General features: G+C 42.6%; 1 protein-coding gene and 1 pseudogene across 1 annotated transcript; one reads left to right on the forward strand and one right to left on the reverse strand.

Annotated features, from left to right (window-relative positions):
- Positions 1-2,478, reverse strand: LOC119326455 (putative protease Do-like 12, mitochondrial). Its single transcript, XM_037600096.1, has 5 exons — positions 2,293-2,478; positions 1,700-2,121; positions 1,414-1,603; positions 1,261-1,334; positions 1-48 (listed from the first exon to the last, which is right to left on the reverse strand). The coding sequence occupies exons 2-4, from the start codon at positions 2,089-2,091 to the stop codon at positions 1,287-1,289; spliced, it is 630 nt and encodes a 209-aa protein (XP_037455993.1). The 5' UTR covers positions 2,092-2,121; positions 2,293-2,478; the 3' UTR covers positions 1-48; positions 1,261-1,286.
- Positions 2,479-33,581: 31,103 nt separating this feature from the next.
- LOC119321320 lies at positions 33,582-42,529 on the forward strand (annotated as a pseudogene).
- The last annotated feature ends 22,935 nt before the right edge of the window (positions 42,530-65,464 follow it).

The raw sequence follows: 65,464 nt of genomic DNA on the forward strand, positions 1-65,464 counted from the left end.
GAGACGCAGCAATCAAGCACTCCAAGTCGCTGATATTTCGTTTCTGGACTGAAAACATGCCAAAAGAAAAGAAAGGAGTGAGAAACAGATGATATACTTACAGCAATACAAGTATAAAACAAGACAATTTATTTTTTGCGGGGTTAAAACGAGACATGTTTAACACGTGTAAAGACTAGAGTTATGGCGAACGGTTGATCTCTTTCTGATAGCTGGATGAACACGCTACACGCATGTGCACAACGGCCTGATCCATGTCTTGGTAGATCAATTCAGGCCGGAAACACAATGCACGCAGGCGAAATCCACTCAGACACAACCCTGTATCAACTTACGGTAATTACAGCTTCTCGTGTGCGCATGTATACAGTCATACTCAGACACAAGCTCGCTCACACACACACACAAGGGAGTGGCTGTTGCGTCCGGCGAAACGCACTTGGACGGGATTGGCAACGAGAGGTGGCGGGGCTGTGCCAACACAAACAAGTGTCTTCCCAACGTGCGTGAGGAAGAAGAGGCTGACCGAGGAATTCGGGCGCGGCACCGAGGGCAGTTGGGTGGGGAGGACTAGGGGAGAGGGACGAAGACGTCTGCTGTTCTGAAAGGTATCGGCAGCCTCTCAGGATTGACGGGGAGAAATAGTGAGAGTTCTATCCATCCATTAATCCTCCTTTTTTTTATTTATGTAATAGCAAAATAATTTGTTTGCAGAGTACTCCTGTCTTCTTTTCCACGGGAACTAAGAACTGCCGCTAGTAATCTTTTTTTTTTACCCGCAAAAAAAATGTAATCTTTTTTTTCCTTACCACAACCACTACTACTTGAGATGACGATTAAGTAACTGTGAGATATACAGCTTAAGCGATTTTTAACCGCTCTCCCTGTCAGAGATTAGAAATGATTTGTGGGTTTTGGCAATTCAGAATTTTCTAATCCACGAAAAAGTTGCAAAGTAGGCACAATATAATTTTTCTACGCTACAACGATGTTGCACAAGAACATGTTTTTAGGTGGCTTTTCTCGATAAGCACGTTTGCGCTAATTGCTTTTGCTAGGGATCGTAGCATGCCATTTAAACGATATTGCAAGCCAGATAGTGAAAGCAAAATGTAGTGGCCCGAATTTTTCATCAGTCCGTACGTCGTTGTTGGGTTTCTTTTTCATCAGCTATTCCTAAATTAGATATACTAGTGTTTCTTTTGTCACTTTTCAATGTTGACTGCTGGAAAATATGTTTACTTGAAACGGAGAAAATACCTTGATGCTTGACATTGCAAAACTGATTAGGCAGCAAGGCGTTGTATCATCGCAGCAATTGTATGGTCTCCGCCCTGAAATAAAAATAGGTTGGGGTTAGAAGCAGCTTATATACGGTGTACAAACAAATGAAGTGAGGTCTGGATCTCTTACATTAAAACCACACCAATTCATAAATGTCATGTATAGTGTCAGAGGGGAAACCGCGCATCTCGATCCTCCCACACTTTGCACATTTACTCCAATAACTCTATCTCCCATGGTAACTGGTCCACCAGACGTTCCAGACTCAGATGTGAAGTCTCCGTCAAGGTATGTAAAATCACCCAGTTGGTAAACACCACTGAAAGAAACATAAAAAGAAAAATAGCACCAGTAAATGATATTGAAAGTCAGACAGTGAAAGCAGAGTAAAATTTGAGTGACTCCCAACACGTACTTAATGTGGCCAGGAAATCTCCCAGGTCGGACAACTGTTCCCCCCGCATGAGGGTAAAATCCATGAACATATACTACCACCCCTCTAAAACTAGTAACATTAGGTACTTCCGCAAATATCATAGGTCGGAACTCTCCGACCACATTATCCAGTCGAAGTAATGCCAGGTCGACAGGGCCCGATCGTAGCACAGTAGCCCCAGGGAACCGAACTTCCCCCACACCAGGACCAGGTCGAGGGAGCAAAACCGTGATTGCCACTCTCCCATGGACAATATGGACACAATGCCGAGCTGTCATAACAAGGCATGTTCGTCCATGATAATGAACAACGAAACCGGTGCCTGTAGAATCAACCCCGTTTCTAGTGACCTCCAACTTGACCACAGACATCTCCTTCAACTTGAGATTCAGAGAACGAAACTGCAAGATGTTGAGAGGAAAGAAAGGTTAACAGGCAGAAGGACTAGACATTCTGAGAGAGATCAAAGAAAGATATGAAAAAAGGAGCAAATAAAACATTGCAGAGGAAAAGGTGTGAAAAGGGGGAATCAGCCAGCAAATAAAAACATTGTAGGGAATCAGCCAGCCTACATTTTGTGAGAGTAACTCGTGTATAGACGGTCGTCGTTGCCTGGTGCCCGAGATGTAGAGAGGCGGGGGGTGTGTTATATATAGTGTCACTGTGGATGCATGGGCATGGGCACGGCCACGGCCACAGCCACAGCCACAGCCCACAGCCCAGAGGGCGAGAGCAAGCTGGCCTACGGGGCTACGAGGCTGAGGGAATCACAAATGATGTCAACAGTGGCTTGACACTGTTTCCATATATCATGTGCCGTGCATGCGCCATAATAATAACAAAACAACAATATAGTACTGCATGCAGTGGAGTCTGGAGTGCAATACTACATAGTGAGAGATGATTGAGATGGATCCAAGCGCAGAGTTTATTTCGTCTGTGTCGTCTCTTATCTGACACAGGAGACGGATTACAGCTTAATTAGCAACACTGTACACAAGTTTTTTTTTGAAGAAAAGAAGGGCTTCCCCTTTCCGATTTCCATTACGGGAAACCAACCACAAGCTAAAAGCACCAATTCACTTTCAGAGAAGCAACAAAACAAAACTAAGCAGCGACAACTAGTTGATGCACAGGCCGGGGTGACCCCCTTTTCGAAAAAAAAACAAAACGAAACTGAGCAGGCATAAAGAAAGCTGCGACAACTAGGCGCATTTAGCTTCGGCATCACCCGAAGAAATGTCACCAGCCAAGCCACAAATCCAGCAGAGCTAAGGCAGCAGCCACTACAAGTTTAAGCTAAAGCAAGAGAGAACAACCCAAAAGTATCACCAACACTATGAAATAAACTGGTCCTACTAGAAATTAGAACAGATACACAACGTAGCCAAACGCCTTCGGTCCAACTTCACATCATCCCCCCAAGCCTTGGCACATTGTATCTCCACCGCTGAGATGCTCTGTAGACTTCATTTGCTACTTGTTCTAGTAGCTTTGAGCCCAACTCCAACGCCCTTTTGTTTTGTTCCTTTATCTGCAAAATGGCCAAAAGACATGATCCAGTATTTCATCATTTAAATCAAACTCATAGGATCATTATTGTATATTCTATTCTAAAATATAACAGCATTCCTGCATTTTCATATAGTCCAGAATATAGCTTCCACCCCTATCAGGACTAGCTTTTGCTATATCTTTCTAAAGGTTTTAATCCACCTTCCAAAGCAGTCTTCTACAGACCCCAAAATTACATTTAAATAAGCTCCACATCACCGAGGCAGCTGAGCAGTAGAATAGCAAATGATCCACATGTTCATCTTTACCACATAAAACACATTCTTTAGGACCCTTCCATCCTTTTTCAGCAAGGAGTCTTTAGTCAGTATACTTCTTTTGTTTATCAACCACAAAAACACTTTGATTTTAGGAAGAACTTTAGCTTTCTATAGATGGACTTAACCGAAAGCTTTTTGTTCCCAGTTAGAGTCCACTCTACTTTATCTTTACCTCCACTCAACTCAATTTCTTCACATCTAGATTTGAGATTATCCCATAACTCTAAAGTTTCTCCATACAAAGTTCTTCTAAACCTAAACCATTGCCACCCCTTTTGAATGGCTTCTGCCACAATAATGTTGTGGTCAAAGCTCAAATTATATAACCTTGGATACTCATCTTTAAGAGGATGGTCACCCACCAAGACATCTTCCCAAAATTGGTACTATTGCCATCTCCTAATGTTTTCTTAGCAAATTTGTAAAATATGTCTTTCACCTTAAGCAGGCTAGTCCAAAATTGGGAATCTCTAGGTTTCCTTTTAGTACCGTATATACAACCATAAGGCACATATATGTCCAATAGGACAGATTGCCATAATCCTTCTTGATTTTCCATTTTCCAGAACCACTTCACTAAACAAAGCTTTATTAATGATGTCCAAATTGAGAATTCCCAATCCCAGCCCCCTTAAATCTTTAGGAAGGCAACACTCTCCCCAATTAACGAAATGGTTTCTTTTTTCTTGTTTTCATCTTCCTGCCACACTAACCTTGCCCTATAGAAGTCCGCTTTATTCATCACACCCACTATCATGGGATAGAATGACATCATAAAGAGTGGGATATTGCATGTAATACAAGTAACACTGTACACAAGTAATTACAAGGTCGTCTTTTCTTTCGCATGTTGTTTCTCTGCCTCCTCAACCGCTGGCCCGAGGACGGAAAAAAGCGACTATGCGATTGAGCTCTTCATCTCTCTGCTCTCACTCTATCTCCTGTGGTACCCCGTGTGTTGCCCAAGGACCAACCCATGACTGCCTGCAGGAGGCAGTACGCCGAGTAGTGCGCATGCAAGATCAACATCCATTGCAAGGTCGACACGTAGGTGTCCTGTCTCAATGGCAGCGATCAGCAAAAAAGCTAACGTATCCCTGCACATATCAATGCCCTCTGTGCTTGTGCATGTGCTGTGCTGTGTTGCTCCTTCACGGACATGACTACTGCACACGCTAGTGTGTCATGTGTGTAGTGTAGCTAGGCAAGGACTCCACCTTTAGTGCTAGTACTAGCCAGTAGTAGTATGTAGGAGCACGCCAAACACGGACGCCAACTCTCATGGCATCCACAATGCGGTGATGCTAAGTGTAAATATGACACGGTCACAAAACCTTTGGCATCGATGCCGGATGAGCCATTTCTCCACGGCGTGCTTTGCTTGGTTCCCATCTTGTGTGCAGTAGGGCCCATTGCAGAATAGGATGAAATAGAAAATTACCCACGGTACATTTGTTGCGCTAGTTTAGTGAGATTCACATGGTCTTTATTTAATGTCTTGTCCTAGCCCCATGGGCGAAACACTGTAGAGTACTGCTTGGCTACGCACACTGCGTCTAATTTTCCAGCCCGTGTAAGCTGACAACATGGAATCCCAAAGCCCAAGCCAACCAGCGAATCGAGTAAAGAGCTACAGTCCAAGTGCTGGGCAAGCAACCAGAAGGACAGCGGTCAGCTCAGGTCAGGCCAGGCGGGTTGAGCAGGGATTCGCTACCTTTTCTCTGATCGATGCACTCATGGCTTGTGCCTGCCACCGCAGAATAGATGCCCACGTGTCGACCTTGGAATGGTTTATTATCATGTCTGTGAATTAAGGATTTTTTTTTTGCGAATCAAGGATTGGCTTCCTGTCACGTGGGCATGTAGACACTAGACCTCGCACGAGCATGGTGTTCTACTACCCCTTCCGTTTGACTACCTCCGGTTTATATGGCTCAATTTAAAAATCTCATCAACTAAAGTTGATGGTGAATGATGAAATATTTTTTTGTACTTTGTTAAAGTACTCGATTAATGCACTCATTTTTCTCAAAAAATTATGTTTGCTAATGCTTTAATTGCAATGCATGCATGCATGCATGAACAACAATGACCAAAAACTTCTATATGCATTGGTCAAATTTTTCTTAATCCTTGCATGCAATGATTTAATGCACCTTAAAATCTGAACATATGATGTGGAGCAATCAAACTGAGACTTGTAAAATAGAAAAACTTCAATTTTGACATAAGCCCTATAAATCAGAAGGGAGGGAGTATATTGCTTCTCAAAATTTATGTGTTTTCATTTTATATGTCTCATTTTTATTAAAGTGAATTTTACTTTTTACCCTGCAGTTGTACATTTGTGACACATATTACCCCATTTAGTAGATCTTTTATTCAAATATAAGATTTTGGAGACTTTTAACATGGTTTACCCCAATTTTGCATTTTTCTTGTCTATGTTAGATAGGATTGGCATGTTGCGTCAATCATTCATAAAAAAATCAGTAAAAATCGGAGAGCATCATTGACGATCATGTCGAGACTTACTTGTCCAATTGTTTCATTGCTTGTGTCACCTCACACCTTGCCTGATGGACACGCATGAGAAAATGAGGGTCCAAATCTTCCAAAAGGAATATTCTAGACAAATTTCCACTCGATGGGGTAATTAGTGTCACAAATGTACAACTAGGGTAAAAAGTGGAATTCACTCTTTTTAATATTTCTCATCACATGTTTAGATTTAGAGATGCATTAAATCACTGAATGAAAGGACTAAAAGAAAAATCACCAATGCATGTAAAATCCTTTGTCATTTATTGGCCACACATGCATCATTCAATTAATGCATTGATAATCACAATTTTTTTAAGAAAAACGGGCGTGTTAATTGAGTACTTTCACAAACTACGAAAAACATTCCGCCACTCATTATTTACTCGGTTGATGATATTTTTGAAAATTGAGCCCTATAAAACCAAAGAGAGGGAGTATTAGGGAATCTCCAACACCGATAGACCGTCCTTACCTCCGCACTCGACTGTCCGTATCCCAGAAGTCATCCAACGTCGACCCTTAACGGTCCACTTTGCAGTCCAGACCATATTTTTTTGTAAGCCTAAACTAAATCTGGGAGGGCTTTGCGGGAGTCCGGACACGAGCCTGTCATACTCCGACATCCCAGGCCCACTCAAAACAAGGCAGAGCCAACACTTTTTGTAGTTGGCCATGTTTCCGCGGCAAAATCCCCCATTTTCTTCTTCCATTCAACCGCTCTCCACCCAATTCCAATCAATTTCTTCCACTCTCTTCATCCCTCCCGCCACTGACACATGAAGCCGGAGGATACCCTCCCGCAGGCGAGGTGGTGGTGGACCCGAGATCACACTCACCCGGAATATCAACTCGATGACCAGGCAAAATTGTTGCGTCAAAGCATAGGCCGCAAAGGCGAAACAGCTCAAGAGGCGGAAAGCTCGCGTCGGGCGTGGTGGTGGGCATGCTGGTCGCATACCCGGTGGAGGTTGATACATCTCCAACGTATCTATACTTTTTTTTGTTGTTTCATGCTATTATATTACCAATCTTTTATGCTTTATACACCATTTTATCATTTTTGGTAACTAACCTATTAACACAGTGCCTAGTGCTAGTTGATGTTTTATGTTTGTGTTTGGTTTTACAGAAATCCATACTAAACATAGGCCGAACACGATGAAACTATTTGACGATTATTTCTGGACCAAAAGAGACCCTAGAAACTTCAGGGGGAGTCCAGACGACAGACGAGCCGGCGACAAGGCAGGGGGGCACGCCCTGCCACCTTGTGGGCCCCCCTGCTGCTTTGTTTACCCTAATTTCTGGCATATAAATTTCCAAATATTCAGAAACCCCCAAAGGAGGTCCCAAAACAATTCTTCTGCCATCGCAAGCCTTTGTTCTTCCGCGATCCCTTCTGGAGGCCTTTTCTAGTACTCTGTCGGAGGGGGAATCCACTCGGTGGCTTCCCCTAAGCACAACCTCGTCTTGGTAGTTCCAATCGGTTCATCTCGGTAATTATGAAATGAGTTCGACTGGATACAGAAACTTGGTCACTGCACTTCGATGGGACCGAATGCCATCTCGGTTGTACCGAGTTTCTAGGGTTTAGCTAGTGGCACTGTCTTGAGCAACTCGATGGGTCCGAATGAGGGTGTTTCAATGGGACCAAGTTTGATTTTAGGGTTTTGACATATTGGGATGCGGGGAATTGGTTGGTTTTTTTGGAGCAATATCTTTAAGCATTTTGAGCAATTGAGTCATGATCAAAACGTCATCCCTTTTAATAGTATTGGCTTTTCTATAGACTCAATGTGATCCTGGATCACTTAACCAAAAATGAATAGTCTCGAAGCTTTTGCCAATGCTTGTCTTCTGTAGCTTGAGAGGTCCACAATCACATATATATCCTTGCCATGTCAATGTTGAACTTTCTTGAAATATACTAGATGAAAATGTTAGTCCAAAAAAATGTATGTTGACATGAATTACAAAAACCACCAAGGGGGCAAATGTGCTTTCAGTATTGGAGCGGTAGTGCCGCCGGAGCAGTACTATAGTCCATCCGAGCGGTACTACTGCATCAGATTACTTAGCTCAAAAGAAGAACGGTTGTGATGGGGATCCAGAGCAGAAGTACTTCCTCAAGTTGTATTACCGTATAACTTTAGCTCAACTACTGTTAATGGAAACATAGGCAATAGAAGCATGAAAACAAGCGGTAGTGGTTGCGGTAGAAAGAAACAGAAGTACCGTGCGACTGGTACTACCACAAAATATCACATGCTACAGAGAATCAGCTGAAGTGGAGTAGTACTAGCGCAGAAGTACTGCGTGAGCGGTGCTACCGTGCTACTAGCTCCCAACTTTGGCTAATAAACTAGAGACAATAGAAGCCTGAAAACATGTGGTAATACGAGCGCTGCACTAGCCCGCGAAAGTACTACTGGAGTGGTACTACCGCGGGCCTAAGCGGTACTACCACCTAGGTGCTGCTAATTTTCCCAAGCAAAACCATTAGAGAGAAAATATGCCCTACCAATCTCCCCCCTTTTGATGGATTGATGACAACACCCGATTTGCGCAAAGGACAACAAGGAATATAACACAACAACAATCTACAAAATATAGGTGGGGCCCCCCTAGATGTGTGACTATTTAGGTATGCTTTTGAAATGCAAAGCGCACACACTAGAATCAACACTCCCCCCTATATTTTATAGACAAGAAGGCAATACTTGCAACAAATGGAATATAGACACTAAGCATGGTTGCAAGCATGAGCTTGTGAGCATGAAGATAAAGGGCAAAATAATAAGCATAGTTCCACATACACAGATAGGAAGACATGATAATGTAGATAGGGTGGTGTATGTCTCACACCATACTCAAGCATAGTCTCAAGGTCTCAAACCAAAGCAAATAAGATAAATAGTTCACAAGCATAAAAGCGAAGCATTGAATAACAAGCTTGTGACTCGACAAACCCTGCAAATTACCCGGTCCTAAACTCTCCCCACCCTTTGGCATCGAGACGCCAAAAGGGCAAAGAGTGACTAAACGACTCGAGGTGGTAGCTCTACTTCCCATCCATGGACTCATCGGTCTCCTCCTTGTCATCATCATGCCCCTCAGACTCCTCGACGATCTCCTCATCATCAGTAGGTGGAGGTGCAGAGGTGGCCGTGTCGGAATCATCTGAGTCTATCCAGCGACTGTTGCTCGAGATCCACCTCTCCTCAGAAGTAATCTTCTTCTCAGAACCACTCTCAACATCAATGTTCAACTTCCTCATAATTATGATATGACGCTGGCAAGCTTGCTTCTCCTTCACGTGAGCCACGTACATCTTGTGCCGCACATCAGTCAGAAGGCAGAAAAGCTTCCTGACCTTCCTCTTGAGCTTGGCAGCCCAAGTTGGCTGCTCTAAGGCTGGCACATAGTCCATTCTTTGCAACAAACACTTTGTCATTGGACTTTTGGTAGAAGGAATACCCAATTGTTTCTTTGGCATAACCAACAAAGTAACATTTGTCTTCTTTCAGATCGAGCTTATTTGGTTGTAAACGCCTAAAATTGGGTCTCTTCCCATTCCATAACTCATTTGGTGTCGACTCAACAGACTTTGACGGTGCGCTATTTAGTGTATATGTTGATGTTTCAAGTGCATATCCAAAATGATACACACAGATTGGTAAGTGACATCATTGCCCTTCATGTCTAACAAGGTTCGGTTATGCCTCTTAGATACTCCATTTCTTTGCGGAGTTCCGGGAGGAGTAACTTGTGAAACAATTCCACGATCACTTATTTGCTAAACTCATGACTTTGATATTCTCCTCCACGATCTGATCATAGAAACTTTATCTTTTTGCCACGATGATTCTGAACTTCGTTGAAGCAATGATTCAACCGGAAACTCTCGAGGCAATGGCGCTTAAAGAGGCCTTTACTCTAGTTGATGATTTGTACGTCAAGAAACTAAATATCACAAGTGACTGTGTTGCAATGATCAATCATTTGAAAGCAGATTACAGGGGGCCGAGTTCTATGGTAATCAACGACAATAAGTAGAAAATGAAGGAATATGAAGAGGCAGAAGTGGAGCACGAAGGAAGACAAACCAACCTTGATGCACATAATTTAGCTAAAAGCTAGCTTGTCACTAGACTTGGGGCACCATGTGTGACTGTTAAATCCCCCAGAGTTTACCTGTATCCAGACTTTTGTTTCACTTGAATAAAATAGTGACACCCCTAAAAAAGGTAGCCGACCCTTCTTCGCAGACGAATGAGCGAGGTGGGGACCGAGTGGGCCAGACAATTTAGCAGGGTAGGGTAGGGTTTTCTAGAACGGTATTCTACCGGTTTTTGAACCTTCTAAAAGGTTCCTGGTCGGTTTCCCTTTTTCTATTGGTTTCTTTTTACTGAGTTTTCTGTGGTTTTCGTTTCCTTTTTCTTTTTCTGCCTAAATACATAATCTCTAAAAAATATCCGTCTTTTCAAAACTTGTTTGCTTTTTCAAAAAATTTGAACTTTTCACTTTTTTGTGTTTTTTAAAATAAAATCATTTTTTCCAAAAAGTTTATTGTTTCTTGAAAAAATGCTAAAAACATTAAAAATTATTTGACATTTCAAAAAATGCCACAATTCTCAAAAATAATCTTGACATATATGAAAAAAAATCTAGCCTTTTGAAATATATTTCACAACACTTATACAATAAATTAAAATAATATTTAAAATATATCAAAAATTTGTTCGAGCTACTTTTATTAAATATGCATAACATATAAAAAATGGCTATCAATTTTAAAAATTATTCACAACAGTTAAAATATGTTTATGGGAATGTAAAAGTTGTTCACATTATTTTTTAAATAATTCATGACATGTTAAAAAATTCACTAAATTGCAGATATTGTTTTGATCAATTTTATAAAGAAAAAGAAGAAATAAAATAATGAGGAAATAAATTAATCAAAATAAAAAACGAAGATAAAACAGAAAACAGAAAAAGAAAAATCCAAACAGAAAATAAGAATCTGAAGGGAAAAACAGTGAAACAGGAAAAAGAAAAAGGAAAAAAAACTGACCGGAAGCTTCCACAAACTGCCCAAAACCGAATAGAAGAAGCTTGTAAAACAGGAAGAAGGCGGCTGGACTAGATATCCAATGTGATCGACCATTGTCTCATCATTGAATGCCTTAGGGAATCGCTTGGAACAACAATTGTTCTTCATGCAAGGACACTTATCATTGTACACCCCACATGGCCCATGTACCATGAATTCATCCACAAGAGCATAACCCAAAGGATCAACCAAAGGATCTGGTAACTCTGCACAAATAAAGCTGTCTATAAATGAAGGTGAAGGATCTTTAGTGTCAGCCTTCAACCACACCAATGTGTGTGTATGTGGAAGTCCTCTCTTCTGAAACTCCACAACATACAAATCTGGATGGAAAATATATAGCAAACTAAGACCAACTGCATTAAAAAACATTAATTTATGATAAGCATAAGTCGCCAAAACGCACATGCTTGAATAGGACCAAAGAAAGAACCATCTTTCACCCCATCTAAAAATTCATCTTACTTCATACTAAACACCTGTGTAGTAATGTCCGGTCGATCAGCAGCACTTTGTCCAGGCTCAGAAGCAAGAGCATCAGTAATCTCTTGCCACTTAGGATTGCACGTAAATGTAACAAATAAATCAGGAGCACCATACTCACGACATATGGCCATTCCATCATGGTAATTCAATAACATGTAGCGCCGACCACCTATAAAACTGCCATGCAATATAAACTGGACACCAACATTCTTTCCAGTAGAATTACCTTGGCCCATCGCATCAGATATGCCCTAATAAGTCTCCGAACAGAGTTTATCTTGTTTCCAAAAATGATACTCCAAACGATCAGATTCAACACACGAATATGCATTGACAACCACCTGTTGGCTTAGACAACCACAACTTGTATACGGGTTCACCTCACCTTCACGATAATGGCAATAATAACTTTAGTATCCCAACATAGAAACTTGCCCACGAGGATTAGCATCATCACCAACATCATCCAACAGTTCACTAAATGGCGCAGTTGTACCGGTCGCAGTAGCTTGACTGCTGACATCAACATATTTAATCCCCAAATGATAACTCTTATCACCGTATGGAAAGAGAATAGGATACTGGAGAGCCATGAGATTACAATTAAGAGCAGATATATGCTTCAGGAATCCAGAATGTGTCTCGGCGACAACATCAAATTTTCTACACTCTGGAGTCAGATCACCCACTATAATCGCAGCAACCTTTGATACTGTGGGACCAGAAAAACGTGTACCATGAGGACCTCCACCATCCCCCAAAAAACGTATAGACAAATTTGAAATACCAGGAGTGCACAAATTTTGCCGAGCAATTCTAAATTTATGGACCAAACGATGATGTGTATTCAGCATTTGAATCAGAGCTGAAACAATCTCGGGATCGGGATCAAGAGAACCACTTTCTTCTCTGTCAAATACATTAATTCTACTCCTGACCTCATCAGCAGAATCCACCATATATAACTGCGCAAATTTTGGAGTAGTATCCTCAGGTGGTAAAAGTGAACCAATACGATGGTATATCACTCCATTCGTCTTGAACACGTAGGGAGCACAACCGGTATTGATACTATGATCAATATGAGCACCCAATGATGTAAAATAGAACATAGAATTATATTGCCTGATCAATCGCATGAACTGACTGGAAACTGCATCTCCGTTAAATCGCATTAAGCTATCCAATGGAGACGGCCAATCATCAAACTTAGGTAGGGAAACTTTGCCAGCACGGCAACACCCTTTATAAACAGGCTGCCGAGCATTTGCACCTACATGATGGGTAGATCCTTCGCGGAACCAGTAAAAAGGTCCACATCTATGGCAGCTAAAATCCGGTCCGCCGTAGTATGAACGTCCTCTACATGTTTTTGCAGCACACTGTTATACAATTTAAAAATAATAGACAACAAAAAGGAAATGAGTTAAAAAACTATCAACAAATTGCTAATCACATACAACCATACCTTTAAGCAAAAGAATATAATCTTTTGGAATAAGAGGCTCCATTCCACGCACTACATATTAAATAGCATCAACCAATAGATTGGTGATAACAATAATAGAAGCATAGAAACCACATGGACAACCAACCATAAAAGAAATAAAATAAAATAAAACCATACCTTTTTTCCTCCCTGACCGATATGCCCTTATCAATCTCCGTTTCTGTCGGTTACGTAAAACGTCCGCACGCTCCATAATGGGTGTAGCCAACACTAAATATGGCAACAAAACCAAATCAGTAAACAGAACAACATACCAAAAAATACAGTAGATGATCGATCCAAAGACAAACTCACCCAAAGGAGTGGGGCGACAAGAAGACCCCACCCTACGCAACGGAACAACTCGTGGTCGGCTAATTTGATCAACACCAGATGTAAACCCACCAGAAAGATCCTCCATTACGCAAGTGACAGCATCAACAGTAGCCGTTTGTGCCGCCACCGGGCCTATCCCATCTTCCTCCCCTCCTCCCGCCGCCGCCGGAGGACACCGTCGGCTTGCGCCCGGAGGCTAACGGCGGTGGCGGGGGCTCTTCCTCCCTCCCGCATCTCAGGGGTGGCGGGGCCCCAAGATGCGTGGAGGTGCGGCCGATCTCGAAGCGACGGCGTTGGCTTTGACGGCGGCGGCGGTCGGCCCTGCCTCGGGCCACGGGCGGCGGTGTAAAGCGCATGAAGAAACTCCATGCTGATGGGATTTTGGAATCACTTGATTATGAATCACTTGATTATGAGTGGAGCGAGCAACTGACTTATTGGAAATAATACATATTGATGTATGCGATCCAATGAGTGTTAAGGCTCGCGGCGGGTATCATTATTTTCTGACCTTCACAGATGATTTGAGCAGATATGGGGATATCTACTTGATGAAACATAAGTCTGAAATAGTTGAAAGGTTCAAAGAATTTCAGAGTGAAGTGGAAAAATCATCGTAACAAGAAAAATAAAGTTTCTACGATCTGATCGCGGAGACAAATATTTGAGTTACGAGTTTGGTCTTCAATTAAAACAATGTGGAATAGTTTCACAAATTCATGCCACCTGGAACACCACATCATAATGGTGTGTCCGAACGTCATAACCGTACTTTATTGTACTTTATTGGATATAGTACAATCTATGATGTTTCTTACCGATTTGCCAATATCGTTTTGGGTCATGCATTAGAGACAACTGCATTCACGTTAAATAGGGCACCATCTAAATCCGTTGAGACGACACTATATGAACTGTGGTTTAGCAAGAAACCAAAGTTGTCGTTTCTTAAAGTTTGGGGCTGCGATGCTTATGTGAAAAAGTTTCATCCTGATAAGCTCAAACCCAAATCGGAGAAGTGCGTCTTCATAGAATACCCAAAGGAGACTGTTGGGTACACCTTCTATCATGGATCCGAAGGCAAGACATTCGTTGCTAAAAATGGATCCTTTCTAGAGAAGGAGTTTCTCTCGAAAGAAGTGAGTGGGAGGAAAGTAGAACTTGATGAGGTAACATTACCAGCTCCCTTATTGGAAAGTAGTTCATCACAGAAATCGGTTCCTGTGACACCTACACCATTTAGTGAGGAAGTTAATGATAATGATCATGAAACTTCAGATCAAGTTGTTACTAAACTTCATAGATCAACCCGAGTAAGATCCGCACCAGAGTGGTACGGTAATCCTATTCTGGAAGTCATGTTACTAGACCATGATGAACCTACGAACTATGAGGAAGCGATGATGAGCCCAGATTCCGCGAAATGGCTTGAGGCCATAAAATCTGAGATATGATCCATGTATGAGAACAAAGTATGGACTTTGATTGACTTGCTCGATGATCAGCAAGCCATGTTAATTAAATGGATTTTTAAGAGGAAGACAAATGCTGATAGTATTGTTACTATCTACAATGCTAGAATTGTCGCAAAAGGTTTTCGACAAGTTCAAAGTGTTGACTACGATGAGAGTTTCTCACTCGTATCTATGCTTAAGTCTGTCCGAATCATGTTAGCAATTGCCGCATTTTATGAAATCTGGAAAATGGATAAACAAAAACCGCATTCCTTAATGGAGTTATTAAAGAAGAGTTGTATGTGATGCAACCAAGAGGTTTTGTCGATCCTAAAGGTGTTAACAAAATGTGCAAGCTTCAGCGATCCATCTATGGACTGGTGCAAGCATCTCGGAGTTGGAATATACGCTTTGATAAGTTGATCAAAGCATATAGTTTTATACAGACTTGCGGTGAAGCCTGTATTTACAAGAAAGTGAGCGGGAGCACTACAATATTTTCTGATAAGTATATGTGAATGACATATTGTTGATTAGAAATAATGTAGAATTATTCTGCAAAGCATAGAGGAGTGTTTGAAAGGAGTGCTCTAAAATAAATACCTCAGTAAAGCAATTTACATATTGAGCATCAAGATCTATAGAGATAGATCAAGACGCTTGATAAGTTTTTCAATGAGTACATACCTTGACAAGATTTTGAAGTAGTTCAAAATGGAACAGTCAAAGAAAGAGTTCTTGCCTGTGTTACAAGGTGTGAAATTGAGTAAGACTCAAAACCCGACCACGGCAGAAGATAGAAAGAGAATGAAAGTAATTCCCTATGCCTTGGCCATAGGTTCTATAAAGTATGCCATGCTGTATACCGGATCTATTGTATACCCCACCACTGAGTTTGACAAGGGAGTACAGTAGTGATCTAGGAGTAGATCACTAGACAACGGTCAAAATTATCCTTAGTGGAATAAGGATATGTTTCTCGATTATGGAAGTGTCAAAAGATTCATCGTAAAGGGTTACGTCGATGCAAGTTCTGACACCGATCTGGATGACTCTAAGTCTCGATCTAGATACATATTGAAAGTGGGAGCAATTAGCTAGAGTAGCTTTGTGCAGAGCATTGTAGACATAGAAAATTGCAAAATACATAACGAATCTGAATGTGAAAGACCCGTTGACTAAGATTCTCTCACAAGCAAAACATGATCACACCTTAGTACTCTTTGGGTGTTAATCACATAGCAATGTGAACTAGATTACTGATTCTAGTAAACCCTTTGGGTGTTGGTCACATGGCGATGTGAACTATGGGTGTTAATCACATGATGATGTGAACTATCGAGTTAATCACATGGTGATGTGATCTAGATTATTGACTCTAGTGCAAGTGAGAGACTAAAGGAAATATACCCTAGAGGCAATAATAAAGTTATTATTTATTTCCTTATATCATGATAAATGTTTATTATTCATGCTAGAATTGTATTAACCGGAAACATAATACATGTGTGAATATATAGACAAACAGAGTGTCACTAGTATGCCTCTACTTGACTAGCTTGTTAATCAAAGATGATTATGTTTCCTAACCATGGACAAAGAGTTGTTATTTGATTAACGGGATCACATCATTAGTTGAATGATCTGATTGACATGACCCATTCCGTTATCTTAGCACCCAATCGTTTAGTATGTTGCTATTGCTTTCTTCATGACTTATACATGTTCCTATGACTATGAGATTATGCAACTCCCGTTTACCGGAGGAACACTTTATGTGCTACCAAACGTCACAACGTAACTGGGTGATTATAAAGGTGCTCTACAGGTGTCTCCAAAGGTACTTGTTGGGTTGGCGTATTTCGAGATTAGGATTTGTCACTCCGAATGTCGGAGAGGTATCTCTGGGCCCTCTCGGTAATGCACATCACTTAAGCCTTGCAAGCATTGTAACTAATGAGTTAGTTGCAAGACGATGTATTACGGAACGAGTAAAGAGACTTGCCGGTAACGAGATTGAACTAGGTACTGGATACCGACGATCGAATCTCGGGCAAGTAACATACCGATGACAAAGGGAACAACGTATGTTGTTATGCGGTCTGACCGATAAAGATCTTCGTAGAATATGTAGGAACCAATATGGGCATCCAGGTCCTGCTATTGGTTATTGGCCGGAGACGTGTCTCGGTCATGTCTACATTGTTCTCGAACCGTAGGGTCCGCACGCTTAAGGTTTCGATGACAGTTATATTATGAGTTTATGAGTTTTGATGTACCGAAGGAGTTCGGAGTCCCGGATGAGATCGGAGACATGACGAGGAGTCTCGAAATGGTCGAGACGTAAAGATCGATATATTGGACGACTATATTCGGAGTTCGGAAAGGTTCCGAGTGATTCGGGTATTTTTTGGAGTACCGGAGAGTTACGGGAATTCGCCGGGGAGAAGTATTGGGCCTTATTGGGCCCTGCGGGAAAGAGAGAGGGGCTGCCTAGGGCAGGCCGCGTCCCCCCATGGCCTAGTCCGAATTGGACTAGGGGGAGGGGCCGCACCCCCTCCTTCCTTCCCTTCTCTCTTCCCCTTCCTTGTCTCCTACTCCTAATACATGGAAGGACTCCTAGTTGGACTAGAAAGGGGGAATCCTACTCCCGGTGGGAGTAGGACTCCCCTAGGGTGCGCCATAATAGAGGGTCGGCCCTCCCCTCCTCCACTCCTTTATATACGGGGGTAGGGGGCACCCCATGGTCACACAAGTTGATCATTGAGATCGTTCCTTAGCCGTGTGCGGTGCCCCCCTCCACGATATTACACCTCGGTCATATTGTAGCGGTGCTTAGGCGAAGCCCTGCGACAGGAGAACATCAAGATCGTCACCATGCCGTCGTGCTGACGAAACTCCTCCCCATGCCTCTGCTGGATCGGAGTTCGGGGTGCGTCATCGAGCTGTACGTGTGTCAAGAACTCGGAGGTGCCGGAGTAACGGTGCTTGGATCGGTTGGACCGGGAGGACATACGACTACTTCCTCTACGTTGCGTCAATGCTTCCGCTTCGGTCTACGAGGGTATGTAGACAACACTCTCCCCTCTCGTTGCTATATCATCACCATGATCTTGCGTGTGCGTAGGAATTTTTTTGAAATTACTACGTTTCCCAACAGTGGCATCCGAGCCTAGGTTTTATGGTTTGATGTTATATGCACGAGTAGAACACAAGTGAGTTGTGGGCGATATAAGTCATACTGCTTACCAGCATGTCATACTTTGGTTCAGCGGTATTGTTGGATGAAGCGGCCCGGACCGACATTACGCGTACGCTTACGCGAGACTGGTTTTACCGCCGTGCTTTGCACACAGGTGACTAGTGGGTGTCAGTTTCTCCAACTTTAGTTGAACCGAGTGTGGCTACGCCCGGTCCTTGCAAAGGTTAAAACAGCACCAACTTGACAAACTATCGTTGTGGTTTTGATGCGTAGGTGAGATTGGTTCTTGCTTAATCCCGTAGCAGCCACGTAAAACTTGCAACAACAAAGTAGAGGACATCTAACTTGTTTTTGCAGGGCATGTTGTGATGTGATATGGTCAAGACGTGATAAGATATAAGTTGTTGTATAAGATGATCATGTTTTGTTGAAGTTATCGGCAACTGGCAGAAGCCCTATGGATGTCTCTTTGTTGCATAAGATGCAAGTGCCAAATAATTGCTTTACTTTATCGCTATACGATAACAATAGTTGCAAGAGCAATAGTTGGTGAGACAACCATGTGATGACACATTGATATAGATCAAGATGATGAAGATCATGGTGTCGTGCCGGTGACGATAGAGATCATGACAGTACTTTGGAGATGGAGATCAAAGGCGCAAGATGATCATGGCCATATCATGTCACATTTTTTGATTGCATATGATGTTTATCTATTATACATCTTATTCTTGCTTTGATTGACGGTAGCATTTTAAGATGATCTCTCACTAATTATCAAGAAGTGCTCTCCCTAAGTATGCACCGTTGCCAAAGTTCGTCGTGCCCAGACACCACGTGATGATCGGGTGTGATAAGCTCTACGTCCATCTACAACGGGTGCAAGCCAGTTTTGCACACGTGGAATACTCAGGTTAAACTTGACGAGCCTAGCATATGCAGATATGGCCTCGGAGCACGGAGACCGAAAGGTCGAGCGTGAATCATATAGTAGATATGATCAACATAGTGATGTTCACCATTGAAAACTACTCCATCTCACGTGATGATCGGTTATGGTTTAGTTGATTTGGATCACGTGATCACTTAGATGACTAGAGAGATGTCTGTCTAAGTGGGAGTTCTTAAGTAATATGATTAATTAAACTTAAATTTATCATGAACTTAGTCCTGGTAGTATTTTGCAAATTATGTTGTCAGATCAATAGCTTGCGTTGTTGCTTTCATATGTTTATTTTGATATGTTCCTAGAGAAAATTGTGTTGAAAAAATGTTAGTAGCAATGATGCGGATTGGATCCGCGATATGAGGTTTATCCTCATTGCTGCGCAGAAGAATTATGTCCTTAATGCACCGCTAGGTGACAGACCTATTGCAGGAGCAGATGCAGACGTTATGAACGTTTGGCTAGCTCAATATGATGACTACTTGATAGTTTTGTGCACCATGCTTTATGGCTTAGAATCGGGACTTCAAAGATGTTCCAGGAAGTTGAAGTTAATATTTCAAGCAAATACCCGAGTTGAGAGATATGAAGTCTCCAACAAGTTCTATAGCTAAAAGATGGAGGAGAATCGCTCAACTAGTGAGCATGTACTCAGATTGTCTGGGTACTACAATCGCTTGAATCAAGTGGGAGTTAATCTTCCAAATAAGATAGTGATTGACAGAATTCTCTAGTCACCATCACCAAGTTAGTAGAACTTCGTGATGAACTATAGTATGCAAGGGATGATGAAAATGATTCCCGAGTTTTTCATGATGATGAAATCGATGAAGGTAGAAATCAAGAAAGAACATCAAGTGTTTATGGTTAACAAGACCACTAGTTTCAAGAAAAGGGCAAAGGGATAGAAGAGAACTTCAAGAAGAACGACAAGCAAGTTGCTGCTCAAGTGAAGAAGCCCAAGACTAAGTGCTTCTACTGCAAAGGGACTGGTCACTGCAAGCAGAACTACCCCAAGTATTTGGCGGATAAGAAGGATGGTAAAGTGAACAAAGGTATATTTGATATACATGTTATTGATGTGTACTTTACTAGTGTTTATAGCAACCCCTCGGTATTTGGTACTAGTTCAGTTGCTAAGAGTAGTAACTTGAAACAGGAGTTGCAGAATAAACAGAAACTAGTTAAGGGTGAAGTGACGATGTGTGTTGAAAGTAGTTTCAAGATTGATATGATCATCATTGCACACTCCCTATACTTTCGGGATTAGTGTTGAACCTAAATAAATGTTATTTGGTGTTTGCGTTGAGCATGAATATGATTTGATCGTGTTTATTGCAATACGGTTATTCATTTAAGTAAGAGAATAAACTGTTGTTCTGTTTACATGAATAAAACCTTATATGGTTACACATCCAATGAAAATGGTTCATTGGATCTCGATCGTAGTGATACACATATTCATAATATTGAAATCAAAAGATGCAAAGTTAATAATGATAGTGCAACTTATTTGTGGCACTGCCGTTTAGGTCATATCAGTGTAAAGCGCATGAAGAAACTCCATGCTGATGGGATTTTGGAATCACTTGATTATGAATCACTTGATGCTTGCGAACCATGCCTCATGGGCAAGATGACTAAGACTCCGTTCTTCGGAAGAGTGGAGCGAGCAACTGACTTATTGGAAATAATACATATTGATGTATGCGATCCGATGAGTGTTAAGGCTCGCGGCGGGTATCGTTATTTTCTGACCTTCACAGATGATTTGAGCAGATATGGGGATATCTACTTGATGAAACATAAGTCTGAAATAGTTGAAAGGTTCAAAGAATTTCAGAGTGAAGTGGAAAAATCATCGTAACAAGAAAAATAAAGTTTCTACGATCTGATCGCGGAGACAAATATTTGAGTTACGAGTTTGTTCTTCAATTAAAACAATGTGGAATAGTTTCACAAATTCATGCCACCTGGAACACCACATCATAATGGTGTATCCGAACGTCATAACCATACTTTATTGGATATAGTACAATCTATGATGTTTCTTACCGATTTACCAATATCGTTTTGGGTCATGCATTAGAGACAACTGCATTCACGTTAAATAGGGCACCATCTAAATCCGTTGAGACGACACTATATGAACTGTGGTTTAGCAAGAAACCAAAGTTGTCGTTTCTTAAAGTTTGGGGCTGCGATTCTTATGTGAAAAAGTTTCATCCTGATAAGCTCAAACCCAAATTGGAGAAGTGCGTCTTCATAGAATACCCAAAGGAGACTATTGGGTACACCTTCTATCATGGATCCGAAGGCAAGACATTCGTTGCTAAAAATGGATCCTTTCTAGAGAAGGAGTTTCTCTCGAAAGAAGTGAGTGGGAGGAAAGTAGAACTTGATGAGGTAACATTACCAGCTCCCTTATTGGAAAGTAGTTCATCACAGAAATCGGTTCCTGTGACACCTACACCATTTAGTGAGGAAGTTAATGATAATGATCATGAAACTTCAGATCAAGTTGTTACTAAATGTTGGGGATATTACCACTAGGCGTAAACCGGCCTACTTGGGCCGGGTTAACTTCATTAGTGGTATAAGCAGATAAAGGCCCAAGGCCTGTAGTCGGTTTAGAACCTGTAGCCGTAAACCGGCCTGATGTATAACTTGTATTGTAAGTTAGGAATAGAGAGATACCAACCGGGATACGAGTATGAACCGGTTGGGACTCTATGGACCGACGGGCGTCACCCGTGTATATAAGGGGACGACCCAGCGGCAGTTCAAGACAGAAAACCACAACTCGAGCCTAGGCGAAGCTTGTTTGCTCCCTAGACATCGAGATCACATCAATTCCATCACAACTAGACGTAGGCTTTTACCTTCATTGAAGGGGCCGAACTAGTATAACCCTCGTGTCTTTGTGTCTGCTTTAACCCCTTCAAGTAAACCCGTAGCGATGGCCCCACGACTAAGTCCTTTCACTAGGACATCTGCCGTGACAAATCCACGACAGTTGGCGCCCACTGTGGGGCTATCGCACGATGGTTTGACGATCTTGGAGGGCAAGCTCAAGGGACTCGAAGGCTATGTTGTGGGCCGGATGACCAAGAGTCGTCGTGGCAGGATCTACATCGACGATGCAGGATGGGGTCCCGAGGCCGATTCGATCGAGTACGGGTACCGGGTCCCCTTTGGTGGCATACACATTTTCATCGGCAAAATCGGTGAACCTGGGCCTGAGCCGAACATCTGCACCAACCTCGTCGAGACGGCTCAGCGTGTGAGATCTACCCAGGCTAAACCGGCCGTGAAGCGTGCCTTCGTTGGAGTCATCCACGAAGGAGTGCGTGCGGTAGCGAGACCGTCGTCTATTCCGGCGACGAGTCCTCGACCGGAGAGACCGAATCACTATACCAGTTGCAAGACGACCAGGTTAGGGGCTGTTCCGATGGCGACAGTATTCCGGACCCCCCGGGCCAGGTCAATCGGGTTGGAATATTCATGGCCGGCACCCAGGCGGCGAATCACTCTTTGACCGCCGCAGCAATGCTTTCCGGATCAGCAGCGGCAGCGGCAGCAGGGGCAGGAGGTCTTGTGCGCCCGCCGATTCAAGTTCTATCTGATCTGTTTGATGCACTAGCCGCGCTTACGGCAGAGGCCAATCCGGCGGATCAGGAGGCCCATGATGCAGAGATTGCAAAGGTGAGAGAGCAGATCGTGCAAGCCAAAGCGGATCTGGCAGCAGAAAAAGACAGGATGGTTGCAGAGCGGGCCGCTTTGGACGCCCAGGCCTACAAGCTCATGCTTGACCAGAATGCGTCACAGGAGGTCTTCAAGCGGAAGCACAGATCACGCCTGCCGTTAGGGTTTGACCCCCGAAATCTCTTTCACACTCCAGAGCTGGACCCAGTAATCCGCCGCAGTACCTGGAGACAAACCGGATTGAGGCACCAGGACCAGGGGCGGCGGTCCAACCTCGCCTGATGGAACCTCCTCAACAGAACATTGTGGTTCCTCCGCCGGTCCAGACGCCCCCGGGTCATTATTCTAATCCTATGGACAACCTTGTTGCAGCTGCCGCGCGATTAGAGGCTATCCCAGTTGAAGGGGACTCTCCGCAAACGATAGAGACGCGCCGGGTTAAGGAGCTTCTCCGGACCGCGTTGATTCAGCAGGAAGCATATTCGTACAGCCGTGATCGGATTCACTCCACGCCCCGTCCAAGCCGGAGCTATAGCAGGTGCATGGATGAACCGGCCATATCAAGCAATGCGCGAGGCCGTGAAGCGGCCCGTGGCAATAACCCCGCAGGTGGAGTTCGCGATGCTCAGGATGTGGTGGACCGGGCCCGAGCACGAAGGGAGGCTGAGTTAGCAGCACAGAATGATGCGGGTCAACTGACACCAGTTCGTCCTACCACCTCCGCCGGACCAGGGGTCGCATTCGCTTTGGGAGTGCCTTGTTTAATTTCCGCTTTACGCAATGTGCGCCTGCCCAAAGATTTCAAGGGTCCGCGCAAGGTGCCGAATTACACCGCTGATTTATCTCCCGAAGCGTGGGTAGAAAGTTATGGGATGGCCATGGAGATGCTAGATGTGGATGAGACCGCGTGTGCAAAATACTTTACCATGATGCTTGAAGGCATGGCTCGTACTTGGTTGAAGAGCCTGCCGCCCAATTCTATCAGCTCATGGGCCCAGTTGCGGGCCCGGTTTATCCAGAATTTCAAGGATGCATGTAAGTAGCCCAAGTCCATAGTAGACCTGGCGGCTTGTGTCCAGGAGTACGAAAAATCAACGACCCATTGGGTGCGCCGCGTTTCGAAAGTTTTGCACTCGTCTGACAGGATCAATGCTGACTCGGCGATCTTAACCCTAGAAGGCAACTGCCGGTTTAAGCCTTTAAAATTGAAATTGGGACGCATGAAGCGTTTCTGTAATGACATGGAACTCTCATGGCCGCTTTAGTGAAGTATGCTGATTCGGACAGTACCAAGGATCCCGAGACTGATGATGATGAAGCAGGGAAGGGAAAGAAGAATGGCAACTCCAAGGGGCAACAGTACAAACCGGCGGGTCATGGAAACGGAGGCAAGTGCAAGGCGGATGGCAGCATGGACTTTGTGGCCAACACTAATGCACAGGACAAGGGGCAGCGGCGCAGAGGTAAAGCGGCAAATCGTAACGGGGCTCCCAATCCTAATGCCAACCGTTTGAATTATTTGTTGAATCAGCCTTGCCCAAAGCACGAGACGAAGGAGGCGCCGGCTAACCACCTTTGGAAGGATTGTTATATTATGCAGGAGTTTAAAAACTCTAATGCCTTTCGGTATGACCATGGGTCAGGTGGCGGTTCAGGATCCGGTTTCCATGGGCCGGGTCACGATGGAGCTTCCGGTTCAGGTCTCAATCAGGGCGGTCAGAACAACCAGAATAATCAGAACGACCAGCAGCAGCAGCAGCAGTCGGGTTATCAAAGCCAGCCAAAACAGTTGAACAATGGGCAATATCATGTTTTCACAACCAGCTTGGATAAACGCGACCGAAAGCTCCACAAGCGAGCGGTGAATTCTGTTGAACCGGCCTTACCACGTTACTTACGCTGGTCAGAGCAGCCTATCGTGTGGAGCAGGGAGGATCACCCGCCCCGGGTTGATAATCCAGGCCAGCTAGCATTAGTGGTAGACCCTCAGGTGGGGGGTTACAAATTCACCAAGGTACTCATGGATGGAGGGAGCAGTATTAACATACTATACTATGAGACATTCCGTCGCATGGGTCTAACAGACAAGGATCTCAGACCGTCTAATACGGTGTTCCATGGTGTGGTGCCTGACAAATCTGCATATCCTGTCGGTAAGATAGCCCTGGATGTGGCTTTTGGGGACGAGCACGACTCCCGGTCAGAAAAACTAACATTTGAGGTGGTGAAGATCCGGAGCCCGTATCACGCTTGTTTGGCCGGCCGGCTTATGCCAAATTCATGGCGCGGCCTTGTTATATCTACTTACAACTCAAGATGCCGGGTGACAAGGGGACAATAACGGTTCATGGGAGCCGTAGGGTCGCTTTGGAATGTGAGGAAGGTGATGCGGCTTATGCAGAGTCGGTCTGTGCCACGGAGGAGTTGAAGTACTATAAGGACAATGTTGATCCGGCGGATATGACTCCTTTGAAGGAGCCGACTACAGAGCATGATTCGGATCTGAAGTTCAAATCGGCAGCTGAGACCAAGCTTGTTGACTTCGTGCCCGGCGATTCGTCCAAGCAGTTCACTGTCAGTGCCAATCTGGATCCCAAATAGGAAAGCGCGCTCATCGAGTTCATCCGTGAGAATCGGAACATCTTTGCATGGAAACCGTCCGACATGCCAGGTGTACCAAGGGAACTCGCTGAGCACACTCTTAATGTGGATCCTAAGTATAAACCGGTGAAACAATTCCTCCGCCGGTTTAACGAAGAAAGGCGCAAAGCCATTGGAGAGGAAGTGGCCAGGCTTTTAGCAGCTGGCTTTATCATTGAGGTGTTCCATCCGGAGTGGCTTGCTAATCCGGTGCTGGTTCTTAAGAAAAACGGCACTTGACGTATGTGTGTGGATTACACAGATCTTAACAGGGCCTGTCCAGCGGATCCTTTTGCCCTCCCCCGCATTGACCAGATCATTGATGCCACGGCGGTTTGTGAGCGTTTGAGTTTTTTGGATGCATACTCTGGATATCATCAGATCAAAATGGCGGTTAAGGACCAGGAGAAAATAGTGTTTATTACTCCCTTTGGAGCCTTCTGCTATGTATCTATGCCCTTCGGGCTCAAGAGTGCCCAAGCCACCTATCAATGGTGTGTACAGAATTGCCTGCATAAAAATATCGGCCGCAATGTGCATGCCTATGTGGATGATATTGTAGTGAAGTCAAGGCAGAAGGAGACGCTGGTGGATGATTTGAAGGAAACCTTTGACAACTTGCGAGTGTACAAGATGATGCTTAATCCGGCCAAGTGTGTCTTTGGTGTTCCGGCAGGCAAGTTACTGGGATTTCTGGTGTCTAACAGAGGAATTGGGGCTAATCCGGAGAAGATTACGGCTATTACCTCCCTGGCTAAACCGAAGTGTATCAATGATGTTCAGCGTTTGGCGGGCAGAACCGCCGCACTGAGCCGGTTTATCAGCCGCCTCGGAGAGAAAGCCATCCCTTTGTACCAAATGCTGAGAAAGACAGACAATTTCGTCTGGAGTCCGGCTGCTGATGAAGCATTTGAGGACTTGAAGCGGCAATTAGCCAATCCGCCTGTTCTTGCAGCTCCGGTGGACAAGGAGCCACTATTATTATATGTAGCAGCCAATGCTCGGGCAATTAGCGTGGCTATTGTGGTGGAACGCAAGGAGGCAGGCAAGGAATATCCGGTTCAGCGGCCGGTTTATTATATCAGCGAGGTGCTTATTGAATCCAAGCAAAGGTATCCGCATTGGCAGAAGCTGGTCTATGGTGTCTTCATGGCCAGCCGAAAGTTGAAGCAGTATTTTCAAGGGCACCCCATCACAGTGATCAGTTCAGCTCCCTTGGGTGATATCATGCAGAACCGAGAGGCGACTGGCCGGATTGCCAAGTGGGCTATAGAGCTTGGGCCACACGGACTGAAGTATGTACCTCGGACGGCGGTGAAGTCTCAAGCACTTGTTGATTTCATCAATGACTGGACGGAGTTACAAGCACCAGAGGAGAAGCCGGATCACACATATTGGACTATTCAGTTTGATGGATCCAGGCAATTGGAAGGCTCGAGGGCTGGAGTCGTATTAACTTCCCCACGAGGTGATAAGTTTTGTTATGTTCTCTGCTTAATGTTCCCTTGTACTAATAATGCAGCTGAGTACGAAGCCTTGCTCCATGGTCTCCGGATGGCTAAAGAGATGAACTTAAGCCGGGTTAAGTGCTTCGGTGACTCGGATCGTGGCTCAACAGGTGTCTGGCACTTGGGATTCTAAGGCCCGCTCATGGCTGCATATCGTCGGGAAGTGGATAATATTGCGGGTTGCTTCAAGGGTTATCAAGTGGATCATGTGGACCTTCGTAGATCAACCCGAGTAAGATCCGCACCAGAGTGGTACGGTAATCCTATTCTGGAAGTCATGTTACTAGATCATGATGAACCTACGAACTATGAGGAAGCGATGATGAGCCCAGATTCCACGAAATGGCTTGAGGCCATAAAATCTGAGATATGATCCATGTATGAGAACAAAGTATGGACTTTGATTGACTTGCTCGATGATCAGCAAGTCATGTTAATTAAATGGATTTTTAAGAGGAAGACGGATGCTGATAGTATTGTTACTATCTACAAAGCTAGAATTGTCGCAAAAGGTTTTCGACAAGTTCAAAGTGTTGACTACGATGAGAGTTTCTCACTCGTATCTATGCTTAAGTCTGTCCAAATCATGTTAGCAATTGCCGCATTTTATGAAATCTGGCATGGATAAACAAAAACTGCATTCCTTGATGGAGTTATTAAAGAAGAGTTGTATGTGATGCAACCAAGAGGTTTTGTCGATCCTAAAGGTGTTAACAAAATGTGCAAGCTCCAGCGATCCATCTATGGACTGGTGCAAGCATCTCGGAGTTGGAATATACGCTTTGATAAGTTGATCAAAGCATATAGTTTTATACAGACTTGCGGTGAAGCCTGTATTTACAAGAAAGTGAGTGGGAGCACTACAATATTTCTGATAAGTATATGTGAATGACATATTGTTGATCAGAAATAATGTAGAATTATTCTGCAAAGCATAGAGGAGTGTTTGAAAGGAGTTCTTTAAAATAAATACCTCAGTAAAGCTACTTACATATTGAGCATCAAGATCTATAGAGATAGATCAAGACGCTTGATAAGTTTTTCAATGAGTACATACCTTGACAAGATTTTGAAGTAGTTCAAAATGGAACAGTCAAAGAAAGAGTTCTTGCCTGTGTTACAAGGTGTGAAATTGAGTAAGACTCAAAACCCGACCACGGCAGAAGATAGAAAGAGAATGAAAGTAATTCTCTATGCCTTGGCCATAGGTTCTATAAAGTATGCCATGCTGTATACCGGATCTATTGTATACCCCACCACTGAGTTTGACAAGGGAGTACAGTAGTGATCTAGGAGTAGATCACTGGACAGCGGTCAAAATTATCCTTAGTGGAATAAGGATATGTTTCTCGATTATGGAAGTGTCAAAAGGTTCGTCGTAAAGGGTTACGTCGATGCAAGTTTTGACACCGATCTGGATGACTCTAAGTCTCGATCTAGATACATATTGAAAGTGGGAGCAATTAGCTAGAGTAGCTTTGTGCAGAGCATTGTAGACATAGAAAATTGCAAAATACATAACCGATCTGAATGTGAAAGACCCGTTGACTAAGATTCTCTCACAAGCAAAACATGATCACACCTTAGTACTCTTTGGGTGTTAATCACATAGCAATGTGAACTAGATTACTGAATCTAGTAAACCCTTTGGGTGTTGGTCACATGGCGATGTGAACTATGGGTGTTAATCACATGATGATGTGCATTATCGATGTTAATCACATGGTGATGTGATCTAGATTATTGACTCTAGTGCAAGTGAGAGACTGAAGGAAATATGCCCTAGAGGCAATAATAAAGTTATTATTTATTTCCTTATATCATGATAAATGTTTATTATTCATGCTAGAATTGTATTAACCGGAAACATAATACATGTGTGAATATATAGACAAACAGAGTGTCACTAGTATGCCTCTACTTGACTAGCTTGTTAATCAAAGATGGTTATGTTTCCTAACCATGGACAAAGAGTTGTTATTTGATTAACGGGATCACATCATTAGTTGAATGATCTGATTGACATGACCCATTTCGTTAGCTTAGCACCCGATCGTTTAGTATGTTGCTATTGCTTTCTTCATGACTTATACATGTTCCTATGACTATGAGATTATGCAACTCTCGTTTACCGGAGGAACACTTTGTGTGCTACCAAACATCACAATGTAACTGGGTGATTATAAAGGTGCTCTACAGGTGTCTCCAAAGGTACTTGTTGGGTTGGCGTATTTCGAGATTAGGATTTGTCACTCCGAATGTCGGAGAGGTATCTCTGGGCCCTCTCGGTAATGCACATCACTTAAGCCTTGCAAGCATTGTAACTAATGAGTTAGTTGCAAGATGATGTATTACGGAACGAGTAAAGAGACTTGCCGGTAACGAGATTGAACTAGGTATTGGATACCGACGATCGAATCTCGGGCAAGTAACATACCAATGACAAAGGGAACAACGTATGTTGTTATGCGGTCTGACCGATAAAGATCTTCGTAGAATATGTAGGAACCAATATGGGCATCCAGGTCCCGCTATTGGTTATTGGCCGGAGACGTGTCTCGGTCATGTCTACATTGTTCTCGAAGCGTAGGGTCCGCACGCTTAAGGTTTCGATGACAGTTATATTATGAGTTTATGAGTTCTGATGTACCGAAGGAGTTCGGAGTCCCGGATGAGATCGGGGACATAACGAGGAGTCTCGAAATGGTCGAGACGTAAAGATCGATATATTGGACGACTATATTCGGAGTTCGGAAAGGTTCCGAGTGATTCGGGTATTTTTCGGAGTACCGGAGAGTTACAGGAATTCACCGGGGAGAAGTATTGGGCCTTATTGGGCCCTGCGGGAAAGAGAGAGAGGCTGCCTAGGGCAGGCCGCGCGCCCCTCCATGGCCTAGTCCGAATTGGATTAGGGGGAGGGGCTGCACCCCCTCCTTCCTTCCCTTCTCTCTTCCCCTTCCTTGTCTCCTACTCCTAATACATGGAAGGACTCCTAGTTGGACTAGGAAAGGGGGAATCCTACTCCCGGTGGGAGTAGGACTCCCCTAGGGCGCGCCATAATAGAGGGCCGGCCCTCCCCTCCTCCACTCCTTTATATACGGGGGTAGGGAGCACCCCATGGACACACAAGTTGATCATTGAGATCGTTCCTTAGCCGTGTGCGGTGCCTCCCTCCACGATATTACACCTCGGTCATATTGTAGCGGTGCTTAGGCGAAGCCCTGCAACAGAGAACATCAAGATCGTCACCACGCCGTCGTGCTGACGAAACTCCTCCCCGTGCCTCTGCTGGATCGGAGTTCGGGGTGCGTCATCGAGCTGTACGTGTGTCAAGAACTCGGAGGTGCCGGAGTAACGGTGCTTGGATCGGTTGGACCGGGAGGACGTACAACTACTTCCTCTACGTTGCGTCAACGCTTCCGCTTCGGTCTACGAGGGTACGTAGACAACACTCTCCCCTCTCGTTGCTATATCATCACCATGATCTTGCATGTGCGTAGGAAATTTTTTGAAATTACTACGTTTCCCAACAGGTGGTACTTGGCAGCATGGCGCTGAGGTGAATCAGTGGCGATCGCGACGTGCTCAGCTGTTTGCGCGCAGGGAGGAGGTGCCGTTGGGCGCCGTGGTGTCGTCGATGATAGCTAGACCGAGCAAGGTTGATGCATCAATTCTAAAGATGGAGCGGTGGCAGTTGCCGGCGGCGGCCTCTGAGAGCACGCCGGACCAGTGTGTGCCTCAGACCCGGCAAGTGGCTAAGTTGGGGTCTCACGTCTTAGATGTTAGGCTTGGCTGCGATGTCCGTTTGGTATTAGGCCCACGCTATCTGCGCCCCTTCATCAACTGGATAGGTGTAGCGATATTTGTTGCTTAGACGGTGGCTTTAGCCTTACTGTTGTATGACTTTGTAAGGTCTTGTGAGAATAATTAATAAAATGGTCGTATGCATCGCCCAGATGCAGAAGCCGAGGGTAATCCTTCTTTTCTAAAAAAAAAGTAGCCGTTTGTACTAAAATAGAAAAAGGAGTGAACATAACAAATACCAAAATTATATAATCTAAAAAGATACCAAGCAGCAAACCTGAGGTGTCAATGCAAAGAGCAGCAGGTTGACCAACAACTGGACCATCAAATGGAGCCGAAGACTCTCCTAAAAAAGGGGGGAACCATGAGTGCAGGCTCGTTTTGAAAAACCAAAATGAATTTGTACAGCGTGTTTTTTCTTGAATTTATGATTTCTTTTCTAAATAGTCACAGTGGTGTACAGAAAAAGACAGAAACCTATTCCTAAAATGAGCCGTCTTGTTGTTGGGCCGATTTTTTTCCGTACAGTCTACAAATCACAAAAAAATTCAAATGATTCTTCACACGTGCATGCGGAAAATGTATAAGTTTCCACGGATGTTCTTTCGATTTTTTTGAAACTTTGGATATAGCTTTGCTCTTTTTTAAATACCGAGCTCGCCAGAGCTCGGGCGCTATTGACACTTTCCCAAGAATCATACATTGTATGCAAAAAAACAAAGAAAAAGGAACTGCATGGGGGCATGCACGTAGTCACAACTCACAAAGGCAAGACGCAATAATGCATGGGACATGCATGTAGCCCCGTCGGCAGCCCCGGCATGCACCATGAACATATATTGCCCTCTTAGATAAAAGATGGCAAACAATTTAACATATTTTATCTGTAACAATTTTTCACAAAAAATAAAACGTATAGATAAGCAGTACCAGAGAACTCAGCCGAAGAGCTGGGCAAGGAAACAGCAGAGTCCACACCACGTGAAGAACCAAGACCACATAAAGAATCGGCTACAATAGGGGAAGAAACAAATAACTAATTACATAAAATAAATAAATGAAAGACTGAGACAACCCAATCCGAACCAAGCAAGGAAAGAACCCACGCATACTCACCAACAGCGCCATCAACAGGACGCTTTCCCAGTCGGATCTCTTTGCGCCGCCGACGCAAATCAGCGGCAGATGAACTCTAACCTCAAACCCCTACACGGAACATCCAGGCAAATACCTTAATTACTTGACGTGACTAACCAGAAGATGCAGACCCAACGACATGATGAATAGCTGGACGGCCTCACGTAGTAAATCATCATCGGACAGACGACCACCCACAGGAGGTCCCGAAATGGACGCACCACGGCCTCGCCGATCATTACGCCCAACAACTATCCCATGGATCCCACGTGGACAACCCGGACGACGGAGACGCAGACCGGTACGCCCAATAACTGCGCCGCGAATTCCAGGAGGACGACCCGGACTGCGGAGGCCACTTCGGCAAGGCCTACCACGATCCATCTATGTGAATGGAGACCACGACGTGCAAGGCTGGGAGAAGCAACACGGTCGAACACCTATTTATAGAGTGACCAGAGTACGAATGACACAGAACTAAACAGCGACATCCAGAAAATACGGCAACAGCGGCACCGCCCGAGAATTGTGGAAACTGCACACGTGCCAGCCTAGAAGTATCAATCTGAACAAATTGACAACGTGCCGGCACGGTAAAATAACACATACACAACCAAACCGACATGCACACACGCAGCACAGCATCAGGAAACGTCCACATAAGCAACCGGCGACACGTGCGGAAGACATGCATGCTACCCCACATATCATACACTGCCCCAACGATCCATCAGTACATGCATATAGTCAACAAATCACCCCGGCGAACCGCGGCAAATTTGACCATTTTGACCTATGGACAAAATCAATTCACGGAATGAACTGACCGTGAAACTATTTCACAGCCCTAACCTTTTTGTGTAGCGCCCGCCACGACGGCGGCACACCATACTGTGCAGCGCCTAGCGCGGGGGCGTTGCACACCAGTCCACCGTGGCAGCCCCTGGGCCCGCACCCAGCAGTGCAACGCCTCCGTGCTAGGCGCCACACACATGTAATGTGCAGCGCCTAGCGCTCGGGCGCTGCACTGTGACTTAGATGCAGCCGCGCGCACTAGCCGTCCCCAACCCACCCCATTATCAGTTACAGAACAGCGGCGGCGACGGCCCTCTCCTCTCCCCTCTCAATCCCCTCTCCAAAATCCTTCAGATCTGACGATTTGGCCCGTGGATTCCTTCACCAACCATCCTAGAAGGTACTTTTCTCCGATCCCCTTCTTTCTATCCATAGAATGTATGCTATTTCGGAGATTTGAGGAACCCTTGTTTGAATATTGCATGTATTAGATTTGGGGAACTTTTGTTTGAATCTTGCATGTATTAGATTTGGGGAACCCTTGTTAGATTAGAATGTGGTTTGGATACATAGGTTGACATGTTATTTATATAGTTTGGATACATAGGTTGACATTTTATTTATATGGAAAAGATATTTGTATTGAATCTTGCATGAAGTAGGCTTAGTTTAGTTTATTGAAATCACATTTGTATTGGCAAGAATGGTTTGGATACATATGCTTTGAAATTTGCATGTAGTAGATGTACTTTAGTTTTTTATTCAAAAGATAATCGTGTTGACAAGAAAGTTATCTTGCAAATTGCTAGGATGGTTTGGCTTCTCAATGATCATTGGGATCTACAACACCGGTTGTACGCTATGTCAGTGAAGCAGCAGGTAATAATGAAAGTTGCCGGTGTTATGAATTTCGTGTTTTTTTTTCAAACACATACCCCCCATATGTAATGATTTGTTTGTTTGCTTGTAGGAGCTTGCACCTCTCAAGCTTCGGGCTCACGGGGTCAACCTTGGGTGGATGTGCTATGATGAGTGGTACACGCCGTATGTTAGGGAGACAGGACTTCTTCCTTTCATTCAGTTGGTCAGCAGGTCGACGCCACCCAACAATGCTCCACCACTCACCGCGCTTATTGATCATTGGAGGCCGGAGACACACACTTTCCATCTTCGGACCGGGGAGATGACCTTGACGCTCCAGGATATAGCTATGATCACCGGTCTTCCTATCGATGGGAAACCTCTATGTATGAGCACCGATTCTGATGGGTGGCGCGAGCAAATGCTTGCCCTTATCGGTATGGTTCCTCTGGAGCCGCGGGAACCAGAAGTAGAAGGCAAGAAGAAGGAAAGAGTCGCAACCGGTGCTACTTTCACGTGGATTGTATCGAACTTCAGTAATTGCCCTGAGGATGCTAATGAGGACACGGTGAAGACATATGCTCGTGTCTACATGTGGTACGTGATATCCAGGAGTATGTTTGCTGATGGCACAGGCAAGAATGCTCCATGGATGTGGCTCAAGGCGTTGACCGTCTTCAATAGCAAATGGAGTTGGGGTTCGGTGACACTGGCTTACTTGTATAGACAGGTATGAAGTTGTTTCTGTTTCAATTCATTGGTACATTATGAATGCGATCTTGCTGTTAATTAAACCATGTTCTCTTTTATGTGCAGTTGGACGAAGCCTGTTGTAGGCTATCTGGAGGTATTGGTGGTTGTTTGCTCGCACTTTCCATATGGAGCTGGGAGCGTTTGCCGGTTGGATGACCGAAGACCGTGAAGTTCGAGGATTGGGACGAGAAAGACGACCCACTACGGCTCCCCACTTGCGCTTACAAGTGGGATGTGTTAAATGAGATGACGGATAATCCCTCGGTCATGTACAAGCTGTACAGGAGCGAGATGGACGCGATCACGCCTGAGCAGGTGAATTGACATTGCATAAGTTATTATCATGCTTCCATCGTAACTCGATATCAATTTTTCATTCTATCCAATTTTGTAGGTTGAATGGGAACCTTATGGAAAAGGAGAGAGTTTTGGGAACCCTATAGAGTTCACGCTGAATCCGATGTGCACTAGGGATAGGGATCTCTGGCATATGCGGTGTCCACTCATATGCAACTGGGCGGTTGAGCTTCACATGCCACATCGGGTGTACCGTCAGTTTGGTTTGTTCATGCCACACCCGCCGGAGTTTGAGGACACGGATATAGTGCTACACGCGTAAGATATAATCAACCTTGAGCAATTAGCAACTTCTCGGCGGTTTCGATGATGCTAAGCATGAATGCGATGTTTCTAACTTGCAGGTTGGATAGGAAAAAACAACGGAAGATCAAGGATTGGGCCAAGCATCACAACAAGTATGTCATATAGTGGGCGCTTGCTTTGGAGGAAGCTAGGGCTGGAAAACGAGCCAAGCTTCGTGAGCACTGCCCGATTGCGTTCAACAACTATCTCACATGGTTTCTAGGCATCACTCGTGTGGAGGTATGCAAGCCGGCGTATGATGATAAGATTTTGGAAGAACCCACCGTCTTTGATGAGGTAGCCCAGCACCAGTACAACGCATTAGTCAGGAAAGGCAACTCCGTGATCCCTGCGGGGCCAATGATGAACTTTGTGGTATGTGCCCTTTTTGCTTTTCAATTCGCAATATTCACATCTTCACTTGCCTAACACATTAATACCTTTTCTGTTCATAGCGTGCCCAGATCAAGAAAGCAGCTGATGAGACCGACACTATTCTGGAAACAACCCCGGCTGGCAAAAGCGATGGGGAAGGTGCACTTCGAGCATTCATTAAGGTTCACATCTCCTTCAAACTAGCACTTAACATGTGTTGCTACGTTCGATGTCTCATTCACTTGTTCATGTTGCAGCGCCAGGGCCAAAAGTTAAGGTGGCTTTCAAACCTTTTCGGTTGTCGTGACCCCGAGTATGTATCACCAGAATGTTCTAGGTCGGCGACACCATCAGATCCACCATGGCCCCATCCGTCCATGTCTCCTCTAAGACGCTTTGTCTTACGTCTACCCCGTTTAACAACCTTCAACTCCGGATCCGGCCATAGTTGAACTCCATGATACTCCGGCCATTGCGATTGGTCAAAGTACGGGTGAAAGCGGGGAGCCCATGTTTTCTTGACCGTCATGATTGAGAACTCGGACTCCCTCATGGTGCGTGGGTGATTGATGTCCACATTCCGAACGCGACCGGCGGTATACAAGTGTGAGCATGGGAGATGAAGCAACAACGGCCTCCCGCAAGTGCAATCACATTGTGTTAACGACACCTTGAAAGACCGACCTCCATGTTGCCGGCCATCGTTTGTGGTTCCTCCTGGCTCTTTCACTTCGTACTTCCACTCTTCGTTGTCATATAATATAGCTTCTTCTGAGTCCGCCTTCCGTGATTGAAATACCAACCTTTCATCAACTTTGGGTGGGAACTTGTACTTGTACTTCCGTGGGTTCTCACCCGCTATTTGTGCATCGGTTTCCATCGAGTACTTTACAAAGTACGCATTCATCTTGTCAAATGTGTATTAAACTATTGCCGTCACGGGTAATCCACGTGCACCTTTGAGCACCATATTTAAGCATTCCGCCATATTGCTTGTCATTTGACCGTATCTCCGGCCATCTTCATCAAAGGCACGTGCCCACTTGTTCCGGTATTGAATGTGCCTATTGAGAAAGTCTTGACCCCCGGCATCAAGTTTTTTGTGTGCGAGCAATTTGTGGTACAAACTGGCGAAGCGCTCCTCGGAGAAAGCAAGACAACAATCTTGAAAATCATCGGCCAACTTCTTAAGGCCACATGCCCTATAGAAGTTCGAACAAAAGTGCCTCATGCACCATCGATGGTGCAACGGAGCATGCCCGGGAATGTCAATCTCCGCCGCGTTAAGAATTCCTTGATGCCGATCCGATATGACACAAATTTCCCTTTGAGCGGGTAACACCTTCGCCTCAAAAGATGCAGAAACCACTCCCTGTTGTCATTGTTTTCCACCTCAACCAAAGCAAATGCCAATGGCAACACCCGGTTATTGGCATCACTTGCTATCGCAACCAACAAGGTGCCCTTGTATTGTCCGGTCAAGAACGTGCCATCAATTGCGATGACCGGCCTACAATGTTCGAAAGCCCTCACACATTGCTCGAACGCCCAAAAAGCACGGCCAAATACTCTAACTTTCCTTCCTTCATGAACCGTTGTTTGGTGCCCATGAGGCTCGACCACATGAACCATGCCCGGGTTTGTCGCGGCCATGGCTAACAACAACCTAGGGATTCGGTTGTATGCTTCCTCCCAAGTACCATACAACATCTTAAATGCGGCTTGCTTCGCCTTCCATGCCTTGCCGTACTTCACCTTGTAGTGAAAGATGGCTTTCACAAGGTAAATGACATGTTGGACGCTCATTGTTGGAAGTGTGGATATTGAGTTGGAGAGCCTGTAAGCGATGAACTCGGACGTGAGTTGTTTGTGGTTTTGGGACACAATCTTGCCATCCACCCTTTTGCCTTGGCACATGTGAGTTGGCACACAACTCACTACATGCCAAGTGGGACCTCCTTTCCATGGTCTTGCACGCACAATCCATGGACATATTTCATCTTCACATGCACATGCAACTATGTAGCGCACTTCGACGTCCGAGTGCACCACCTTATGTGGACGATAATGCGTAACCGAGTAGTTGTCGAGCCACATCTTCAATTCCAAGAAGGTGTCGAACTTAGAACCTTTAGCAATGCGGTTCTTGTCGTCTCCCAAATCACGATAAGAGCTTGGCCTAACCCCAAGAGGTACACATTGGCCACCATCTACCACGGCTTCATCCGCGAGACTAACATCCTTGAACAATGTAGTTCGATGATCCCGACCAAATACCTTCTCGAAAGCTTCGGCCTCCTTCACCGTGAACCCCTCCGCATCAACTTGTTCATCGGGACCATCGTCATCCGAGTCCGATGCATATGCACGGGAAAAAGGGATGGAAGGGTCCATTGTCTCTTGCAAGTGATATTTGTCGAGATCACCCACATTGTTGTCATGGAGATCAACTTCATTGTCATCGTCCGCATACTCATCATTGTCCTCTTGCAAAGCTTCATCTTGGTTGTTTGTAAACGGGCTCAATGTTGGCCTCACTTCTTGGGTCAAAAGAGGTTCAACAATTTCATCTCGCTTCAAGGGTGTGGGGCTACTAGCAACCAAAGGGGAGGGGTTCCGGTTCAAGTCCAAATGCAAACTTGAATCAATCTTCTTCGTTGCAAATAACTCAAGAGCCTTGTCTAGTGATTCGGCCACCGTCTCCTTGTATGCAACCCAACGTTGCTCTGAGTTTACACGCATTGTCTTCCAATGGATGTGCATTCCAAAACCAACATTATGCCTTCCCTCCAACTCTATGATATCACTAGGGTCCGTCCAATTCAAATCTTCCCTAACTTGTTGCAAGAGCTCCGCATAGCTAGGACTACTATCAAACACCATGTCAACCTCATCCGGGTCCGGTTCTACATTGCCTTTCAAAAAGGCGTCCTCGTCCCCATGATGAACAAACACACATGTTCTTCCCATCCCTATAAGCATTCCAATAACACAAGGTAACATTGCTTCCATGAGTACTAATAGAAGGATTAACACGGAATAGAAACCCTAATATATATATCAAACAACAACCCTAACCCTAACCCTAACCATAACCATAACCATAACCCTAGCCCTAAACCTAACCCTAGCACCAACATAAGAACACCCATAAGAATAACCCTAGCATACTAACAAAGCCTAACCATAGAAATTGGCAAACAAACACCTCACATTTCCATGCAAATCTCTAGATCCAAACAAAACTAGGGTTTCCCCAAACAAGCAATAAATGAGCAATGGGAAATTTACTTAGATCAAAACAAGGGGAATGGAGAATATTACCTTGAGGGAGGGTTAGACTTCGAAATCCACGGACAAATTCTTCAAATTTGCAAGATTTGGGAGAGGATTTGAGAGGGGGAGAGAGGGGGAGAGGGGGCAAAGCTCGGGGAGGAGAGTGGGAGAGTGTGTGGTGTGGGGGTGGGGAAGGGGGGGGGCAGCCGAGTGGCTGGATAAGTCACAGTGCAGCGCCTACGCGCTAGGCGCTGCACTTTACAAGTGTGGCGCCTACGGGCTAGGCGCTGCACATTACATGTGTGGCGCCTAGCACGGAGGCGTTGCACTGCTGGGTGCGGGCCCAGGGGCTGCCACGGTGGACTGGTGTGCAACGCCCCTGTGCTAGGCGCTGCACAGTAGAGTGTGGCGCCGTCGTGGCGGGCGCTACACAAAAAGGTTAGGACTGTGAAATAATTTTACGGTCAGTTCATTCCGTGAATTGATTTCGTCCATAGGTCAAAATGGTCAAATTTGCCGCGAACCGCGTGCATGCAGGCAAGAATACAGCGGTGTTCAACCGACAGGACCCACGTTTGACCAGGAATTAAATCGCAGAACAACGCAGCGTGCACGGTGCACCCCAGAAGTTTACCCATCCAGGTCCCAACGAAATAGCACGTGTCATCACCCTATTTATCAGTTCAAACTGCCAAAAAAATTCAAACAACCCAGAAAATTTAAACGTGTCTAGATTTAGTATATGTAGTATTTGGATTCTTCAACCCACCCTGTTTCGTAGAGCGATTCCGGCGCCGTTGCTCTTTTTTTTGTCGATCTATTGTATTTGGATAGTCCAATTCACCCTGCTTCGAAGAGCGATTCTTCGTGTTGATCCGATCCACTAGTTGCGTGATCAGATCGATCAGTGTTAGTTGAATTTTGTTCCTTGCTGTTCAGGCTGGCTTGTAAAGTTGCAATTATAGATCGATGACGAAAAGCAAGCGCAACAACGCCCTCACAAAAGAGCAACTAGGCCAAGTGAGTCCATGGTGTTTCCCTTTTCCTGCAAGTACACATTCATAATAATAAAACTGACGGTTCTGTTAGCTGCATATATACCAAATACAGTATGATTTTGTTTCAATTAACTAGCTTTGGATGGTATGTCTTTATTACCAGACGCCTTGAGTGAACTCAGCGAGCAAGTAGTTTCAAGATTGCGCAGGACTGTCGTGTCGCTCGCTTCATACGATGGTTGGTGATCATACTTACACCATTAATACTTTCTCATATATTGCCTGTTTTTTAAATGACCAGTTATTTAGTCTGCACGAGTGACTTTCTCTCTGTATATGTAGGTGATACAAAGTTACGTGAATGCACAGGCATATGCATTGAAACCCCCTGTTCCGTTTCCGAAGCTACGATCCTGACATCGGCACCGTTGGTTCCACCACCTACTTGGCCTGCAAGTTTGAAGGTGACTTTTTCTCTACTCCTCTCCTGGATTATCAATTATGCATGTTAGTAATATATACATGCTGCGCCTGTGCTCATTTCAGATTAAAGTGCGCCTTCCTAATGATAGGATTGTCACTGGGCGGATACGTGCTTCATGTCTGATTCTTGCATTGTCATCATCAAGAACGTGTCTGAATTTGATGCCGCAAGTCTTGATGGTGACATGCAGTTTGAGCCTCATACGAAGGTAGCAGCTGTATCTCGCTGTTTCAGTTCAGGATTTTTAACGGCCACCAGTGGGGTTGATCTTGCCCCTCTAAACCCTCTGACCAGTGAGACAATCGTAAGCATGTGCCGGGTCCACAAGGTGAGCTGCTTTTGTATAGTTCAAGTAAATAGCTGTATGATGGTGTCAGTGGCTTAATACTCCGTAGTACATTCTATCACTGACTCACTGTATCCTTAGTTTCAGGTATTATGAATTGCATTTTTTCTGTGTAATTTCATTGTCACTTTTGCGCTAGGCGGGGATTGGAGGCCCCCTTGTTGATTTTGATGGCAACTTTGTTGGGATGAACTCCTCTGGTACCAAAATGAAAAGGACTGCCTGCGTGCGAAGGAATCGAATTCTTCGATTCTTGGTGTTTCACCGGCTGGTCAGGTATGTACACTTTCAGTATTAATGAACTGCCCTTTTATCTTTGGCTTACCCATGCGTCTCTCTTACTACATCTTATTCTACAAACAAATGCCTCCTATTTTTATTTCAGTTTGTGTGCAAGGTGTGTATCATTCTCAATGCCAGTCAGCAGCTTCTTTACAAGTTTATACCAAAAACTGTCCCATTAGCTATTTTTTGTACTCATGTGTTTTTTCTCTTAAATTGTTTAGATCTGCACTGTACTAGATTAACGTTGTTATTTCAGTGCCAGCGCTAATACATATGTCTGCTACACTCGAACTTACATTTAAGAAGAAGAGCCATGGGGAAATTGTTTAAGATTTTCTTAAATTTCTATGCTGTGAAATATCGGTAACAATTTAGTTCCCTTCTTGTTCTATGTTCCCCTTGTTTAATATCACATCTCGTCCATGTGTTCTGCAATATGTCTTGCCTTTTTGGATTTATCACGGGGAGTTTTGTACGTTGCGCTGCAGTGTTAAGAGTTAAGGACCAAGGGGTTGATGATGTTACAAGAGCAACAATCAACAGTGAGATGAAAGCAATTATGCCAAGTGAGTCCACATTTGCTTCCCTTTTCCTGATTATTCATAATTGACCGTTCTATTAACTGCATCACACACGATTTTATCTCAATTAACTAGGTTTGGATGCTACCTCCATAGCGAAATTGAGTGAATCCAGAGATGGCGCCTTGAGTGAGCAAGTACTTTCCAGATTAAGTATGAGTGTTGTAGCGCTGGCCTCATTCCATGGTTGGTGATTATATATACTGCTAATAATTCCTCATTTTACCTTTTTTTTATCAGCTAGTATTCAATTTGCACGTATGACTCTCTCCCTCTCCAGGTGATACCAAGTTAGGCGAATGCACAGGCATATGCAACAAAAGCTCATGTCCAGATGCTACAAGTTTCCTTACATCGATAAATTTGATTCCACTTACTTGGCATGCATGCAAGCAAGATCACTAAACATTTGACGGTAACTTCTTCTCTACTCCTTTCCTGTAATATATATACTGCACTTGTAATCATTAATTCGGTAGAGCCATTACCTTGTGCTCATTTCAGATTATAGTACGCCTTCCAAATGATCAGATTGTCACTGGGTGGGATAGCTGATCCTGAGATATATGTTGATTTTTTTCATCATCAACGTCGTTGTTGTTAATGCCGCACATGTAAGTCTTGATCATGAGATGCAGTTTGAGCCTTATAGGAAGGTAGCGGTTGTATGTCGCAATTTCAATTTAGGACTATTAACGGACACAAGCGGAGTAGGTCTTGCTTCTCCAAGCGCTCGAACTGATGAGACCATGTTTAGCACATGCCAGATCCACAAGGTGAGCTAGCTGCTTTAGTTTGTACAGTTCAAATAAATAACTATATGATGGCATGAATTGCTTAATCTATATTCTATCGTGGTATGCAATGATGCGTATTCTTAGTTTCAGGCATTGTAACTTTCATTTTTCATGCATAACTTCATCCTCACTTTTGTGCTAGGTGTCGGTTGCAGGCCCCCTTGATGATTTTGATGGCAACTTCGTTGGAATGAACTGCTCTTGTACCAAAGAAAGAAAGGCCCGCTATGTACGGAGGTCTGCAATTCTTCGATTCTTGGGGGCATGGGATGGTCAGGTATGCACACTTTAAGTATTGATGAACCACACACTCTGTTTGGCTTACCATGCTTCTCTCTTACGGCATCATATACATCTCCCTCCCCTATTTGGCTATTTCTGTTGAAGTTTGTGTAGGGTGTATCATTCTGAAAGCCTAACAGAAGCTTCTGTGGTTTATGAATTTGTCCCAAAAACTGTCCCATTGCACTCCACTAGGTCAAAGCTTGTCATTTCAATCCTGGAGCTAAAACATGTTTCTGCTACACTCTAAACTTACATTTAAGAAGACCCGTGGAGAAATTGTTTTGGATTTTCTCAAATTTATCTGCTATGAAACATCTGCAACTATTTTTCTCCCTTGTTTAATAGCTCATTTTGTGTATGGTTTGCGATATCTTGTCCTTTTGGATTTATCACGGTGAGTTTTCTACATTGTGCTGCAGTGTTAAGGAAGTGGTTGATGATGCTACAAGAGCATTCCTCAAAATTCTGCAGTGTTAAGGAAGTGGTTGATGATGCTACAAGAGCATTCCATAAGTGGCTCTCATAATAGATTCATATGGCAATTTAATTTTCTTCCTAGGAAAGTGTTCCATGCCTTCCCTTAACGGAAATCAGAATCTAATGTTTCCTTCTTTCATATCAATAATTGCACCAATCGTTCTAAGGAAAGGTTTACCAAGAATATTAGGACATGTAGGATTGCAATCTATATAAGAACAATGAAATCTACGGGCACATAATTCCTATTTGCAAAGAACATCATTAATCCTTCCCATAGGCTTCTTAATAGTGGAATCCGCAAGATGCAAATTTAAAGAACAATCATCAAAAGCACGGAAACCTAACACATCACACGATGTTTTTAGAATCGTGGAAACACTAGCACCCGAATCACAGAAAGCATGACATTCATAATCTTTAATCTTAATCTTAATAGTAGGTTCCCACTCATCATAAAGTTTTCTAGGGATAGAAACTTCTAATTCAAGCTTTTCTTCAAAAGATTGCATCATAGCATCAATGATATGTTTAGTAAAAGCTTTGTTTTGATTATAAGCATGAGGAGAATTCAACACAGATTGCAACAAGGAAATACAATCTATTAAAGAACAATTATCATAATTAAATTCCTTGAAATCAAAAAGAGTGGGTTCATTGCTGCTTAAACTCCTGACCTCTCCAATCCCACTTTTATCAATTTTTGCATCTAAATCTAAAAACTTCGAATCATTGGGACGCCTTTTAACAAAAGTTGACTCATCTCTGGTCCCATCTTTATCAAGATTAATATTGGAAAACAAAGATTCAATAGGAGTCACATCAATCACTTTTATATCTTCATCATTATCATCACGAAAACTAGAAGACCACGCTTTTACAAACCAATCTTTTTTAGCACGCATCTTAGTGGTTCTTTCTTTGCACTCATCAATGGAAATTCTCATGGCTTTGAGAGACTCATTGATATCATGCTTAGGTGCGATAGATCTAAGTTTCAAAGAATCAAGAGAAATTATATCCACGTTCCTAGCCAAATCATCAATCTTGAGAATTTTTTCTTCAATCAAAGCATTAAAATTCTTTTGCGAACTCATAAATTCTTTAACACTATTCTCAAAATCAGAGCGGATCTTATTAAAATTTTCATAAGAATTGTTGTAGGAATTACCATAATTATTAGAGGAATTACTAGGAAAATTGTCTCTATACGCATTGTTACCAAAATTGTTCCTACCAACAAAATTCACATCCATAGATTCATCGTTATTCTCAATCAAAGTGGACAAAGGCATATCATTAGGATCAGAAGAAGCACTATTATTAGCAAATAATTTCATAAGTTCATCCATCTTTCCACTCAAAACATTAATCTCTTCAATCGCATGATTTCTTTTACTAGTGGATCTTTCGGTGTGCCATTGAGAATAATTAACCATGATATTATCTACGATCTTAGTAGGCTCTACTAAAGTAATTTCCATAAAAGTGCCCCCCCGCGCGGCCGAATCTAAAAGATTTCTAGAAGCAAAATTCAATCCGGCATAATTTTTTTGTATAATCATCCACAAATTAAAACCACGTGTAGGGCAATTTTATATCATCAATTTCATCCTCTCCAAAAATTGTACAACATGTTCATGATCAAGTTGCTTAAAATTCATAATATCGTTCCTAAGGGAGATGATCTTAGCGGGAGGAAAATACTTAGCATCTTTACATTTATTCCACGAATCAATACTATTTTTAGGCAAACATGAAAACCAAGTTTTAGCACGATCTCTAAGCAAAAACAAAAATAGCTTCAATTTAACAATATAATTATCCACATCTTTCTTCCTTTGCATATCACACAAATCAACGAAATTGTTTAGATGGGATGCAGCATCTTCACTAGGAAGGCCAGAAAATTGATCTTTCATAACAAGATTCAGCAAAGCGGCATTAATTTCACAAGATTCAGCATTAGTAGTGGGAGCAATCCGAGTGCTAATAAAATCATAGTTATTGGTGTTGGAAAATTCACACAATTTAGTATTATATTGAGCCATCGTGACAAAGCAAGCAATCCAACACACGAGCATACAAAAATCAAGCAAAGAAGACGAATGGAAGAGAGGCGAAGAATAGGCAAATCTTTTCGAAAATCATTTTAGAGGTGGGGGAGAGGAAAACGAGAGGCGAATGACAAATAATGTAATGCAAGAGATGAGAGTTTATGATGGATACTTGGTATGTCTTGACTTGACGTAGATCTCCTCGGCAACGGCGCCAGAAATTTTTCCTGCTACTTCTTGAGCTTGCGTTGGTTTTTCCTTTGAAGAGGAAAGGGTGATGCAGCAAAGTAGAGTAAGTATTTCCCTCAGTTTGAGAACCAAGGTATCAATCCAGTAGGAGACAACACACAAGTCACCGAATACCTGCACAAACAATCAACAAACTTACACCCAACGCGATAAAGGGGTTGTCAATCCCTTCACGGTTATTTGCAAAAGTCAGATCTGATAGAGATAGATAAACGGTAAAGTAAATATTTTTGGTATTTTTGGTTTATAGATCGAAAAGTAAAGGATTTGTAAAATAGTAGATCAGAAACTAGTATGATGGAAAAGAGAACTAATATGATGAAAAAGATACCCGGGGGCCATAGGTTTCACTAGTGGCTTCTCTCAAGATAGAAAATATTATGGTGGGTGAACAAATTACTGCCGAGCAATTGATAGAAGAGAGCATAATTATGACGATATCTAAGGCAATGATCATGAACATAGGCATCACGTCCGTGTCAAGTAGACCAAAACGATTCTGCATCTACTACCAAGGTACCAGTCACCCATTTATTTTCCCCATCGTAGTATTTGTATTCCACTTCATCAAGCAAATCCCAAGGATATTGGCTGCAAATTACCTCCCCAAATTGTCCGAAACTACAATTACAAGCCATTGGCAATAGATAATCGAAACCTCCTTGAAATTTCTTCTTATTCTTTGCATTCAGCATGTACCGGTCCCTTCTAATGTGCACCAAGAAAGCAACCTGCAACTCCATCCTAACCGACGAAAAACAAAGATGCAATCAGCACACCATTAGCTAAACTACCCGAGCAAACCAAGTCGAATCGACTGTTGAAATGCACAACTAAGCTCAATCTAAACAGGAGGTGTGACTTAACCCTCGAGAACCCAGTCGTGGACGCGGCGGATCTCCGGCCCGATGCCTGCCTCGCCAAATACCCCGGGGTCGTCGCCGCTCGCCATTTCACGCTGGGGTTCACCCTCGTACTTCCTCTGTGTGCACCATCCCCCCTCTTATCAGTGCTCCGGCCGGGCGCATGGAAGGAGGACACGCCGTGGGTCGAGCAGGTGGCAGGCGCCCCACCCGTGGCGTCGCAGGAAGGTGGTGGGCGGAGCAGGTAGCGGTGGAGAAGGACGACCGCGACCGCGGCCGCGGCAGCGTAGGTGGTGGCGGCGGCGCAGGACGGTCGGCCGATGGACGGGACAGAGTGGCGTCGAGTGGCCCGATTAGAACCCTAGGATTGATTTGGGGATGTGATGACCCACAAGTGTAGGGGATCAATCGTAGTCCTTTCAATAAGTAAGAGTGTCGAACCCAACGAGGAGCAGAAGGAAATGATAAGCGGTTTTTAGTAAGGTTTTCTCTGCAAGCACTGAAATTGTAGGTGATAGATAGTTTTGTTAGAAGATAAATAGTAACGAGTAACAAGTAAATAAAGTAAATAAAGTGCAGCAAGGTGGCCCAATCCTTTATGTAGCAAAGGATAAGCCTGGACAATTTCTAATAATGAGAAAGGAGCTCCCGAGGACACATGGGAATTATCGACAAGCTAGTTTTCATCACGTTCATATGATTCGCATTCGGTACTTTGATAATTTTATATGTGGTGGACCGGTACTTGGGTACTGCCCTTGCTTGTACAAGCATCCCACTTATGATTAACCCCTATTGCAAGCGTCCGCAACTACAAAAGAAGTATTAAGGTAAACCTAACCACGTCATTAAACATATGGATCCATATCAGCCCCTAACAAAGCAACGCATAAACTATGGTTTAAGCTTCTGTCACTCTAGCAACCCATCATCTACTTATTACTTCCCCATGCCTTCCTATAGGCCCAAATAATGGTGAAGTGTCATGTAGTCGACGTTCACATAACACCACTAGAGGAAAAGACAACATACATCTCATCAAAATATCAAACGGATACCAAATTCACATGACAACTAATAGCAAGACTTCACCCATGTCGTCAGGAACAAACGTAACTACTCACAAAGCATATTCATGTTCATAATCAGAGGGGTAATAATATGCATAAAGGATCTGAACATATGATCTTCCACCAAGTAAACCAATTAGCATCAACTACAAGGAGTAATCAACACTACTAGCAACCCATAGGTACCAATTTGTGGTTTTGATACAAGATTGGATACAAGAGATGAACTAGAGTTTTGAGAGGAGATGGTGCTGGTGAAGATGTTGATGGAGATTGACCCCCTCCCGATGAGAGGATCGTTGGTGATGACGTTGGTGATGATTTCCCCCTCCCGGAGGGAAGTGTCCCCGGCAGAACAGCTCTGCCGGAGCCCTAGATTGATTCCGCCAAGGTTCCGCCTCGTGGCGGCGGAGTTTCGTCCCGTAAGCTTGCCCACGATTTTTTCCAGGGTAAAAGCGATGATATTGCAGAAGATGGACGCCGAAGTCCCACCAGGGGGCCCAGGAGATTAGGGGCGCGCCCTATAGGGGGGGGGGCGCCCTCCTATCTCTTGGACAGGGTGTAGGCCCCCAGGCGTATTTCTTTCACTCAAAAATTCTTATTAAATCCAAAAAGTTGTTTCGTGGAGTTTTAGGACTTTTGGAGCTGTGCAGAATAGGTTTCCAATGTTTGCTCCTTTTCCAGCCAGAATTCCAGCTGCCGGCATTCCCCCTCTTCATGGTAAACCTTGTAAAATAAGAGAGAATAGCCATAAGTATTGAGATATAAAGTGTAATAACAGCCCATAATGCAATAAATATTGATATAAAAGCAAGATGCAAAATGGACGTATCAACTCCCCCAAGCTTAGACCTCGCTTGTCCTCAAGCGGAAGCCGAGATCAAAAAATATGACCACATGTTTAGAGATAAAGGTGTCGATAAAAATAAAATACGGACTTGAGGGCATCATGATCATTCTTATAACAGCAACATATATAAATTTTATCATATGATTTCTTATGCTCAAGTAACAATCAATTCACAATGTCAAGTATGGTTCAAAAACTTCATTGGGAACTAACAAACTATAATCTCAGTCATTGAAGCAATTGCAATTTATCATAACATCAGAAAGAGTCAACAATAGAGCTTTTCAGCAAGTTCACATACTCAACTATCATGTAGTCTTCTATAATTGCTAACACTCACGCAATACTTGTGGTTATGGAGTTTCAGCCGGACACTGAGAAAAATAGGGGCTTATTGTGTTGCCTCCCAACGTATTCACCTTTAGGTGATGTCAACAATAATAGCCCATGCTAACTTACATCCAATTGGATATATATATCATGATCTTTCAAACACGAGGAGCTTGCCAAAGGATAAAATGAAAAAGGGAAAGGTGAGGATCACCTTGACTCAAGCATAAAGTAAAAACATAAAGTAAAAGATATGCCCTTCGCAGAGGGAAGCAGAGGTTGTCATGTGCGTTTAGGGTTGATGCACAAAATCTTAATGCAAAAGAACGTCACTTTATATTGCCCCTTGTATGTGGACCTTTATTATGCAGTCCGTCGCTTTTATTACTTCCACAACAAGTTTGTACAAAGCTTATTTTCTCTGCACTAATAAGTCATACATATTTAGATAGCAATTTTTTGCTTGCAACATGACAACTTACTTGAAGGATCTTACTCAATCCATAGGTAGGTATGGTGGACTCTCATGGAAAAACTGGGTTTAAGGATATTTGGAAGCACAAGTAGTATCTCTACTTGGTGCAAGGAATTTGGCTAGCATGAGGGGGAAAGGCAAGCTCAACATGTTTGGAAGGTCAATGACAATATACTTTAACTAAGATGTGCAAAAACATAAACCATTACGTTGTCTTCCTTGTCCAACGTCAACTCTTTTAGCATGTCATACTTAATGAGTGCTCCCAATTATAAAAGGTGTCCAAGATAATATATTTATATGTGAACCCCTCTTTCCTTATCACTTCCTATTAATTGCAACGATGACCAAAACTACGTTCATCAACTCTCAACAATTTTTATGCCTCATACTTTCTATATGTGAAGTTATCACTATCCATAAGATCAATATGAACTCTTTTATTCTTTCTACTTTCTCAAGATCATAGCAACATAGTAAAGCCCTTGATCAACACTAATATTTATTATAGATAGCTCACGGACTCGATTACAAAAAGAGATCACAAAGGAAAACTCAAACTACTTGAAATTGAAACTTGAATCTACTAGATCAAGATACTACTAAAAGGATCAAACTAAATAAAGCGGTAAAGATAAGAGTGTGATGGTGATACGATACCGGGGCACCTCCCCCAAGCTTGGCAGTTGCCAAGGGGAGTGCCCATACCCATGTGATTATGTCCTCGGAGGTGGTGATGGTGGAGTTGCTGCATTTTTCTTCTCTAGCTTGCGTCTGAGGCTAAACTTTTGCTCCCTCAGATCCTCATTCTCGAGCTCAAGTTTCATTAGCTTTTTGCATAATGCCGCCTTGCTGTCCTGCAAAAAAACATGGTGGGATAGATTGAACCTTAGGGAGGCTTGACTTCTTGAACTCCACATGCATATCGCCAGGTTGAGGTAGTGGATCGTCCTCTTCGTCGGAGCTTGTCTCCTCCTTCCCCTTTGGATCATAATCTTCTTCTTCCTCCGTGGTCCAGCCATAATGTTCCACATCCCCATATGCTTTTGGGTTTGCGATATAGTCAGCCATATAGCTCTCTCCCTCCGAATCTTGGGACGACATCTTGCTCCAAATCTGCTACAGGAACAGCTCGAAACGAAAACAGAGGATATTTGCATGATACGGTGGTCAAAACCTTCGGGAGTATATATAATGAATTTTTGCCGACCAAAATACGTAACGTGCAAGAAAACGGAGTCCGGGAGGCACACGAGGTGCCCACGAGATAGGGGGGCGCGCCCTCCACTCTCGTGGGGGCCTCGTGTCCCTTTTGGACTACTTCTTTCTTCCTAAAATTCCTAAATATTCCAAAACTGATAAAAATTGCCATTGGAGTTGTTTTGGAGTCGGTTTACTTACCGTACCACATACCTATACCTTTTCGGAGTTTGGAACATTCTAGAAAGTGTCCCTTATGTATTCCTCAGGGGTTACGGTTTCAATAATATTAGTTTCAACATTGATAGGATTACCTGAAATATAGTGTTTAATTCTTTGACCGTTTACCACCCTTGGACTTGTGCCTTCCAAGTTGTTGATTTTTATAGCACCAGAACGATAGACCTCCTCGATAACGTAGGGACCTTCCCATTTTGAGAGAAGTTTTCCTGCAAAAAATCTTAAACGAGAGTTGAATAATAACGCATAATCTTCTACGTTAAACTCATGCTTTTGTATCCTCTTATCATGCCAGCGTTTGACTTTTTCTTTGAATAGCTTGGCATTCTCATATGCTTGGGTTCTCCATTCATCAAGTGAGCTAATATCAAACAACCTCTTCTCACTGGCAAGTTTGAAATCATAATTGAGCTCTTTAATAGCCCAATATGCCTTATGTTCAAGTTCAAGAGGCAAATGACACGCTTTTCCATAAACCATCTTATAAGGAGACATACCCATAGGATTTTTGTATGCAGTTCTATAAGCCCATAATGCATCATCAATTTTTTTGGACCAATTCTTTCTAGATCTATTCACAGTCTTTTGCAAAATTAATTTAAGCTCTCTATTGCTCAACTCTACTTGACCACTAGACTGCGGATGATAAGGAGATGCGATTCTATGATTGACATCATACTTAGCAAGCATCTTACAGAAAGCACCATGAATAAAATGTGAACCACCATCTGTCATAAGATATCTAGGGACTCCAAACCTCGGAAAAATAACTTCTTTAAGCATTTTAATAGAAGTGTTATGATCATCACTACTAGTTTGAATAGCTTCTACCCACTTAGTAATGTAATCAACAGCAACTAAAATATGTGTATAACCATTAGAGGCAGAAAAAGGTCCCATATAATCAAAGCCCCAAACATCAAACGGTTCAATAACAAGAGAATAATTCATAGGCATTTCTTGACGTCTACTAATGTTACCTATTCCTTGACATTCATCACAAGATAAGACAAACTTACGAGCATCTTTGAAGAGAGTAGGCCAATAAAAACCAGATTGTAGTACCTTGTGTGAAGTTCTATCTCCAGCGTGGTGTCCTCCATAAGATTCAGAGTGACACTTATGTAGAATATGTTCCTATTCATGCTCAGGCACACAACGTCTAAGAACACCATCTACTCCTTCTTTATAAAGGTGTGGATCATCCCAGAAGTAATGTCTTAAATCATAAAAGAACTTTTGCTTTTGCTGGTATGTGAAACTAGGCGGTATATATTAGCAACAATGTAATTAGCATAATCAGCATACCAAGGAGCAGTACGAGAAGCACTGACGACCGCTAGTTGTTCATCAGGAAAGCTATCATTAATAGGAAGTGGATCATCAAGAACATTCTCTAACCTAGACAAGTTGTCTGCAACGGGGTTCTCAGCTCCCTTTCTATCAATAATATGCAAGTCAAATTCTTGGAGCAAGAGAACCCATCTATTGAGTCTAGCCTTAGCATCTTTCTTTTCCATAAGATATTTAATAGAAGCATGATCAGTGTGAATAGTAACTTTGGAATCAACAATATAAGGTCTAAACTTATCACATGCAAACACAACTGCTAAGAACTCTTTTTCAGTAGTAGCATAATTTCTCTGGGCAGTATCAAGAGTCTTACTAGCATACTTGATAACATTCAATTTCTTATCGACTCTTTGCCCTAGAACAACACCTACAACATAATCACTAGCATCGCACATAATTTCAAAAGGTAAATTCCAATCAGGCGGCTGAACAATAGGTGCAGTGAATAAAGCTTTCTTAAGTACTTCAAATGCTTCTACACAATCATCATCAAAGACAAAAGGAATATCTTTTTGCAATAAATTAGTCAGAGGCCTAGAGATTTTAGAGAAGTCCTTAATGAACCTCCTATAAAAACCGGCGTGACCAAGGAAACTTCTTATACCTTTTATGCCCTTAGGACATGGCATCTTTTCAATAGCATCAACTTTGGCTTTATCAACTTCAATACCTATCTCGGAGATCTTGTGCCCCACGACAATGCCTTCATTAACCATAAAGTGACACTTTTCTCAATTTAGGACAAGATTAGTGTCTTCGCATCTCTGCAAAACTCGATCAAGGTTGCTCAAACAATCATCAAAAGAGGATCCATAAACGGAAAAGTCATCCATGAATACCTCACAAATCTTTTCACAAAAATCGGAGAATATAGCCATCATGCATCTTTGAAAGGTAGCAGGTGCATTACATAAACCAAAAGGCATACGTCTATAAGCAAAAGTACCAAAAGGGCAAGTAAAAGTAGTTTTAGATTGATCCTTCGCTGATACAGGTATCTGAGAGAAACCAAAATAACCATCTAGAAAGCAGAAATATGTGTGTTTGGATAGTCTTTCTAGCATTTGATCAATAAAAGGTAAAGGGTAATGATCTTTCTTAGTAGCTTTATTTAACTTACGGAAATCAATTACCATCCTATAACCTGTAATAATTCTTTGCGGGATCAATTCATCTTTATCATTAGGAACAACAGTAATACCTCACTTTTAGGAACACAATGGACAGGGCTTACCCATTCACTATCAGCAACGGGATAAATAATACCTGCCTCAAGGAGCTTTAGTATCTCCTTTCTTATCACTTCCTTCATCTTGGGATTTAGTCGTCGTTAAGGATCTCTAACTGGTTTGGCATCGTCCTCCAATGTAATTTTGTGTTGGGATAACGTGGGACTAACGCCCTTAAGATCATCCAGAGTATATCCAATAGCTGCTCGGTGCTTCTTCAGAGTTTTCAATAATCTTTCTTCTTCTTGCTCTGAAAGGTTAGCACTAATAATAACAGGATATATTTTCTTTTCATCAAGATAAGCATACTTAAGATTATCAGGTAATGGTTTGAGTTCAAACACGGGATCACCCCTAGGTGGAGGCGGATCCCCAAGAATTTCAACGGGAAGGTTATGTTTCAGCATAGGTTCTTGTTTAAGGAACAGCTCATCTATTTCCTCTCTTTCCTTCATAAACATATCGTTTTCATGGTCTAGCAAATATTGTTCTAACGGATCAGTTGGAGGAACAACAATGGAAGCAAGACCAACAATCTCATCTTTACTAGGTGGTTCCGTATCACAAGGTTGTCTACTAAACTTAGCGAAATTAAACTCATGAGACATACCATCAATGCCAATGATGACAGTATTCTTTTCACAATTAATCTTAGCACTAGCCGTATTCAAGAAGGGTCTACCAAAAATAATGGGACAAAAATCATCTTGTGGGGAACCAAGAACAAGAAAATCAGCAGGGTATTTAACCTTCCCACACAAAACTTCAACATCTCTAACAATCCCAAAGGGTTTAATGGTATCCCTATTAGCAAGCTTGATAGTAACATCAATGTCTTCTAATTCAATGGGTGCAACGTCATGCATAATTTCTTGATATAAAGTATAAGGTATTGCACTAGCACTAGCACCCATATCACATAAGCCATGATAACAATGATCTCCTATTTTAACAGAAATAACAGGCATGCCTACGACAGGTCTACGTGTGTTAGTATCAGGTCTAGCAATATTGGCAGTCTCACCACAGAAAGAAATAACACGCCCATCTAAATCCTCATCCAAGAGATCTTTAACCACAGCAATACTAGGTTCAACATTAATTTGCTCAGGAGGTGTATAAGTCCTAGTATTACTCTTACGAACAACAGTCGAAGCTTTAGCATGATCCTTTATCCTAACAGGAAAAGGAGGTTTTTCAACATAAGCAGTAGGAACAATAGGATCACTATAGGTAATAGTCTTTTCTTCGACTGTAATAGGTGCAACTACTTTCACTTGAATAGGAGGATTATATTTAAACCACTTCTCTTTAGGGAGATCAACGTGAGTAGCAAAATATTACTATCTCAGAGTCAAGTCCATACTTAGCGCTAAATCCACGAAAAGCATCGGTATCCATAAAAGATTTAACACAATCGAACTTAGGTGTCATACCTGACTCCTTACCATTGTCGGAACCCCAATCTTCAGAGTTGCGTTTAATTCCTTCCAATAAGTCCATTTGAAATCAATAGTCTTCAGCATATAAGAACCAGCCCAAGAAGTATCGAGCAGGTTGCGATTATCAAGAGAAAACCGAGCATAAAAGTTTTGAATAATCATTTCCCGAGAGAGCTCATGATTGGGGCATGAATATAACATTGACTTAAGCCTCCCCCAAGCTTGAGGGATGCTTTCTCCTTCGCGAGGCCAGAAATTATATATGTAATTACGATCACGATGAACAAGATGCATAGGGTAGAACTTCTGGTGAAATTCCAACTTCAATCGCTTATAATTCCAAGATCTCGTATCATCACATAGCCTATACCATGTCAATGCACCTCCCTTCAAAGATAAAGGGAAGACCTTCCTTTTGACAACGTCATCGGGAATACCTGCAAGCTTAAATAATCCACAAACTTCATCCACAAAGATAAGGTGTAAATTGGGAGGCAATGTCCCATCTCCTGCAAATGGATTAGCTAGCAGTTTCTCTATCATACCCGAAGGAATCTCAAAGTAAATATTTTCATGAAGTTCAGTAGGTTGAGGAGCAACTCTTTGCTCTTCTGGTTGGGGTGAAGATACCCCAAACAAGCCCCTCAAAGGATTAGTTTCCATAGAGACAAGTAACAGAAAATTTCAGCACACTATATAAAAGTTTCCTTACCAAGTTCCACTCACCAAAAGCGCTACACTCCCTGGCAACGGCACCAGAAAAGAGTCTTGATGACCCATAAGTGTAGGGGATCCATCGTAGTCCTTTCGATAAGTAAGAGTGTCGAACCCAATGAGGAGCAGAAGGAAATGATAAGCGGTTTTCAGTAAGGTTTTCTCTGCAAGCATTGAAATTGTAGGTGATAGATAGTTTTGAGATAAGATAAATAGCAACGAGTAACAAGTAAATAAAGTAAATAAAGTGCAGCAAGGTGTCCCAATCCTTTATGTAGCAAAGGATAAGCCTGGACAATTTCTAATAATGAGAAAGGAGCTCCCGAGGACACATGGGAATTATCAACGAGCTAGTTTTCATCACGTTCATATGATTCGCATTCGGTACTTTGATAATTTGATATGTGGTGGACCGGTACTTGGGTACTGCCCTTGCTTGGACAAGCATCCCACTTATGATTAACCCCTATTACAAGCGTCCGCAACTACAAAAGAATTATTAAGGTAAACCTAACCACAACATTAAACATATGGTCCATATCAGCCCCTAACGAAGCAACGCATAAACTAGGGTTTAAGCTTCTGTCACTCTAGCAACCCATCATCTACTTATTACTTCCCCATGCCTTCCTATAGGCCCAAATAATGGTGAAGTGTCATGTAGTCGACGTTCACATAACACCACTAGAGGAAAAGACAACATACATCTTATCAAAATATCAAATGAATACCAAATTCACATGACTACTAATAGAAAGACTTCACCCATGTCGTCAGGAACAAACGTAACTACTCAGAAAGCATATTAATGTTCATAATTAGAGGGGTAATAATATGCATAAAGGATATGAACATATGATCTTCCACCAAGTAAACCAATTAGCATCAACTACAAGGAGTAATCAACACTACTAGCAACCCCCAGGTACCAATTTGTGGTTTTGATACAAGATTGGATACAAGAGACGAACTAGGGTTTTGAGAGGAGATGGTGCTGGTGAAGATGTTGATGGAGATTGACCCCCTCCCGATGAGAGGATCGTTGGTGATGACGTTGGTGATGATTTCCCCCTCCCGGAGGGAAGTGTCCCCGGCAGAACAGCTCTGCCGGAGCCCTAGATTGATTCCGCCAAGGTTCCGCCTCGTGGCGGCGGAGTTTCGTCCCGTAAGCTTGCCCACGATTTTTTCCAGGGTAAAAGCGATGATATAGTAGAAGATGGACGCCGGAGGCCCACCAGGGGGCCCAGGAGATAGGGGCGCGCCCTATAGGGGGCGCCGTACTCTCTCCTGGACAGGGTGTGGGCCCCCTGGCATATTTCTTTCGCTCAAAAATTCTTATTAAATCAAAAAAGTTGTTTCGTGGAGTTTCAGGACTTTTGGAGCTGTGCAGAATAGGTTTCCAATGTTTGCTCCTTTTCCAGCCAGAATTCCAACTGCCGGCATTCCCCCTCTTCATGGTAAACCTTGTAAAATAAGAGAGAATAGCCATAAGTATTGAGATATAAAGTGTAATAACAACCCATAATGCAATAAATATTGATATAAAAGCATGATGCAAAATGGACGTATCAGGATGTTGTTGCGCAGTCCCACATGTAAGCTCCGGACCCACGTCCATGTGGTCCCACCAGTAAACTCCGGACCCACTACCACTAACGGCAATAGACGAAATGGACTTAAAACTGCCCGTTTGGCCTCGTCATAGTAGTTGTGCACAATCTAGGGGCAAAACTGAGCACGATTCACAACTAAGGGCAAAACTGAGCACATGGACACCATTGAGGGCAAAAGGATAAGTAACCCTAACATTAATTGGTTTCAATGATAACAGAACTCTAGAGACACAAAGTGAATGGTTCAGAATGGAGGACTGATACGTCTCCAACGTATCTATAATTTATGAAGCATTCATGCTATTATCCTATCTATTTTGAATGTTTATGGGCTTTACTTTACACTTTTATATCATTTTTGGGACTAACCTATTAACCGGAGGCCCAGCCCATATTGCTGTTTTATTTCCTATTTCAGTATTTCGCAGAAAAGGAACATCAAACGGAGTCAAAACAGAATGAAACCTTCGGGAGCGTCATTTTTGGAACGAACATGATCCGGGAGACTTGGAGTACAAGCCAGGGAAGTTTCGAGGAGGCCAAGAGATAGGAGGGCGCACCCACCCCTGTCTCGTGGGCCCCTTGTGGCTCCCTCGACCGACTTCTTTCGCCTATATATTCCCACATATCCTAAAACCATCGAATACGAAGATAGATCGGGAGTTCCGCCGCCGCAAGCCTCTGTAGCCACCAAAAACCTCTCGGGAGCCCGTTCCGGCACCCTGCCGGAGAGGGAACCCATCACTGGTGGCCATCTTCATCATCCTGGCGCTCTCCATGACGAGGAGGGAGTAGTTCACCATCGGGGCTGAGGGTATGTACCAGTAGCTATGTGTTTGATCTCTCTCTCTCTCGTGTTCTCTCTATGGCACGATCTTGATGTATCGCGAGCTTTGCTATTATAGTTGGATCTTATGGTGTTTCTCCCCCTCTATTCTCTTGTGATGAATTGAGTTTTCCTCTTGAAGTTATCTTATCGAATTGAATCTTTAATGATTTGAGAACACTTGATGTATGTCTTACCGTGCGTATCTGTGGTGACAATGGGATATCACGTGATCCACTTGATGTATATTTTGGTGATCAACTTGCGGGTTCCGCCCATGAACCTATGCATAGGGGTTGGCACACGTTTTCTTCTTGACTCTCCGGTAGAAACTTTGGGGCACTCTTTGAAGTACTTTGTGTTGGTTGAATAGATGTATCTGAGATTGTGTGATGCATATCGTATAATCATGCCCACGGATACTTGAGGTGACAATGGAGTATCTAGGTGACATTAGTGTTTTGGTTGATTTGTATCTTAAGGTGTTATTCTAGTACGAACTCTTGAACAGATCGATCCGAAAAAATAACTTTGAGGTGGTTTTGTACCCTACCATAATCTCTTCGTTTTTTCTCCGCTATTAGTGGCTTTGGAGTGACTCTTTGTTGCATGTTGAGGGATTGTTATATGATCTATCTATGTTATTACTGTTGAGAGAACTTGCACTAGTGAAAGTATGAACCCTAGGCCTTGTTTCCTATCATTGCAATACCATTTACGCTTACTTTTACCATTAGTTACCTTGCTGTTTTTATATTTTCAGATGACAAATACCCATATCTACTATCCATATTGCACTTGTATAACCATCTCTTCGCCGAACTAGTGCACCTATACAATTTACCATTGTATTGGGTGTGTTGGGGACACAAGAGACTCTTTGTTATTTGGTTGGAGGGTTGCTTGAGAGAGACCATCTTCATCCTACGCCTCCCACGAATTGATAAACCTTAGGCCATCCACTTGAGGGAAATTTGCTACTGTCCTACAAACCTGTGCACTTGCAGGCCCAACAACGTCTATAAGAAGAAGGTTGTGTAGTAGACATCAAGCTCTTTTCTGGCGCCGTTGCCGGGGAGGCTAGGTAAGCGGCACTCACACCCCGTCAACTAAGCTCTTTTCTGGCGCCGTTGCCGGGGAGGTGAGTGCTTGAAGGTATATTCTTTAGATCTTGCAATCGAATCTTTTTGTTTCTTCTTTTATCGCTAGTTTAGTTTATAAACGAAAATTACAAAAAAAAAATGGAATTGAGTTTGTCTCATACGCTTCATCTTTTTAATATATTTCTTGAGAATGATGGAAAGGAAAATTGTGCTCAAGTGCTAGAAGAAGAATGCATTAAAATGTCTAGTACTAGATCTTTGTATGATGAGCATGATTGCAATGTTGTTAGTATGAATTCCTTGAATATCCATGATGCTAATGATATGCAAAGCCACAAGCTTGGGGAAGCTATGTTTGATGAATATGATATTTTTAGTCCCCCAAGTTTTGATGAGAATATTTATTATGATGAAAGCATGCCTCCTATTTATGATGATTATATTAATGAAAGTGGGTTTGGAAGAGTGTCAACTTTAGGAAGTAGTGATCGCACTATTTTGGAGGATGATGAATCTTATTGTGATGAATATGAAAGTGGATTTGGAAGAGTGTCAACTTTATTTAGTAATGATTCCACTATTTCGGAAGAGGTTCCAATTGATTATGAGAACAAAGTTGCTATCTATGATGATTATTGTGATGACTTGTATGCTATTAGGAATAACGATAACTATGAAACTTGTCATCATGATTTTAGTTTCCAATTGGATTATGCCTCACATGATAAATATTTTGTTGAGTTTGCTCCCACTACTATTGATGAGAAGAATTTTGCTTATGTGGAGAGTAATAAAATTTCTATGCTTGTAGATCATTAAAAGAATGATTTATGTGTTGTTTTATTGTTGAATTCATTCATGATGCTACTGAAAATAATTATGAGGGAGGAACTTATGCTTGTAGGAATTGCAATAATATCAAGTTTCCTCTCTATGTGTTGAAAATTTTGAAGCTATGCTTGTTTTACCTTCCTATGCTAGTTGATTATTGTTCCCATAAGTTGTTTGCTCACAAAATACCTATGCATAGGAAGTGGGTTAGACTTAAATGTGCTAGTCATATGCTTCATGATGCTCCCGTTATGTTCCAATTCTTATCTTTTATGTGAGCATCATTGTCATCATCATGCCTAGCTTGAAAGGCATTAAAGAAAAGCGCTTGTTGGGAGACAACCCAATATTTATCCTTACTGTTTTTGTGTGTTCACATGATTATGCTACTGTAGTAATCGTGTTTTATAGCTTTTGTTTCAATAAAGTGCCAAGTAAGACCTTTAGGATAGCTTACGGTGATAGTTGTGTTGATCCCGCTGAGAATCAGAAACTTTTGCATCCAGTAAATTAGTTTTGTTAATGCACATAGACGTGATTCTGATCTAATTCTTTTAGCTCTGGATTGGTACACAAATTTCTTAGGTCTTCCTAATTGTTTAGGATTTTTGGAGTTCCAGAAGTATACGTTTGATACAGATTACTACAGACGGTTCTGTTTTTGACAGATTTTATTTTCTATGTGTTGTTTGCTTATTTTGATGAATCTATGAGTAGTATCGGAGGGTATGAACCATAGAGAAGTTAGAATACAGTAGATATTACACCAATATGAATTTAGAATGAGTTCATTACAGTACCTAAGTGGTGGTTTTATTTTCTTATACTAACGGAGCTTACGAGTTTTCTGTTGAGTTTTGTGTTGTGGAGTTTTCAAGTCTTGGGTAAAGATTCGATGAACTATGGAATAAGGAGTGGCAAGAGCCTAAGCTTGGGGATGCCCATGGCACCCCAATATATTCAAGAATAGACAAAAGCCTAAGATTGGGGATGCCCATGGCACCCCAAGATATTCAAGAATAGCCAAAAGCCTAAGCTTGGGGATGCCCCGGATAGCATCCCCTCTTTCGTCTTCGTTCATCGGTAACTTTACTTGGAGCTATATTTTTATTCACCACATGATATGTGTTTTGCTTGGAGCGTCCTTTTATTTTGTTAGTATTTGCTTTCTGTTATTTAGAATAATGTTTTGCATCTTTATTTTCAATAAAAATGTCAGGGATAGCCTTTACCTTGCTTATTTTGCTAGTATACATGTTGCTGTTTGAAAACAGAAAGTTTACCGCTGTTGCAAAAATTCCCTAGAAAATTCAGAGAATGATATAATGTTGAAACTTTTTTCATATTGAGCTCTGATAAATCTTCTACAGCGTAGTATTTTTCTCATAATTTTTGGAGTTAGGGAAGTATTGATACTCTTGCATTCTTTTACAGACTGTACTGTTTTGGCAGATTGCTGTTATGGTTGCATTGTTTGCATATGTTTGCTTGTTTAATGATTATATTTGAGGATAGGAGTATTAAATATGCATAGGCATTTAGTATGCAATGTTGAATAATAATTTTAGTGATTTGTTATAGTAGAAAATGATAAGGTTTTGCATTGGTTTATACTAACCTATCTCACAAGTTCTTGTTGAGTTTGGTGTGGATGAAGCTTTTGATAAAAAGAGAAACCATGATATGAGAGAAATTAAGGAGACACAAAAGTTCAAGCTTGGGGATGCCCAAGGCACCCCAAGATAATATTTCAAGAAGTCTCAATCACCTAATGTTGGGGATGCCCCGTTAGGCATCCCACTTTTCTTCTTCAACAACTATCGGTTAGTATCGGTTGAACCTTAGTTTTTGCTTCTTCACATGAGTTGTGCTATCCTTGCAATGTCATTTTATTTTGTTTTGCTTGCTTTTTGAATACAATACCAAGATCTGAAATTCTTAAATGAGAGAGAGTCTTCACATAGTTGCATAATTATTTAGCTACTCATTGATCTTCACTTATATCTTTTTGGAGTAGATTTTCATTTACTTGTGTGCTTCACTTATATCCTATGAGTAAATGGTTGAATGAGTTGATTGTCATAAATCTGAAATTATATATGTCTCATTTGCTTATACCATGGGGAGTAATGACTTCACATCTAAGAAGTAGAGGTTGTTAATTTATTGAAGGTTAGCAAGCATTGTATTGGTCATTTGAACAATTCTTGAAAGAATATTGAAGGAAGAGAGATTTCACATATAAATATACTATCCTAGACATCTTTTATAATTGTGAGCACTCATTAAGTATGACATGCTAAAGAATTGATGTTGGACAAGGAAGACAACGTAATGGGTTATGTTTTCGCACATCTCAGTTAAAGTGTATTGTCATGGATCATTCAAACATGTTGAGCTTGCCTTTCCCCCTCATGCTAGCCAAAATTCCTTGCACCAAGTAGAGATACTACTTGTGCTTCCTAATATCCTTAAACCTAGTTTTGCCATGAGAGTCCACCATACCTACCTATGGATTGAGTCAGATCCTTCAAGTAAGTTGTCATCGGTGCAAGCAATAAAAATTGCTCTCTAAATATGTATGATCTATTAGTGTGAAGAAAATAAGCTTTATACGATCTTGTTATGGAAGCAATAAAAGTGACGGACTGCATAATAAAGGTCCATATACAAGGGGCAATATAAAGTGACGTTCTTTTGCATTAAGATTTTGTGCATCCAACCATATAAGCACATGACAACCTCTGCTTCCCTCTGCGAAGGGCCTATCTTTTACTTTATGTCTTTTACTTTATGAAAGAGTCAAGGTGATCTTCACCTTTCCCTTTTTTATTTTATCCTTTGGCAAGCACCTCGTTTTGGGAAGATCCTGATATATATATCCAATTGGATGTAAGTTAGCATGAACTATTATTGTTGACATCACCCAAAGGTGAATACGTTGGGAGGCAACACTATTAGCCCCTATCTTTCTCAGTGTCCGATGAAACTCCATAACCATTAGTATTGCGTGAGTGTTAGAAATTGTAGAAGACTATATGATAGTTGAGTATGTGGAGTTTGCTAAATCAAAGCTCTGACATAGACCCTTCCTGAAAATAAGATGAATTGCAATTGTTTGATGACTGAGAACGAAGTTTGCTAGTTTTCAAGAAAGTTTATGGTCTATGCTTTAACATGTGAATAGCTTGTTACTTGTTCATGAGAAGTTTTATGAGATGAACTACTGTTATGACATATAATCATGCTAGAAAAGGTGATTGAAATTATCATTGATCAAACTTGTGCACCTGCTAGCATTCACACTTCATAAATTCTTTCTTTTATCATTTACCTACTCGAGGACGAGCAAGAATTAAGCTTGGGTATGCTGATACGTCTCCAACGTATCTACAATTTATGAAGCATTCATGCTATTATCCTATCTATTTTGAATGTTTATGGGCTTTACTTTACACTTTTATATCATTTTTGGGACTAACCTATTAACCGGAGGCCTAGCCTATATTGATGTTTTATTGCCTATTTCAGTATTTCGCAGAAAAGGAATATCAAACGGAGTCCAAACGGAACGAAACCTTCGGGAGCGTGATTTTTGGAACGAACATGATCCGGGAGACTTGGAGTACAAGCCAGGGAAGCTTCGAGGAGGCTAGGAGATAGGAGGGCGCGCCCACCCCCTGGGTGCGACACTGTCTCATGGGCCCCTCGTGGCTCCCCCGACCGACTTCTTTCACCTATATATTCCCATATACCCTAAAACCATCAAATACGAAGATAGATCGGGAGTTCCGCTGCCGCAAGCCTCTGTAGCCACCAAAAACCTCTCGGGAGCCCGTTCTGGCACCCTGCCGGAGGGGGAACCCATCACCGGTGGCCATCTTTATCATCCCGGCGCTCTCCATGACGAGGAGGGAGTAGTTCACCCTCGGGGCTGAGGGTATGTACCAGTAGCTATGTGTTTGATCTCTCTCTCTCTCATGTTCTCTCTATGGCACGATCTTGATGTATTGCGAGCTTTGCTATTATAGTTGGATCTTATGATGTTTCTCCCCCTCTACTCTCTTGTGATGAATTGAGTTTTCCTCTTGAATTTATCTTATCGGATTGAGTCTTTAATGATTTGAGAACACTTGATGTATGTCTTGCCGTGCATATCTATGGTGACAATGGGATATCACGTGATCCACTTGATGTATGTTTTGGTGATCAACTTGCGGGTTCCGCCCATGAACCTATGCATAGGGGTTGGCACACGTTTTTGTCTTGACTCTCCGGTAGAAACTTTGGGGCACTCTTTGAAGTACTTTGTGTTGGTTGAATAGATGTATCTGAGATTGTGTGATGCATATCATATAATCATGCCCACGTATACTTGAGGTGACAATGGAGTATCTAGGTGACATTAGGATTTTGGTTGATTTGTGTCTGAAGGTGTTATTCTAGTACGAACTCTTGAATAGATCGATCCGAAAGAATAACTTTGAGGTGGTTTCATACCCTACCATAATCTCTTCATTTGTTCTCCGCTATTAGTGGCTTTGGAGTGAATCTTTGTTGCATGTTGAGGGATTGTTATATGATCTATCTATGTTACTACTGTTGAGAGAACTTGCACTAGTGAAAGTATGAACCCTAGGCCTTGTTTCCTATCATTGCAATACCATTTACGCTCTCTTTTACCTTTAGTTACCTTGTTGTTTTTATATTTTCAGATTACAAATACCCATATCTACTATCCATATTGCACTTGTATCACCATCTCTTCGCCGAACTAGTGCGCCTATACAATTTACCATTGTATTGGGTGTGTTGGGGACACAAGAGACTCTTTGTTATTTGGTTGGAGGGTTGCTTGAGAGAGACCATCTTCATCCTACGCCTCCCACGGATTGATAAACCTTAGGTCATCCACTTGAGGGAAATTTGCTACTGTCCTACAAACCTATGCACTTGCAGGCCCAACAACGTCTACAAGAAGAAGGTTGTGTAGTAGACATCAAGGACTCACAGCCAACCACCTACAAAACACTAGTCATACTACTACTATTACTAGCAGGAGTTCGTTGATGTCTACTACACAACCTTCTTCTTGTAGACGTTGTTGGGCCTCCAAGTGTAGAGGTTTGTAGGACAGTAGCAAATTTCCCTCAAGTGGATGACCTAAGGTTTATCATTCCGGGGGAGGCGTAGGATGAAGATGGTCTCTCTGAAACAACCCTACAACCAAATAACAAAGAGTCTCTTGTGTCCCCAACATAACCAATACAACGGTAAATTGTATAGGTGCACTAGTTCGGTGAAGAGATGGTGATACAAACGAAATATGGATGATAGATATAGGTTTTTGTAATCTAAAAATATAAAAACAGTAAGGTAGCAAGTAACAAAAGTGAGCAAAAACGGTATTGCAATGCTTGGAAACAAAGCCTAGGGTTCATACTTTCACTAGTGCAAGTTCTCTCAACAATAATAACATAATTGGATCATATAACAATCCCTCAACGTGCAACAAAGATTCACTGCAAAGTCACCAATAGCGTAGAACAAACGAAGAGATTATTGTAGGGTACGAAACCACCTGAAAGTTATTCTTTTCGATCAATCCATTGGGCTATTCCTATAATGTCACAAACAACCCTAGAGTTCATAGTAAAATAACACCTTAAGACACACATCAACCAAAACCCTAATGTCATCTAGATACTCCAATGTCACCTCAAGTATCCGTGGGTTTGATTATACGACATGCATCACACAATCTCAGATTCATCTATTCAAACCAACACAAAGAACTTCAAAGAGTGCCCCAAAGTTTCTATCGGAGAGTCAAGAAGAAAACGTGTGCCAACCCCTATGCATAAGTTCACAAGGTCACTAAACCCGCAAGTTAATCACCAAACATACATCAAGTAGATCACGTGAATATCCCATTGTCACCACAGATAAGCACATGCAAGACATACATCAAGTGTTCTCAAATCCTTAAAGACTCAGTCCGATAAGATAACTTCAAAGGGAAAACTCAATCCATTACAATAAGGTAGAGGGGGAGAAGCATCATAAGATCCAACTATAGTAGCAAAGCTCGCGGTACATCAAGATCGTGCCATAACAAGAACGCGCGCGCGCGTGCGAG

Source organism: Triticum dicoccoides, chromosome 6B (genome assembly GCF_002162155.2).
Source record: "Triticum dicoccoides isolate Atlit2015 ecotype Zavitan chromosome 6B, WEW_v2.0, whole genome shotgun sequence".
Classification (NCBI taxonomy): Eukaryota; Viridiplantae; Streptophyta; class Magnoliopsida; order Poales; family Poaceae; genus Triticum; species Triticum dicoccoides.

Bases quoted from the DNA above. Each gene is read 5' to 3' on its own strand.
- LOC119326455 (XM_037600096.1), bottom strand. From the start codon at position 2,091: ATGTCTGTGGTCAAGTTGGAGGTCACTAGAAACGGGGTTGATTCTACA. The intron at 1,604-1,699 runs GTACGTGTTGGG...TGTTTCTTTCAG, and splicing joins AGATTTCCTGGCCACATTAA to TGGTGTTTACCAACTGGGTG. The intron at 1,335-1,413 runs GTAAGAGATCCA...TTTTTATTTCAG, and splicing joins TGAATTGGTGTGGTTTTAAT to GGCGGAGACCATACAATTGC.